This window comes from Mytilus californianus, unplaced genomic scaffold (assembly GCF_021869535.1).
Source record: "Mytilus californianus isolate M0D057914Y unplaced genomic scaffold, xbMytCali1.0.p SCAF_11, whole genome shotgun sequence".
NCBI classification, from domain to species: Eukaryota; Metazoa; Mollusca; class Bivalvia; order Mytilida; family Mytilidae; genus Mytilus; species Mytilus californianus.
Window position 1 is genome coordinate 51,139,221 of NW_026262593.1, and position 69,938 is coordinate 51,209,158.

A 69,938-nucleotide genomic window follows, 5' to 3' on the forward strand; every position below is an offset into this window, starting at 1 on the left:
CCACGGTACCCTTTTATGGTACCGTTGTGATATGAACATAAAAGTTAACATACGTCACCAGTAATTGTAAATGTTATGTCATCATCTGATTCATAATTATCTATGGATGTAATGCCAGGAAGGTTTCGAGCCCCTTTTATATTCCGGCCTTTTTATCCGATAGCGTGACCTGCTAGTTTGGATGAGATACTGAAACTTTCAGTGTAATCCTACAAAAGAATGAATTTTAAAAATGCCATTCTTTTTTTAATCGCAGTAGTCTATACATTTGTAGTTGCCGTCTTTTCTGGGGATTCTAAAAGGTAAAAGTTCAATCTTTGCCAACATATCATAGTACCATCTTGGGTATATGCTCCTTGTATTCAATGATTCAAATTTAGACCGCAAAAATTCTAGAACTTTGTCTTCAGTAGACATGTTACTTAAATGCTAATAATACAGATTATGAATTGAAAAAGACAAGATTACCTGGGAGCATTTAACAAAATAAACATATCCAATAAAATCAATGGAAAGATGATGTGAGAAAAAATTTATATCTACAATTGTCTTCTTTTGACCAGATCAAAACAAGCTCGACCAGTTAAGTGCGAATTTTCCTCAAACAATTTTTAGATAGAATCATCAATCCCCCGCTTTTAATTAGATACAATCACTTGTTTGAAACATATCAATTTTTGTAATATCACAAAGAAATACAAGTTATTACTGTTATGCATATGACAAAATACTAAAATTTGAAAATCTTTTAAAATTAATGTATATTAAAATTTGAAATATAATAAAAATAGAAATAAAAAGATGTGGAATGAGTGCCAATGGAACAACTCTCCATCCAAGTCACAATGTATAAAAAGTTAACAATTATAGGTCAAAATACGGCCTTCAACACGGAGCCTAAAGATCACTTATTGCTTGAAATTATGTTTGGCAAAAGGTTGAATAATCATCAACAGATTTTAGGAAATAAGCTTAATGCTGGAAAGTTTCAGGCAATAACTTAATGTCTAGGCGTTAGCTTATTGCCTAGGATTTACGCTTAATTCCTAATTTACTTATACAATAAAGTTAGAATAATGGAAGGTCTCGATTTACTCATTATATCAGTTATTCCCCGTACATGATTGTTTACACCCAAATGTTTCGCTGAAAGCAATTATCAAAACAACTATAATACTCACAGATAGTCAGAGCAACTGTAAACCGCAAAAATATTCTATAGGGCGAAAACGCGAAAACGCGAAAACGCAACGTCGAAAACGTGAAATCGGAAAGAAAAAATCCGCGTTTTCGCGTTTTTGACTTCGCGTTTTCGCGTTTTTGACTTCGCGTTTTCGCGTTTTCACCCTATAGAATATGAAGGGCGAAAACACGAAATGGCCTTTACTGGCCACCATATTATAAGCTATATTGTTATAACTATTGAAATCGTGTTTGCAAGAAAAAATATCAAGCAAAAGAATTAAATAAAGAATTGATTCAAGTTTAGACAAGCATTTATATCGAGGGAGAGTTTATAAGGCATAAATATTTATAACTTCCTATGAGACTACTTAATTGATTTCCTCTGTGCACTTCATTTTTTTCAAGATAATTGTTAAATATGATAACCGTAGAGCAATTCCTTAGTGTTGTGTATGCATAACTTAACAGATACATGTACTCGAAGTTACAGAAACTTAATAATTTATTAATCCAGCTGGCCACGTTATTACCGGAGACCTCAACATTGTCAATAACACTTCCTTGCGAAATTTGTTATCCAAAGGTCCGAACTATCGTGAGCCTAAATCCATTAATTGGAAATACAACTTCAAAATACTGATGGATTCAGTCGAGGATTATGCCAGGCAATGGGCTAAACGCGAGAAAGAAGACGTAGATACTCTTTCCGAATGGATTAAGGCTGTGAGGTCGTTGATACAAATCTGAATTAAGAAACTAAATAAGCATATCAATACCCGCGCTACGTCAATTTTTAAAGACCCAAATGTTGCAGAACACTTGTCCTACCTCCATGACAAATATGTTGTTGTCCCCGCAGATAAAGTCCCAAACAACATCGTTTGTGTGTGTAAATAGCATTACATAAACTGCTTGATAAATGAATCGGGTATTGACAATTCACTTGGAAACTCAACATAATTATACCCTCACGACATTACCAAAGAGGAAATCCTGGATAATCATAGGTCTGTTCTATGTTCCTTTGGAATTTCAACCAAAGATGAAGAACTGGATCTTCCATCACTGTATTGGATACCTAAACTACATAAGTGTCCTTACAAACAACGGTATATTATTGGGTCTTCCAAGTGCTCCACGAAACCTCTTTCTAAATTATTAACATCTATTCTATCAGCAATTAAAGCCGGGCTCCAAAGTTATTGTGAAACTGCCTATTCTAGAGGTGGCGTGAATCAGATACTAAAAAATTCCAAAGATCTTTTAGAGTACATACAATCTAAGACTCTCTCATCTTGCAATAGTATTAAAACATTTGACTTTTCTACACTTTACACAAGTATTCCCAATTCCAAACTAAAAGACAAATTGAAAGAGTTGGTATTACTTTGTTTCATTAAAAAGAATGGCGAACGTAGAAACAAGTATCTTGTCTTGGGGAGGAATACATCCTTTCTTGATTGACAACATATTTGTTACGTTTGGAGGACGTGTTGGAGGACCAATTGTGCCCCTCTTCTTGCCGACTTATTATGAGGCTGACTTCATACAGGAACTTCTTAGGAAGAAAGATAAGAAGTTAGCAATATCCTTTAACTTTACGTTCCGCTGTATAGATGATGTTCTCTCACTAAATAATACAAAATTTGGTGACTATGTTGAACGAATCTATCCCATCGAACTAGAGATAAAGGATACTACAGATACAGTTAAGTGTGCCTCATATCTTGACTTACATCTAGAAATTGACAATGAGGGTCGGTTGAAAACAAAACTTTACGACAAAAGAGATGATTTCAGCTTCCCAATTGTGAACTTTCCATTTCTATGAAGCAACATTCCAGCAGCGCCTGCATACGGAGTATATATCTCCCAATTGATACGATATTCCCGGGCTTGTGTTTCCTATCATGATTTCCTTGATAGAGGATTGCTGCTCACAAGGAAGCTATTAAACCAAGAGTTCCAAATGGTGAAGTTGAAATCATCCCTTCGTAAAATTTACGGACGCCATCACGAGTTGGTTGACCGTTATGGTATAACCGTTTCACAGATGATATCGGATATGTTCCTTATGTCGTAACTACAATACCCTCCCTTTTCACGAATGTGACTTAACAAAATAATACTATTTACCGGATTTGTAATAACATAAGCAACACGACGGGTGCCACATGTGGAGCAGGATCTGCTTACCCTTCCGGAGCACCTGAGATCACCCCCAGTTTTTGGTGGGGTTCGTGTTGCTTAGTCTTTGGTTTTCTATGTTGTGTCATCTGTACTATTATTTGTCGGTTTGTCTTTTTATTTTTGGCCATGGCGTTGTCAATTTGTTTTCGATCTATGAGTTTGACTGTCCCTCTGGTATCTTTCGTCCCTCTTTTAAGATAGTAAAATAGAATAAAAAATGTTATAAATATTTCTTTAAAACAGCTATTTTTTTCTTTAATCAAAGCTTCTAACTGGTTCAACAAACTGATGATTGTTTATCTAAAATTCAAATAGGTATTATCAATATTGAAGGTTTATGGTGTTTGTTTAACCGAACGGGTGATTTATTGCTATTATGATAAATAAACACTTGTATCAATATAAATATGTTTAATCTTCGTCCTCAATTTTCTGAAAACTTTATACGTCTTACTTTTACTTTCTATCACTATTTAGATTAGTTTGTAATCACTTTACCATTTGTTTTTCACAAAGGAAATTTTGGTGGATGTTTTTATGAATGTGTGTAGAAAACTCTTCCAATAAGATAAAATATGAAGCCATATAAAGTATCATATTTTCACTTTTCGGATAAATTGATATATTAAAAACATTTTTGATAATAGTTTTCACTAAATATGGCTAACCGTTTGATTGCAGAGTACCTCATTGGCGTTGAATGACTTACACTGCAAATCTTGTCTCAAAAGTGACAGGGAGCTCTCAAAAGTCTATTTTTAAACAGCGCCACGTGTCCAGATACCCGTCTCTAGTCAGGAAACTTTTTAATGAATGTCTATAGTTATATTTTGATTTTGTTTTGTCATTTTAGGAATTGATAGTTGTCTCTAAAATTTACTGAAAACTATTCTAATCGTTGGACGATTTAGAACTTGACATATTGAATATAATCTTATCCATCGTTGAAGACCGTTTGTTGACCTTTACTTTAGTTGTCCTTTCGATGATTGTATCGTTAGGTTGCTGTCTCATTTAAAAAATGTAGTTATACACCTTTTTTTCTTTCGTTATTTTTTTTTTCTGCAGTTTGCCTATAAATTTACTCAAAGAAAGTTTCCAAACAAGTAGTAAGGTCGTCAAGTTGGTTACTTATTCCATTCGTTACCTTTTCGTTACTTATTCCTTATTCGTTACCTTTTCATTACTTATTCCTTATTCGTTACTCATTCCTTTTTACTTATTCGTTTCTTATTTGGTTTTTTTTTCGCTTTTTATATTGCCCCCTCCTTTTTAATGCTTCTTTTCTTTTCTTTTCTTTTCTTAATTCTTGTGTATGATATTGGTTCGAGAAGGTGAAATTACCCTGCCGTTAGCGCGAATGTACCGGTTTCTGCACTTGACTGATTCCCTGTTATTATTTAATTGCTGCCTGTTCGTTCCTTTTTCGCCTTTAATATGTTCCTTCCTTTTAATGATTTCTTTTCTTTTCTTTTTTTTTTTTTTTTTGTCTCTGGTGATAGTTATTGGTTCGTAGAGGTAAAATTACCCTTTTAGCGCGTATGTACCCGTTTCCGCGATCGACTGATACCCTGTTACTTATTCGCTTTTTATACGGTCAATCTTTTTCTTTTATTTTCTTATCTCTAGTGCTAGCCATGTGTTTGGTGAGTTGAAATTACCCTCTTAGATCATATGTCTCCGTCTTCTCGATCAACTGATACCCTGTTACTTATTCGCTAAGGAATAAGTAACGAATAGGTAACGAATAATGAAAAAGGAATAAGTATCGAATAAGGAATAAATAAGGAATAAATTACCAACTTGACGACCCTAGAAATAGATTATAAACATATCAAATACATGACCATCTTGTATGGTGTAAATCCAAATCTGCATATATATCTACACTGCACTTGGGTGTTAATCCGGGTTTTTTTACATGACTTTGATAACTAGTAATGATCAAGTTTTTCTTCCAAACAAATAAGTTTATTATCATATATCAATTACATTACCATATCGTATGGTGTGAATCCATATCATCATATAACTATACTTTAATCAAATGTTTATTCGGGTTTCTTACATGTCATGTGATACAAGTAAATATCAAGTTTCGGTTTAGATTGATTTTCCGCCTTTATTTAAATGGTTTCAGTAATATAGTTTTTATTTGTACTCCTCAACTGTTGGTCTATTTGCGTGAATGTAGTTGAATGTTAAAAATCTAGCTATAATAAAAGGTTAAAAGGCGGACTTGATAACTAAAACTACGTTGGCAGCTGCACCGTGAAAAAATTAGGTCATATGTTGAGACAAAAATAATTACTGTTTTGTGACACATAGGATGCAACACAGGAAATGCTCATCCTTCCAAAAAATATATTTTATTGTTTGTAAGTGTTTCAGTATGTTCCGTTTTACAAGTTTTGTTCAGCTATAGCCTATTCGTTTTTTCCTACATTCGCAACACGATTAGTATAACAGATCAGTAAAAAAGGAATTCATTTGTTTTGTTACTAATCAAGTTTTGTTTAGAAATTGGGTTTTCTTTTGATAATGTTTTTTGTATTGTGCCCTTGCTGTATTCTGCCTTTTATAATAATTCTTTGTGTCATATAGCTATATGGGGGAAAAAATCTTAGTAAATAAACGCATCACCGAATTTGTACTTATACATGAGCAACACGATAAGTGCCACATGTAGAGCAGGATCTGCTTACCCTTCCAGAGCACTTTAAAAAATCAACCCCGTTTTTTTGATGGGGTTCATGTTATGTCTTTAGTTTTCTATGTTATGTTTTATAGACTGTTGTTTGTCTTTTCGCCGTTTTTTTGTTATATCCTTTGGTATCTTCCGTTCTTGGTTAATAAATCATTTTGATCTATATTTTTTTTTTACTCAGCTTAGTAGAATGAATTTAGCGAGCTCACAGAAATGTCCACTAATTCTTTTATTATAAACAGTGCGCAGATATATTCTGTCTGCAATATCATGTAACGTGATCGTACTGTTAGTGACGTCAATTTTCGATGACGTCAAAGTTATAACCTTCTAGCTACTTCAACGTACAGTACCTGATCGTTTGAGATAATCAATAATGGTGAGTTTTGCATATTAGAATATTTGAAATGTCTTGCAAAACAGGATATGCCCTTTGTAAAAATATTTTGTACACACACAAACAGCTTTTTTTGCGACGACTACGGTCCCTTGCGTGCTTCTTGTATACACAATTTTGAACGGTAACTTACGTCACAGTACCCAAATTGAACCGATTACCCAAATTGCACCTATTCAGCAAAAATAGCAGCGGAAATCTTACAAGTTTTCTGTGAGACTAAACAACTTGTATTTTTATGATTTGACATTATACACGTCTTTCAACATAGGTATATATATATTCAAATATACACAAAACGTTCACAGTATATACCAACAGATGAAGTATTAACTGGAAAAGGTAAAATCTACGGAAACGTCGCCTTGCGACGTCCACAAAAAGTCATCATTTAAAAAATGAGCAAAGAAATATATGTCACAAGCATCCCGGCATTTCTTAAAAAAATGAATAGTAAGCATGGACTAATGTCAAATTGTTCTAAAGATTTGAAGAAATAAAACAAAACATCTGTTATTCGGTTTTTAAGGATGTGAATTTAAACATGGATGCAATGTGCGTACTCCTCATTACATAATCATGTATCGTTTGGAGGTCTGTTCAAACCATTTTTCTATGATTCAATATGGATTCAAAATTAAATTGGTGTAACTATAAAGTAAATAAGGATACATCTACAAAATAAACACAGAATGGAAACTTTTATCTGGACCTGACGAAGGTTATCCAGGATAGTGCTTCGGACGCACGAAATTTAACAAGTTATTTTCATGGTTAGAAAGGCCGTCTTCAATCCAATACTAGCAACTAATGAACACTCGTATACGAAACTCGAGGTACGAAATAACATTGTAGTTGTAATTGTGTTTTATACTTGCGGATCTCAGTTTATGAATTTCTCATAACTTCAGATGCTATTGCGAGGTTTTTGTTAATGGGGAAAGTACGACTCCTTGAGTATCGCAATAACAAGAACTCGCAATCTGATTTCTGATACATACAGTATTTATTTGTAAGTACCAGTAGTTTTTTCTAAAATCGCAAAAAACTCTCATGTTTGTTCATTCTTCAAAAATCACAATAATAAATACACGCAATAATTTCTGAATTTACAATATTGTATCTTTAAATTTAATGTATTGCAGTAGATTTGCGTAATATTTAACGTGAGGGTACCCAAATTGCACCTATTTTGATCGTGTTTTCACCTACGTTTTTTATGATCCGGATAGAACGCTCAATATCAAAGTTTTTAAGCAAGGGGTGTATAAATATTTAAATATCATGTATATAAAAATAAGGAGGTGTAGTATGCTTGCCAATGAGACAACTATCCAAATGTGGTTGATGTAAGCAATTATACATTGTAGGCAACTGCACGGCCTTCAACAACGAGAAAAACCCATACCGTATAGTCGGCTATAAAAGACCCCGACATGAAAAATATGAAACAAGTCAATTGAGAAAACTAACGGCCTAACTTATAATAAAACAATTTGCGAAAAACAAATATGACAGACATGAACCAACGACAACCACTGAACTACAGGCTCCTGACTTGGGACAGGAACATAAAGAATGTGGCTGGTTTAAACATGCTTGTGAGCGCTCAATCCTCCCCTAACCTGGGACAGTGGTGTAACAGCATAACATATAAGAACAAACTTTAAAAATCAGTCGAAAAATGCTAAACTCATCAGATCGATACAAAGCAGAAAAACATCAAACAAAGACACAGACCGGACGTGGCAGGGTACTTATACATCCTTAACAACAAAAGACACAAAGTACAGATCTGAGAGTACTCGCAGTTACTGACAGCTAGTTCAAAGCCAATAACAACTAATGAATAAAGCATGTATCTAAGACTAAAATATCAATCAGTACACATCCAACACCCAATGAATTTAATGTAAAGACGTCATAAACAATCAGAGAAAAACATGACCTTGTGTTTTTACTTTATTTTATCTTTTATATTTCTTACAACACGAAAATAAAATACATTAAGTATTACATTTTTCAGAAGGCACGGTGTAGGCCTATTACAAGGTTTTACAGGTTATTAATTAGTTTGAAGCAATATAATTGTTTATCTATATTGATGATATTAATGTCTCTAATTTGTTTAATAAATATTTTATAGGTTGAAAAATTAACCGAAGAGCAAATTAAAGGTAAGTTATTTAAAAACAACTTGTTAGTAAACGGATCATGGTGAATTAGTAGGTGACAACAAATCCATAAAATACTTGAAAATTACTATTTTATAATTACATAGCAAAGTAAATACACATTAATTGCACTCCGAAGTACTTACTAATGTGTTTCCCTCGGTTTTGGTTTGTGACCCGGATTTTTTTTTCGCTTCATCGATTTATGACTATTGAACAGCGGTATACTTCTGTTGCCTTTATTTACTGACAATTATGTTCTAAATAAATCCCCTCTTTAACTTCACAAGCTCTTGTATACCAAAATCGCCTCTTGCATGGATTAAAATATAGCTTTCATTTTCAGACTCGTTTCGTTTTTTTCTCCAATTTGGTATTAGTTTCATTGTTTATTTTGTAGATTATTTAAAAATGATTCCACTTTTTCGAGTGTTATCCATTATTTTCAGTCGGTTAGGAACTCTCATAGTTTCCCTTACTTTCATATTTTCAGAATGTGGGGAAGCTTTCCGTTTGTTTGATAAAGATGGTGACGGTACTATTACAACACATGAGATAGGGATTGTTATGAGATCATTAGGAAAACACCCAACAGATGAAGAACTGAAGAAAATTGTAGATGAGATTGATATAGATGGTAAAACCTAAAGACGATCATGTCATTCACTACTTCCTATTTTTTTACATCATTTTAGCTTATTTTACTTCATCCTGCAATTAGCCTAACTATTGTACAAATAACAAGTACAAACATAAATATTTGCTTTATTTTCAGTTCATTTTGGGGTCGTCTTCGCGGTACGTGTTTAAACTATGTCGATTTCTTTGAAAAACCAGAGACAATAATTTGGATTTAAACAACGAAAGCTCAAGTGCCCGGTGTAAAACAATATATGTACATTGTCGGAAATATAAAATGTATTTGTACTCGCTACGAAACAGGTGAAAAGCTTGTCCTGTTTCTAAAGCTCGTACAAATAAATTTTATATTTTCCGACAATGTTCATGTAAAATTGAGAATAGAAACGAGGAATGCGTAAACCCGAACAAAGGGTAGAAATCACCCCAAGGCCACCAATGGGTCTTCAACACAGCGAGACAATTCCGCACCCGAAGGCGGGCATTAGCTGGCCCCTACACAATAATGTATATTAGTTCAGCGAAAATGGACGTCACACTAAACTCCGAAACATGTAAATGAACCAAAATTAAAAAAAAAGCATACAAGACTAACAAAGGCCACAGGTTCTTGACATGGCACAGGCGCAAAAATGCGGCGGGGTTTAACATGTTTTGTGAGATCTCAAGCCTGCCCTTTACCTCTAGCCAATGTGGAATAAACAAACACACAGCAATAAGCACATTGCATATGTATTTAGAGTATACTGATTTGCTTATTCCTAACATTATATTTCAATGGACACAGATCATAGATTTCTCAACTGGACCAAGGTTTAATGTAGATGGTATTTGCAGGAACTCGTACACGTCCTAAAATGAATGACAAGCTTAAGTGCTGCACAAAAAGACAAAAAGGTTAAGTAGAAAAGAGGTCCATGTCCATACCCTTTTGTAAAACCTTGTAATAGGCCTACTCCGTGTTTTTAATATTTTCTGAAAAATGCAGAACTGTAAAATGTACTACTAAATGTATTCTTATGACTTTAGTGTTGTAAGAAATACAAAAGTAAAAATAAAATGAAAAACCACCAAGACGTAGTAAAACAAAGTCAATTATAGTAAACAAATAAGCGATAGAAAATTGTGTCAATTAGCATCGTTAAAATAAATAGAATATGTTATGGGTGTGATCCTTGACAAAACACTGTTGTTAAAAGCAGATAGATTTATAGCATTTACATATTTGATATAAACATATTCTGAGTGTTTTTTTCTTCTTTTGTACCAAAATGAAAGGGTGATATATAATTTACCATGTGAACATACCAGTTACTTGAAAGAATAATATAAATTATATATTTACGCACGATTTCAATCTCGTTAAAATCAGACCGTTATATTTGTTTGTCGCCCGTATACGGACACGGAGCAAAGATATGTTTTGTTTTTTGCATGGTGAAATCGATAAAAATAACTTTAACATGGCTGAGAATTAATTTCCTCCCCCCCCCCCCTTTTTCAAACAAAAAAATATGTCAGTATACAACATATTTTTATTCTAATCTAAATTATGTCAAATTAATTTACTTGTTTTTTGTGTGTGTGTATGACTAATATGTTTTCGATAAGTCTGTTCAATATACCTGGATATCGGTGTAACTATCTCTTCTTTTTGTGTTGGTAGGTTTTATTCTCAATTTTATTTTCTTATTGACATATACGCGGCATTATGTTCTTTATTCGTAGTTGGTTTAATTTCATCCCGCAATCAGCCAACTATTGTACAAATAACGGATACACAAATACATGTTTGCCTTAGTTCCACTTTTTTTTTTAAATTTTCTTGTTACTCCGCTCCATTGTTGAGCAAACGATAATGTGAATATTTCTTTGAGTAACAGTTCATTTTGGGTCTTCTTCGCGATACGTTTAAAATTTGTCGATTTCTTTGAAAAATCAGATACAACTATTTGGTTTAAACAACTGAACCGTGATTAAAGTGCCGCGTGTAAATTACAGTATAAAACAACATATCATGTACATTGTCGGAATATATAAAAATTAATTGTACTCGCTACGAAACAGGAAAAAGCTCGGCGAGCTTCGCTTTTCGTCCCGTTTCTAAAGCTCGTACAAATTGATTTTATATTTTCCGACAATGTACATGTTTTCTGCTCTTTGGTCGGGTTGTTGTCTCTTTTACACATTCCCCATTTCCATTCTCAATTTTATAAATATGTTAGACTCAGAGAGACGTCCGGTCTCTAATCGACGCAGTTTCCTCAAATCGACGTCCTATGAAAAGTCACGTTCTAAAATCAGTGTCCAATGTGACGTCATGTATTTCCAAAACGACGATGTCATATATATCATTTAATTATTTGTTTTGAGTTTGATTTTTTTTTTTTTATATATTCTAATCGCTTTGTCTTTGTGTAAAGCTGCTTAAAGAAACTAATTGTTTTCATATATCTTTATATATTTTACAAATCATATAGACTTAGTTGACGTATATAAGAAGGGTAAACAAAGAAGGTAACATCCTGTCTAAAATAATCAACTTAATAAACATCCTAGAACAAGCATTTGTAAATGACAATAAGACAAACACCGACATCATATTACATGTACATGCATATCAATATATTGGTGAAAAAAGTTAATCCACTCGATCAACGTTGTTTTTTTTCCATATTCATATAAATAAATGACATGTGGATATAAGACAATGAAGTATGTCCAGTGCACGATGTTTTGTCGATATTGTCAACATTGCAATGTCTTCTTTATCGTGTCCTTATTGTGTTTACATTGTACCCATCTATACCCTGTCTATACCTTTGTGTTTATGTCGTTAACATCGTATATATCGTGATGTTGACAATATTGTGTCAATATCGTGTTTATGTTGTATATATATAAAGTCCCTACATTTCTGTTTACATCGTTCACATCGTATACATCGCAATGTTAACAACATCGTGTTTATATTGTATACAAAGTTTATACCTTTGTGTTAACATCGTTCACATTGAATACATCGTGATGTTGACCAAATCGTGTCACCATCGTGTTTATGTTGTATAAAAAGTCTATACCTTTCTGTTTACATCGTTCACATCGTATACATCGCAATGTTCACAACATCGTATCAATATAATGTTTATATTGTATACAAAGTCTATCACATCGTATACATCGCAATGTTCACAATATCGTGTCAACATCGTGTTTATATTGTATACCATGTCTATATATTTGTGTTTACATCGTTCACATCGTAGAATTGTAGACTGTGCAATGTTGACAATTTTGTGTTTACATCGTTCACATCGTCAACATCGTGTTTATGTTGTATACCAAGTCTATACTTTTGTGTTTACATCGTTTACATCGTATACATCGTGATGTTGATAGTATTGTGTTTACATCGTTAACATCGTCAAAATTGTGTTTATATTGTATACAATGTCTACACCTTTGTGTTAACATCGGTCACATCGTTTACATCGTAATGTTGACAATATTGTGTTTACATCGTTCACATCGTTTGCATCGTGATGTTGACAATATTGTGTTTACATCGTTCACATTGTCAACATTGTGTTTATATTGTATATCAAGTATATACTTTTGTGTTTTCCAGTACCAGGTATTTGTTCAAATATTCACCATGGAGTATATATATTCAGTACATGTTTATTGTTTATTGTTTCTTAATATTTTGTGTAATTCTTTTAAATGCAAGTTTTCCATCTTCTCAAATTATTTTTTTTCTTTATTAAGAATATTTTTCAATGAAGGTTTAGATTTCATGTATACCGTTTGTATGTTTTATGTACTTTTTATTACAACTAAAAAATACTGAAAAACTCAACTTGATATTTTCCGCATACGTGAAGGATTTTATAATTTGCTGTGAAAATAATTCTATCATATATGCAACAATTTGTAATAACACTTTAAGACATTAAATTAAGTATTGGATGTGTAAATAGCATGGTTTTAAATTAAAAACATATTATTGACGGATACACGTCATTATGTTTCCTCTGTGAGCCTCTTGCATTCTTTAAATGTTCTGTATAGCTTAAGACTACGTCACATAGTAACGTTTGCTATGATGACGTTGTTGAGGTTGCAATTGGGATAAAAAGTGTAGTATATAACCCCGGCAGTTTCCTGAATATATAAAAACTGACATCTCTGTGTTGTTATCCAATCACAAAACTCGACACATTTATAATCCATAAAATATATTTTAAAAAATTGTAATATATCGATGTAAACAATGTAAACATTATATAACATTTCAAACAATATAAATAATGTTGACACCATATCGTGCACACTACAATGCAAACGATGTAAACACGATATTGATAATACATTGTATACATCGCAATGTTAACGATGTTAACAGTATATAAGAGTTGTTACAGTGTAAACGATGTTGACACGATATCTTGTTAACATTTTTAATATCGCAATGTAAACGATGTAAACACTACATCGTTACTACATCGTATACATCGCGATGTATACGATGTTAACGATGTAAACAGTATATAACAATTGTTACAATGTGAACGATGTTGACACAATATCGTGTTAACATTGTTGATATCGCGATGTACATGATGTAAACACGATATATTTACAACATTGTATACATCGCGATGTTAACAATGTCAACGATGTAAACAGTACATATAAGAGTTCATACAATGAAAAGATGTTGACACGATATCGTGTTAACATTGTAAATATCGCGATGTCGACAATATTGTTTTAACATTGTGCACTGGACATGGATGGAGAGGAACCAAAATATAAAGATAACCGAAGGACATCTAGAGGCAATATACAGTCTCAAACATTAGACAGAATAAATAAGTATAGTCAATTCGCCTCTTTAAAATCTACAGGACTATGGGTAATCTCATTGTTCGTACACCAAAATGAAAATAACGTTACATCATTGGTTGAATTTCCATTGTTTAGTACGTTTTGAACCAATCACAATGTTTTGGTGTACGATTTTGAAAATATTTCTGTATTAGATTCTGAAACGGCGAATTGTTGAAAAGTATTATCATTTCGACTCTGCTAGATCTTTTTTAACAACTTTTTGAGTTTTTGGGTTCAACCAACCATTTGTATTCGGGAAATGCCTTTATCAAATCAGGAATATAACAGTTGTTTTCTTTAAATAAAGTTGTGACATCATTGAAGAAGTCCGTTAAAAGAAGCCAAATATTGGACGTCGATTAGAGGGTCATATAATTGGCCGTTGACTTGGAATCTTATTTCATTATGACGTCAGATCTAGATTTTGGACGTCGATTTGATGAACGGACGTCGATTAGATCCTATACAGACGTTGATCTGAGTCTTACATATATATGTATTTCTTCTGTTTTATTTATGTGTCAAGCTATTCACAGAATTTTAAAAATGCAAATGGCGAACAGTTAATTAAAATATGTCTCGTTATCGTTATAATATATTAAAAAAATATAATTTCCAACATATTTTTAAGGGGATGGGAGAGTGACTTTTGATGAATTTTTGACAATCATGACGAAACAGTTTTGCTCTAAAGAAACCGCTAGGGATATTCGAGAGGCCTTTAGAGTTTTTGATAAAGACGGAAAAGGTTATCTCACAGTATCAGAGTTCCGACACATCATGGAAAATCTCGGAGAGAAAATGACATGGGAAGAGACGGAGGAGATGATAGAAATGGTCGACACGGATGGTGATGACAAAATATCTTGTGACGGTACATATATTTACTTGTGTAATATTAAAAAAGTTGAAGTCTGAACCACAGGCACTTTATAAAGCATGGATCTCTCATTTTGGTGTATAAGATTTCAATTTAAATTTTCCTTTATATTTCAACTTATTTTCCCTCATTTAATGTTCTTCCTTTTATCCATAAAGCTTACAATAACATTAATGTATGTTATAAGAACTTTCTATTCTTATAACGTTACAAAATGTATATATACAAGGTAAATTAGAATGGACAAGAGCAAGAAGAACACGTAAAGTGAGTTTTGTCAAACGCATCGAGGTAGGTCACTAACAGCATTTTTTGTATACAAAGTCTATACCTTTATGTGTACATCGTTCACATCGTATACATCGCAATGTTCACAATATCGTGTCAACATCGTGTTTATATTGTATACCATGTCTATATATTTGTGTTTACATCGTTCACATCGTAGAATTGTAGACTGTGAGATGTTGACAATTTTGTGTTTATAATTAGTTGAAGTATTCATCTCTTTTTCAGATTTCATAAAAAAAGTTACCACGACAGAGTAAAGATGCTGAAAAATTTCTTAATCATTATGATTGGTTGTGCAGTATTATTAGCATATTTTTGACGTAACAATATGTGGTCTTAATTTAAAAAAAATGTAAGAAGTTTGATTTTAATTTGCGAAATAAGTGAATGGAATGATCTAAATTGGTGATCTTAGATTGTATCTTATACTCACGTGAAAAAATACTTAAGGTTCGTTTTGGGATTTAATCGAGCGACATCGAGGCAAAGGCATGATTTTTTTTCTCGGGAGTATATTTGTACATTTAAGAGATCCAGATAGTTCAATAAAATGTAAAAAATATATATACTCTGTAATTACAAAATGAAATAAACGCAAATATTGAAGGACAAATACAACGATTCTTTACCAATTTTGAATTCCTTTTTGCTTGAAAATAAGTAGGCACTGAAAACAGATCGAGGGAGTTGGATAGACATTTTTGGTTACATGTATCAGTTAGGTCATTGAATAAAAACATTGTCGATACTATTTATGTACTTGAATTTTGGCAAGGCACAAGGTCATGCTTAGAATTCTCAGACAGTTAATGACTTCTTTACTCTAGATCCGTTGGTTGTGTACTGATTGATACATTAGTCAGGGATAACATGATTTAGTTGTTTCATGTCAATGCCTTTGAACTAGCTTTTAGTGATCGTTACTTTGAGTCTTTTGTCTTTAATATGTTGATTTATTTGTATGGTGATTCGTGCCAATCTGATTAGTCAAACCATATTCAAATACGTTTTATATTTTGTTCTTATGTTGTGCTGTTTAATCAAAGATTAGGGGAGAGTTGAGCGCTCACACACATGTTAAACGCCGCCATATCATTTATGTGCCCGTCCCAATTGCAAACCAGAAGCCTGTAATTTAATAGTTGTCGTTGGTTGCTGTCTATCATATTTGTTTTCATTTATTTTGTCATACATTAGGCCATTAGTTTTCTCTGTAAAATTTTCATATTGTGTCATGTTGGGTGTTTTAAAGCTGTCTACATGATATGGGTTTTGATAATTAATTGACATATAGTAGCTTACATCGTCGTCATTTTGACATTAGTTGATAGTTGTCAAATTTATAATCAAATCACATCTTTTTATATTTATATTGTGTTTAATTGTATATACATAATGACTATACTAGCAAAGAAGTTGCTGCATCTGTGACTATTCATTTCAATGTAGTTGAAACAATATTGGATATAGCAAGATACAACAATACAAAAATACCAAGGTTACCAAACAAACAACAATGAAAATTAGACTTTGTCATTACTAACTCACAAAATATGTCGGGAAGTGCAGGAATTGATAATATATCTGACAATCATGTGGCACATACTCTTCAGGTAAAAAAGGAAGGAAACCTTTCGGGCTTTATCGACTTTCGTGATAATTTTTTAAAGCATTAAACCTTCAGAGTTTACGGTGAGCTGAGTTGAACATTGGGGTATAGTATCTCGATACCAGAGTACCAGAGAGAAATTCAGGGGCATATGTTGTATGGCAAAACGTATTTAATTGATACGAATGTGATCTTTTCTCTGTGCTTTGTACCTGTCAACGTATATTTGTTCCTCCTAACAAAAGTTCCTGTGGAAACATTGTTATATATTCTTGTTTTCTTTCATTAAATATTGGGTTAAATATATCGAGATGTACATTGCATAAGAAACCAATGGGAAATTGTCATCAAGCCGAATAGAAAATAAGGAAGTCGAAAGTCATCTTGTTTGTCATGAATTTTAGTATGAACATTAATTGCCATCAGAAATTCTAATATCAAAATGAAACAGAACACGTTTGCATTTTAAAGTTAAATCAATAAAAGTTTGTTTAAATCGACACACGTCATTTGGACATGCATAATTGAATTGTTTCATATTTTGCATGTCGGGGCCTTTTATATCCAACTATACGGTATTGTTTTTTTTTCTCATTGTTGAAGGCCGTACGGTTGTCTATAATTGCTTACATCCACTTCATTTGGACTTTGGTGGATAGTTGTCTCATAGGTAATCATACCACATCACCTTATTTTTATATATTTTGAAAATCTAGATTTTTTTTAGATAATAAATATCGAAATATCTGTAAGTTTGGTTGAAGATATATATAAACGATACTTATTTCCATGTGTGACACGTTTCCTGAAATTGAATAATTATTATCACTCTTACACACGTCTAAAAGGCTTGAAACTTTAAACTGGTAGTCTCAATGAACGTCAAAAACATAATATAAATGAAAATAAGACTGTGTAAAGTTGGTACGTCAAAAGTTCTTTTCTGGATTTATCTTCATCAAGAACACTGAAACCCAAAATTTGGAAAGCCAAGGTTATATAACTACTTAAATACATAAGGATATATACGATCAAAAAAGTACCTAAAAATTCGTAAGGGGTTCCGTGGAACCCTGTGTCTCGCCAGCTATTGCTGCTGTCAGTGTAAAAGTAAAAGTGTAATGTTGACTAAAAAAGTGAGTCCATTTATCAGTAAAATACAGAATTAAAGAAAAACAATTTTTTTCTTAAGATGCTATTTCATGGTCTTGAAGATTAGCTTTTGTTCAAGTCTCATAACAGCTGTATTATATGTTTCTGCTGTTCTTGAATCAGCATTAATAAAAAAGACAGCTACTATCAGTCCCAGAGAGTATCAGTAGTCAGTACTTCGGTACTGACATGCCTATTTATTACAAACTTTTATAAAATTGTCTGTTTATAAAATTTGATGTTATACAAACTAAGGTTTCAACTCCCTCAGGCAAAGTTGACCTTAGATGGATTGGGCTATTTTTAGGTACTTTTTGGTCATTAAGCTCTCCAACTGTTTCAGTTCTTATACATCCTTGGCTTTCAAATATTCGAGCGTTCCTGATGAAGGCTAATCAAGAAAAGCGCTTCGTACGCATGAAATTCATAACGTGTTGTTTTATTTTTTTCTAAGCATATCCGCATATGTAATTTAAAGTATCGGAAAGTAGGAAGTAGGTGTCTGACTGACCCGAAAAGCTTACTTAAGTTATATACTGTACATTATAACTCATTACTGTTGAGCTGCTTACACAACATGAATTCATTCTGTTCAGTAGTTTATGAGAAAAGTATGGGCAAACTATTACATTGTATAAGTTCATTTAAAAAAATGGCAAAAAGGAAGTACTTAGTAGATATGTATCAGAAAAATCCAAAAGCACACTCATTACAACTTGTTTACAAAAAGTTAAATTTTTCGGAACACTATGGATTTTCTACCTCAATAATATATTACCTTAGTTGTTTTTGGCGAATCATTCTGGAATTTTGGGTCTTCAGTGCTCTTCACCTTGTACTTTATTCGACCCTTTTATATTTTTTTATTCAAGCGTCACCGATGAGTCTGTTGTAGACGAAATGTGCGTCTGGCGTTCAAAATTTAAAGCCTGGTATCTATGATGAGGGTATCATGAATAGATATAGACTTTACTGCATATGGCGTTTTTTGATATGTGGAATGTTTCGACTTTGATTTATCCTGGTACACTGTACTTCACCCTTTCCAGCATACTATTTTGAAATTTAATTTTTTAAACACTTGGGGGAAAATGAATACTAAGTGGATGTTCACTAAAACCTCATAAAATATGAGAAAATGGCAAATGCGTCAAAGTAACTTTTTTTTTACTGTTCTTCAACTTCTTTCTGGTGATTGCTCAATGGGCTTAAATGAAGGATTCAACGACCTAAAGCAAGCTTAAGTTGAACAGTTTCTGGTATATATGGCATTCCAGGATATATAAAATTTCAGATATTTTTTTTTTTCTTCAAATATTTATTATAAACTTTAACATGTTTAACAAATAAAAATATCACCAATAACCAAGAAAATGAAAGACTCCGTATCATAAACCTGCCATCATAATATGAACAACTTTTAAATCTTCAACCACTACTATATTGTGATGTAAATTTGTTTTTCATTTTAACATTGATTTTCTTAATCAAAGCATTCATAACAAAATATTTTCATGAAACAATTCTATATATAAACTCAATTTGAAATCTATGTAAAAACTATTTAAAACATATCTTTTATTGCAAGATCAGCTTTAAAAAACAGTTTTAAATGCTTCATCGTCATATGCAACCAAAGTCTTTGTATCATCATGAACTGATAATAATTGGTTAGTTAGACTATTACATAAACAATTACTTCTGCCTTGGTTTCATCCATTTCAAACTGCTCTAATTCTTTACTCATACTAGACTCTTCATCAGAATCCCACATTTCCCACGAGTCTTTTGTCTGTTGAGACTCTAAGTACTGTTCGTGATCTCTTCTGTTAATTCCGTTTCATTAAATGCATTTTTCAAAACTATTTTCTCCTTTCTCATTTAAATCGCAGGAGTATCCACACTAATACAAGTTCCTGTCATCATCACCGTCTGTAGAAGAATCAACCTTCAACACTCCATTTCCACCTTTATCTTTTATGGCTGCTTCAATATATTTACCTAGACAATTGTCCTGCAGTCTTGCTTTTGTCAGTTTTGTTTGCCCTTGATCTGTTTCAATAAATTTATTTTTCACTTTTGCTTTTCTTTTTTTCTTTTTGGAGCAACTCTTTTTTACTTCACATTGTGTGTGCTGAGTGAATGAAGGATTAGATTGAACAGCAGCGCTATCAACAAAATGCATTGGCAAAAGGGAAAATGTAGGTTGCCTTGATCTTATATCAGATCCTGAGCATAATGGATTCTGCCCTTCATGACTTCTTTGCATATGCTTCCCTATGAACGTATTTTCTCTATCTTCCTTGCCTCTGGTTTTTTCTTCCCTGTCCAAGTCTATTTCCTTCTCTACTGTACTATATCCATCATTCTCTACTGTACTATACCCATCCTTCTCTTCAGTTCTATATCGTCTTTCTCTTCAGTTCTATATCCGCCCTTCTCTACGGTACTGTATCCATCATTCTCTACTGTACTATATCCATCATTCTCTAGTGTACTATACCCATCCTTCTCTTCAGTTCTATATCGTCCTTCTCTTCAGTTCTATATCCATCCTTTTTACGGTACTATATCCATCATTCTCTACTGTACTATACCCATTCTTCTCTTCAGTTCTATATCGTCCTTCTCTTCAGTTCTATATCCATCCTTTTCTACGGTACTGTATCCATCATTCTCTACTGTACTATACCCATCCTTCTTTCAGTTCTATATCGTCCTTCTCTTCATTTCTATATCCATCCTTCTCTACTGTACTGTATCCATCATTCTCTACTGTACTATACCCATCCTTCTCTTCCGTTCTATATCGTCCTTCTCTTCAGTTCTATATCCATCATTCTCTACTGTACTATATCCATCATTCTCTACTGTACTATACCCATCCTTCTCTTCAGTTCTATATCGTCCTTCTCTTCAGTTCTATATCCATCCTTTTTACGGTACTATATCCATCATTCTCTACTGTACTATACCCATCCTTCTCTTCAGTTTTATATCGTCCTTCTCTTCAGTTCTATATCCATCCTTTTCTACGGTACTGTATCCATCATTCTCTACTGTACTATACCCATCCTTCTTTCAGTTCTATATCGTCCTTCTCTTCATTTCTATATCCATTCTTCTCTACGGTACTGTGTCCATCATTCTCTACTGTACTATACCCATCCTTCTCTTCAGTTCTATATCGTCCTTCTCTTCAGTTCTATATCCGCCTTTCTCTACGGTACTGTATCCATCATTCTCTACTGTACTATATCCATCATTCTCTACTGTACTATACCCATCCTTCTCTTCAGTTCTATATCTTCCTTCTTTTCAGTTTTATATCAATCCTTCTCTACGGTACTGTATCCATCATTCTCTACTGTACTATACCCATCCTTCTCTTCAGTTCTATATCGTCCTTCTCTTCCGTTCTATATCCGCCCTTCTCTACGATACTATATCCATCATTTTCTACTGTACTATACCCATCCTTCTCTTCAGTTCTATATCCGCCCTTCTCTACGGTACTGTATCCATCATTCTCTTCAGTAATATACCCATCCTGCTCTACTGTACTATATCCATCATTCTCTTTAGCACTATATCCATCGTTTTCTGCTGTACTATATCCATCCTTCTCTTCTGTATTATTTCCATCCTTCTCTTCGATTCTATATCTATCCTAATCCAACAAAGAAAACTCAAAATTTTCCAAGTTTAGTAACAGCTTACTTGAACCTTTGATCTATTAATTCCAAAATCATTAAGCTTCTACCCCTTCCTAATATCGTCCTTCTCTTCAGTTCTATATCCATCCGTCTCTACGGTACTGTATCCATCATTCTATACTGTACTATACCCATCCTTCTCTTCAGTTCTATATCGTCCTTCTCTTCAGTTCTATATCCGCCCTTCTCTAAGGTACTGTATCCATCCTTCTCTACGGTACTGTATCCATTATTCTTTACTGTACTATACCCATCCTTTTCTTCAGTTCTATATCGTCCTTCTCTTCAGTTCTATATCCGCCCTTCTCTACGGTACTGTATCCATCATTCTCTACTGTACTATACCCATCCTTCTCTTCAGTTCTATATCGTCCTTCTCTTCAGTTCTATATCCGCCCTTCTCTACGGTACTGTATCCATCATTCTCTTCAGTAATATACCCATCCTGCTCTACTGTACTATATCCATCATTATCTACTGTACTATATCCATCATTCTCTACTGTACTATACCATCCTTCTCTTCAGTTCTATATTGTCCTTCTCTTCAGTTCTATATCCGCCCTTCTCTAAGGTACTGTATCCATCCTTCTCTACGGTACTGTATCCATTATTCTTTACTGTACTATACCCATCCTTTTCTTCAGTTCTATATCGTCCTTCTCTTCAGTTCTATATCGTCCTTCTCTTCAGTTCTATGTCGTCCTTCTCTTCAGTTCTATATCGTCCTTCTCTTCAGTTCTATATCTGCCCTTCTCTACGGTACTGTATCCATCATTTTTTACTGTACTACTGTGGATTCATTTATTTTCGTGAGTACCAATTTTCGTGGATTGCGGAAAACATGCCTTTTCGTGGATATGTGATTTCGTGGTTTTACCAAATTCTGCATACAACCTAATAGACAATTTGTAATTCGTTGAACATTGGAATTCGTGGTTCGCCTGTACCCAAGAAAACCACGAAAATTGGTATCCAACGAATAATAATGAATCCACAGTATACCCATCCTTCTCTTCAGTTCTATATCGTCCTTTTCTTCAGTTATATATCCATCCTTCTCTACGGTACTGTATCCATCATTCTCTTCAGTAATATACTCATCCTGCTCTACTGTACTATATCCATCCTTCTCTACTGTACTATATCCATCATTCTCTTCTGTACTATACCCATCCTTCTCTTCAGTTCTATATCGTCCTTCTCTCCAGTTCTATATCCATCCTTCTCTACGGTACAGTATCCATCATTCTCTTCAGTAATATGCCCATCCTGCTCTACTGTACTATATCCATCCTTCTCTACTGTACTATATCCATCATTCTCTTCTGTACTATACCCATCCTTCTCTTCAGTTCTATACCCATCATTCTCTTCAGTTCTATATCGTCCTTCTCTTCAGTTCTATATCTGCCCTTCTCTACGGTACTGTATCAATCATTTTCTACTGTACTATACCCATCCTTCTCTTCAGTTCTATATCGTCCTTTTCTTCAGTTATATATCCATCCTTCTCTACGGTACTGTATCCATCATTCTCTTCAGTAATTTACCCATCCTGCTCTACTGTATTATATCCATCCTTCTCTACTGTTCTATATCCATCATTCTCTTCTGTACTTTACCCATCCTTCTCTTCAGTTTTATATCGTCCTTCTCTTCAGTTCTATATCCATCCTTCTCTACGGTACTGTATCCATCATTCTCTTGAGTAATATACCCATCCTGCTCTACTGTACTATATCCATCATTCTCTTCAGCACTATATCCATCGTTTTCTGCTGTACTGTATCCATCCTTCTCTTCTGTATTATTTCCATCCTTCTCTTCGATTCTATATCTATCCTAATCCAACAAAGAAAACTCAAAATTTTCCAAGTTTAGTAACAGCTTCTTTGAACCTTTGATCTATTAATTCCAAAATTATTAAGCTTCTACCCCTTCCTAATATCTTCCGCTGATGAAGTGTATAATGAAACTAACATTATGTAATTCAAATATTTAATTATTCTTCTTACCTCAGTCTCATCCAGTTTGTATTTCAACAAACGTTTAGCATTTTCTATAGCTTCTGACGGACCAATTATTGTCAAAATTACATCCTAAAATTACAATTATAATATTTTGAAAAAAATTAATTATCAGGATTTTTAAGATTTTTAGTATTAGTAATACACAATTTCATTAAAACCGTTGTAGTTTCTGACTTTAATTACAATAATATTTCTTGTAAATTATCTTGATTAAGAATTCAGGATTAATTATGAGTAATGGAAAATGTTGTTATAACATATCTAGGCAGTTGGTGCTCTTCGATCGTTTGAATTGTTTCGCATTTTACTACATTGCATGGATTTTGCTCATTGTTGAAGATCGATCGTCTATCAAACATGTTTGCTTGAATCACCATCTTTTGGTCTCTGGTGGATATTTGTGTCATTGTATGATGCAACTTCTTTATTTCTATATTTTAGCCATCCTTCAATTATGAAATAATATGAGTGTTTGATGGAGTATGAATATGATGAAGTTTGCACAGATGTCAGTATTCAATCTCGGCTTAACCTCAGGAAATTATTTTTTAATTATTTTATGTTTTACATGAGCTTCAGTATGTAGATATAGGAAGATTGATCGATACATACGGTTTACAACGCATATTACTATAAAATAAGATTAATTCGGTTTATTCGTATCAGATCAACAGACTTTTAGTTCACTGATTTCCTGTTTGAATTGTGTTACACTGGTCATTTTGGGGCCCTTTATAGCTTGCTGTTCGGTGTTAGATAATGCTCCGTGTTGAAGGCCGTACTTTGATCTATAATTGTTAACTTTTTTATGCATTGTGACTTGGATGGAGAGTTGTCTAATTGGAACTCATACCACATCTTCTTATTTATAATTAGGACAGTTCAAGTATAAAAACGACTGACTGTTTTGGCTAGGATTCGGTTGATCACAGAAGCTTCTGTAAAACCATATGTACAAAATCTCTACATTGAGATAGTTGCAGTTGTTGTCGGCAAGGTTGTAAGAGCTCCAGAGAAACAGGGTCATAGTTGTGACGGAGCCTGAAGACTTGAAAGACCTATTCATCCCTATCCCTATACATAAGTGTATGCGACAACAAATGTATAGCGAACTTTATCTTGGACTGTGATCGTATCCGAAGAGAAATTCTCTAACTATTTTTCTTTAACTGTTGAATTTTCTTATAACTTAGACATTCGTCCAAAACTATTTGTTATCTATTTTTTCAATAATTTTAGTTTTAATTTGTCAGTGCATCGTAAGCCTATCTGCCTGGCTGTAATATTAATGTAGTATTGTACTAATATGTGTCTAATGTATATATGCAGGTTGCACTATAATAAACCATGCATTCATTCATTCATAAGTGCCCTCCCCCTTGAGATCAAGTCCTTTCAGTTTCAAATTTAAAAGTGCAAAAATTAAGTCTAATATAAGAATAAGAATATTTTATATAATATTTGATGTAATATATAAACAAACGGGAAGGAAAAGGGTGAATTAAAACAGTTTCGTTTGAAAGTCCGAAGAGCCTTTTCCCCAAAACTAAGTTGCTTTACGAATTCATTGTAGCAGGGTATTCTTATGATTAAAATTTTATCTACCAAAGTCAGTTATTTAATTACTTGTATGTTAATCTTGATAGTGACCTTGGAATTTTATAATAAAGAAACCAAATGCTGTGCACATTGGCAACGTTTCAGTCTAAATTTATCATTTGTCAGTAAAATAATGTAAATTGTGTGTGATAATTAGTACAAGCAAAGATTTCCATCCGGTCATCTCTTTGTAAACAATAAAACGGACATGATCAGCTAAAACGATGTGTAATTGAATTTTTTTAAAAGTAAAGGGCGTTGGTTACTTCTAAATCTGTGATATTTTATATCACTCTTCGAAAATTCCGACAAAATGAATTTCCATTAACCCTAATTATCTCAGGCACTTATGGACTATTTATGTTGTGGGGGATTATTATGAAGAAAAAAAAGTTTTATTCTGAAATTCATGAGAAAAAAATTGTTTCAGAAGGAAGGTGAAAAAGATACTTCGTTTCTGACAAAAGGAGTCGAAAATATTTGACAATTTGTTCCTGTATGCTATAATTGATAAAAAATGTTTGTTCTGAGAAAAAAGCTCCCCCTCCTCCGACACATGCAGGCAGAAAATACATTCATGCTTCGAAAAAAAAATCTAACGTTTTAGTATGATATAGAAACATGAACAATTATTTCCTTTCAAAAATCTTGATCATATATATTGAAAACCTAAATTCGGAACGGACAAACGGGCGGATGAACGGACGCACGAACAGAAAAACATAATGTTGGCGGGGCATGCACATTCATTGTATTGAATAACTATATATCTGATGCATAACAGTACTTTCTTATCAAATAGATATATTGTGAGAGCTTGATCAAATTCTGTTGAATGTTTTAGGAAGAGTTGTTGTAATCTTGACGAAAAGAATGTTGGCGACGAGAACACTACGAGGACGTTGACTAAAAACGGCGGATAATACTCTAAATGTATAGACTATACTAAAGCAGTAAACAGAAAAAATATTGAATGCAAATCCTATTAAAATTTACTTCGATTTATTCATTAACTTGTCATTGTCGATCAGTACTTTCTCTCAATATATGTTCTAGCATATATTGAATATAGGGTATTCAAAGATGATGGTCCAGCAAAAATATTGAAAGAACTGTTCAAATAGGATATGTCGTTTCAGAAAAGTTTTTTTGCAAAATCAAAGAGAAGACATGGATCAAACTAGATCAAAGTGACCTTTATGCTTACTATAGTACCCCCTTCTCCATGCATATGTTCCAACCTGATTATGATTGCCTGTCGATAATGTGAATGAATTTTTAATGAAAATTTAAACCAGCATTAGCCTTATATGTTAGCTTCGCTGAAAAAAGTGTGTCTGATGACCAGATTATCGAACCATCACGACATTGCTAGAAATACATGTATATTACACAAACAAAGTTTATCAACACATATGCGGCATTGAAAAATATGTGGAAAATGTCTTCATTTACTTTTCAAAACTATTTCAAAAGATTGTTTATGAAAACCTCTTTCAAAGGAAATCATTTTTGCATTTGTAAACTATGATCGATTTTGCTGAGGACAATTTTTGTTGAGACGGTTCAAAATTGGAGTTCACAAATTTATCCATTTTTTAGAAACGGTATTGCTTAAATGTGGGTGAAGATAACAACATTTAGTCTTTATTGGTTGAAGTTGACATTTTTTGAAAAACTTTTGAAGGTAAATTGAATTTTGGTTGGAGAAAAAAAAATGAAAAGAATCGGGAGGGGCATTTTTGAGCCCCTCCCTTTCGTCTGACATTTTTTTTCTTTTCTAGCTTATTCGATTCAGACACCATTAAAAACATTAGGGTTGAAATTTGGACAGATTTGGTCAATTTTTAAGAAACTTTAACCTCCACTTTTTTAAATGGAGGTGTTGCAAACAATTTTTTGAGTAGTATAGATCTTAAAAAGAGGGTATACAATTACAGCGAGCTTTCCAAATTCCGGTAATTGAATAAACGAATCTTGTAAGGATGGAGCTGTTCGGAGGCTTATAAGTGGAAGTCATTAGGCATGGCGACTTAAGGAAAATAATCAATATATTTTTAAACGTCGGCAGACCGGCAATAATAAAACAGAAAATGTGTCCACAGTTAACTGATATCCAACTCGCACTATCATTTTCACTGTACAATGAACCATGGAATCGGGATCAAAACTCTAATTTGACATTAAATTTCTCCTTAGTTTTGTGATCACCGATTCTGAGACCTGTAAATTCAAGTCTTTGGGTAAAAACTCATTTTCGAAAACCCAAGTGGTTGCTAAGCATACTGTCATATTGTTATAACTTACACTAGACTGTTGGTGTGATAAGCATTATGTCACGTCGGGACCTTTTATAACTTACTATATGGTAGGAGTGGGCAGGGGTTGGGTCATTGTTGAAGGTCGTACGTCGATATATTTGCTGATACGACGTTTGTTTTTTTTTGTCTCGGTGGATAGTTTTTACATATCTCATTGGTAATTACATATATCTCCTTTCTTAGTTTGATATTAATGCTATATTGAGTTTCTTATGATACCTTTTCACTTTGAAATTGAAATTTTAATTTACATTGAACGCAATAGAAATGGTATGTTCTCGAGTGGTTAAAGCACATTATCCATCAACTTATGTTTGGCAGTATGCATGACTTAGGCCTAACGAGAGGTTCTTCTCCATTATTGGAGACGCTGACAGTATTGGATCCACATTTTCTACTAGTGGCATTGGCTCTATAAGTTGGTCAATTTGTTCATGGGACAAATTTATTTCGCCATCAACTTGGATTTGTTTTTGTGAGAGAGTTACTCTAACAACCTGATCATTATCTATAACAGATGAACAAAGCTGAGAAGTTTCTGATCTGCTTACCCTTCCGTAGCACCTGAGATCATCCCCAGTTTTTGTTGGGGTTCGTGTTTCTCAGTCTTTAGTTTTCTATGTTGTGTTTTGTGTACTGTTTTTTGTCTGTTTGTCTGTTTCTTTTTTAGCCATGGCTTTGTCAGTTTATTTTTTTACTTTTGAGATTGAACGTTCCTTTGGTATCTTTCGCCCCTCTTTTATATCCGTAGATCCGGGGTTTTTTTTGTTTTGTTTAATATTTGTGTATTGTTTATATCATGATCTGAAGAGTTGGCGCTTTTTAATTGACGTTGTACAGTGTACACAACTGACTTAGGTAAGAGGATCGGATTTGTTCCAGCAAACACATATGTACTCCGTTACATTCTGTACGTCCCTGTCCAAAGTCAGAATCTTTTCTTTCAGTGGTTGTCGTTTGTCACTGTGTATATCACAAACCCTACCCTTTTCGGTGAGAACCAGGAGCTTCAAAATTGTAATGACATAACGGAATGGAAAATAAAATATGGTGAAAAAGTCCAAGCTTTGCCATGATATCATCATCTTTGATGTTTCTGTACACATTTTATAGTTTTTATTTCAAAAATGCTTAACATGCAGACAGTCTAACTAGACATGTGGTATAAATACAGCACCTCTCTCGAAGGGATTTACACTACATTTTGTTCATAAAAAATTCCTGTCTCCTTGGAAGAAATTTCTTCCAACAAGTTAGAAAATGTATTTCATTTCCAATAAAGTATACAAATATAGTTAATAAACTCAACCTATTCACTTCATTTTCTATCCTCTCTCAAGTTGGAAGAAATTTCTTCCAAATAATATTAAATCATTCAAAATTTCTTCCAACAAATATAGAAACATGTAATATATTTACAAATTATTTTCCATTTGTTCAACACAGATAGTTCACTTATTTAATATTCCTTCTTGGAAGAAATTTCTTCCAGTTACGTTTACAACAGTAAGAAATTTCTTTAAAGATTTTGAAAGAGGTAGTTTTTCTTTCCACTGCAGAAATTTCAATTGAATTTAGCAAAAGTAAAATTGCCAATACATTATTATAATCTGTTATACAACTTAATTAATTCATATATTTTTTCATATAATGGAAAAAAATAATATACTTACATTTGGTATTTATATTATAACACAAATAAGTCACTTCATTTCAACGACTCAATCTTGGAAGAAATTTCTTCCAAGAACTTTTACAGCAGAAAGAAAAAGTTCATTTCATTCTGTATAAAGGCTCTACCACTGCTTGGAAGGAATTTCTTCCAAGTGCATTTACACCCGTAAGAAAAACAATCATTTTATTTTGTTCTACTAAATTTTTGTCAGTGATACTGATTGGAAGAAATTTCTTCTAAGTGCATTTACAGCCATGTGGAAAAAATAACTTTATTTTGTAAAAACAAATGTCATTTCGTTTCCTATAAAGGCTCCATCATTTCTTGGAATAAATTTTTATTTAGTTGAAGTTTTTTCCCACAGATAATTGTATTCCTCTACATTTATAAAAAAAAGGAAGTCATTTTAAATTGTTGATACATATCCCTTTTAAAGAAATTTAGAAAAAATGCAGTACATTTCAAACAAGTATTACATGATACTAGGTTTCTGAGAACTCATGTTAGACTTGAACGCTGAAGTAAATTCACTTAATTATTAATGGCTAGCACATACATCTTACATAAAACAATAATGCAAAACACCAAATAATTGTAACTGACCTAATATTTCAGAAGGGAGAGGCAATAAAGAGGGGTAAATATAAAGTATTAGTTATTTGCACTTTTTTAATGTGCGGTAAGCTGAAAAGCCCGATGTAGACGGGGTGAACATGCGTCCCCGATTCCTATCCCCCTACTCCCAGACTAAAATTTGGTCAAAGAAATTTTTCAAGCATATCTATTTTTAACTTCCTCTCTACTCCATGTTCCCAAATATTTCCTACAAGATTTTTTGCTAATTCCGACACCAACAGTGCATGACTTTTTGTAAAAGGACAGGACATAGATTTGTGACGTCTAGGACACAGTACAATATGGAAAACAGATTTGAGGCTGGCCATAGATTTGAGGCTTACATATTTGTTGGACTTTTTTTTAACATAGAGGGTTGAAAACAAAATAGGTACTAATTGTTACCTTATGCACTACAACCACTAACCAGAATGCTTAACATCACAATACTATTAGCTGGTTTTGCACATTGTACAACACAGCCATTCATTTCTCCGATAATAACAGTCGTAATGGGACTATGTAAAGTCACTTCAAGATGAAATATGATCAATTAATTGAACACAAATACTAAGTCTACAACAGATAAATGCATTGCAATACAATATCCACAAAAAAAATAAGGTCAAAAATCAAAAGTTGTTCTAAGAAATTTCTTAGTTTGTCTCTTCCTACAGTTCTCTAGTAATAGTACACATAAGAATGTACTATGTTTCTGTTTCTTTGTTGAGTTTTCTTTTTATCTGAAAAAAAAGTAAAGCACCACATAATTATTTTCTCTGTCTAAAACATAAAGATGTATCAAAAGCATGAACTTAACTAAAATAATACACCAATATTCATAAAAACAAACTAAAAATTTTAAATATATAATATGTCCTCTTTTCTAGCTAAGGGATGTGATCAAGTCCCCTCCTCTCCACCCTTGGCAGTTTAAGATAGAATTTTGGATCAGTGAGGGAATGCTTTTATTGGTCCCAGTTGTAACTTACAGCATTCAATTAAAAAGGGCCTTTAAGGTGATCATGTGTAAATGTAGAAAAAGTTAATAAACAATTGCCATGTGGTGATTGTGCATCAAGTCTGAACCCCAAAACATTACAGGACAACATTGAGTGACCATTTAAAAGTTCTTAATCAACTAATTGAAATGTTTGAATATCAACGTATCTTTCTAGTTCGTGCTTCCAGGAATTTGTAAACAATGCATGTATGTATAATAGACAAAATCATTTTTACACCTCCACACTGTAGAGAATGCAAGTGCTGCCGTTGGTCAAGAATGTTACAAAAGAACAATTATTCCTATAATGCAATTCCAATAAGGTACCAGTGGTGTTCCATATTTTATTCACCGAAGACTACACAAACTAGGAAAAAATGGGTAGCAGTTCCTGTTACTAGAAATGTCAAAAACATATACAGGGTCATGCAGCAAACATGGATAGTGTCTTTTTGTTGTTGGGATATACAAGTACCCGGCCACGTCCACTCTGTGTTTTTGTTATATGTATTTCTATTTATCCACCTGATGAGTTGAGCCTTTTTCAACTGAATTTTATAGTTCGTTCCTATGTTGTACTGTTACGCCACTTTCCCAGGTTAGGGGGAGGGTTTGGATCCCGCTAACATGTTTAACCTCGCCACATTCTGTATGTATGTACCTGTCCCAAGTCAGGAGCCTGTAATTCAGTGGTTGTCGTTTGTTGATGCGTTACATATTTTTTTCGTTAATTTTTTTGTACATGAATTTATTAGGCCGTTGGTTTTCTCGTTTGAATTGTTTTACATTTGTCATTTCGGGGCCTTTTATAGCTGACTATGGTGTATTGGGTTTGCTCATTGTTGAAGGCCGTACGGTGACCTATAGTTGTTAATTTCTGTGTCATTTGGTCTCTTGTGGAGAGTTGTCTCATTGGCAACCATACCACATCTTCTTTTTTTTTATATTAAAATGCAGTTGAAAACATCGTCTTCTTTTTCGCTTAATGAAAAAAGCAAATTTTAAAGACCTTGAGGTGCAGATTTTGAACATATTTTCTATAATTTGAAAATGTGAATTTGATTTTCTGGATTTTTTACACCAAATTGGATAAGCTTTCAATTAGGAGTAATTGCGATCCTATATCGTCCAATCAGAACCCATACAAGATCCTATTCTCAATTTCTGAGTACCATCTTAAAAATTGCTGGTAAAATTTAAACAAATAATTGCGATCTTGTTACCAGAAAGATGTAGTTGAAATGGGCATGACATCGTAACCATTGGCAAGCGAAGATGATAAACTGTAAGAAACAATTAGACAAAAAGTTCAAAACTGTGCATGAATCGAATCATTAATAACACAGTCATGTAAAATGTTAAATCTGAATAAAAACAAGTATAACTTTGTTAATAACAACAACTGTGGATTTCGTGGGATATCAATTTACATGAATTTTGTTTGTAGAAATGTATTGGGTAATACAGCATTTAAGGTGTTCAATGAAGTGTGAATTTCCGTTACGGACCAGTTTCCAGTAGTTGAAATGGGCATGACATCGTAACCATTGGCAAGCGAAGATGATAAACTGTAAGAAACAATTAGACAAAAAGTTCAAAACTGTGCATGAATCGAATCATTAATAACACAGTCATGTAAAATGTTAAATCTGAATAAAAACAAGTATAACTTTGTTAATAACAACAACTGTGGATTTCGTGGGATATCAATTTACATGAATTTAGTTTGTAGAAATGTATTGGGTAATACAGCATTTAAGGTGTTCAATGAAGTGTGAATTTCCGTTACGGACCAGTTTCCAGTAGTTGAAATGGGCATGACATCGTAACCATTGGCAAGCGAAGATGATAAACTGTAAGAAACAATTAGACAAAAAATTCAAAACTGTGCATGAATCGAATCATTAATAACACAGTCATGTAAAATGTTAAATCTGAATAAAAACAAGTATAACTTTGTTAATAACAACAACTGTGGATTTCGTGGGATATCAATTTACATGAATTTAGTTTGTAGAAATGTATTGGGTAATACAGCATTTAAGGTGTTCAATGAAGTGTGAATTTCCGTTACGGACCAGTTTCTTTGAAGTATCATTCCAAAGTTTTTCAATGTTGAGTAAATATTGCTAAAACAGACAGTATAGAGGACATCTATTGAGGAATCAAACTCAACCAGATGGCTGCGGTTCAGTCTCTCGGAACACTTAGTAAAAGTTGGTCGTAAGATACAACAAGATGCTCCAAGGAGCCTGTTTTGCTCACCTGATATTTTTATTTACAATTGATGCATGAAATAATGCAACCGTTATTACTTTTGCTTAAGTTTCAGAGATACAAGACAAGACCTGCATTTTCCCCCTAAGGTATATTCTTAGCCATGCCTGCCATGTTGGTTGGCAGGCAGGGTCATCGGACACATTTTTTAAACTAAATATCCTAATGCTGATTGTGGCCAAGTTTGGTTAAATTTGTCTCAGTTGTTTCAAGAGAAGACTTTTGTAAAAGATTACAAAAAAATTACGAAAAATTTGACTTTAAAGGGCAATAACTCCTTTTGGGATCAATTGATCATTTGACTTATTTGTAGATCTTAATTTGCTGAACATTATTACTTTTTACAGTTTATCTCTATCTATAATAATATTCAAGATAATAACCAAAAACTGCAAAATTTCTTTAAAATTACCAATTCAGGGGCTGCAACCCAACAACAGGTTGTCCGATTTGTCTGACAATTTCAGGGCAGATAGATCGATGAACATTTTTACCAATTGTCAAATTTGTTCTAAATGTTCTAGTTTCAGAGATAAAGGCCAAAAAGTACATTTTACCCCATGTTCTATTTTTAACCATGTCGGCCATGTTGGTTATCAGGCGGGGTCATCGGACACATTTTTAAACTAGATACCCTAATATTGATTGTGACTAAGTTTGGTTAAATTTGTTTCAGTAGTTTGAAAGAAGAAGATTTTTGTAAGATTACAAAAATTTGTTAAAAATTTACTTTAATGGACAATAACTCCTTAAGGAGCCAATTGACCATTTTGGTCATGATAACTTATTTGTAGATCTTACTTTGCTGAACATTATTGCTGTTTACAGTTTATCTCTATCTATAATAATATTCAAGATAATAACCAAAAACTGCAAAATTCTTTAAAATTACCAATTCAGGGGCAGCAACTCAACAACGGGTTGTCCGATTTGTCTGACAATTTCAGGGCAGATAGATCTAGACCTGATGAAAACCAATTGTTTCATGTGAGATTTGCTTTAAATGCTTTGGATTCAGAGATATAAGCCAAAATCTACATTTTACCCCTATGTTCTATTTTTAGCCATGACGGCCATCTTGGTGGGTTGTCCGGGTCATCACACATTTTTTTTAACTAAATAAACCAATAATGATTGTGGCCAAGTTTGGTTAAATTTGGCCCAGTAGTTTCATCAGAGAAGATTTTTGTAAAAGTTAACGGACGACGGACGACAGACGCCGGACAACGGACGCCTAGTGACGAGAAAAGTTGACTTGGCCCATTGGGCCAGGTGAGCTAAAAATAAGATCATTATATAAAATAAAAGAAAGAATATTCCTACCAGAATCTTTTGAATTAACATTTGTCTTTTTTTGAGCTGCTCTGGTTTTTCCATTTCTTTTTGATTTAGAAAATTTTTTCCTATGCTGAAGTGCTGGTTTCTTTCCACCATCTTTGTTAACTTTAACAGTACTGTTTTGCTTGGTTTTATTCTGTGAGGAGTTTTTTGTGTATTTTCTCTTTCCAGATGAGCAGGATGGGCCATTTTTGGAGGCTGGTTTCCGTTTTCCTTGTGAATTTGCATTTGTCTTTGTGTCTTTTTCTTTTCTTCTGGCATTTCCTCCTAACACAAAAAAGAAGAAACATTTTTGTTTTATGTATTAGAGCGACAAAATATTCTATTTAATTTATTTTCAAACACCATCTAGTATGGAGTATACTTATTTGATTGATCATTTATATTTTATGTAATATATCTCTTTAAAATTACTGTTATATATAATTATAATTATATATGTATATGCTCGGAAGCGGGCCCTTGATTTGGATTCAATAAATATTCTATTTATTATGATATACAATAAAGCATCACACAATCATTGCCTTTTTCAAAATCCTGACCCCCAAATGCATATGTTCACACAGGTGAATGAAACAAAGGTCTGGATGGGGTTTACAGATGAAGAATGGGCCAAATCTGGGACATAATATATAGTATTAGTATAATAGTCCCAGGCCAAATAATACAGAATATAGAAAAAGGAGAAAAAAAACTGAACTGAACAACTGAGAAAAATTACCGATCCAGATCCTCATTTAAATTCACTGCATTTTGTGTCTCAGATAGATAAAGTCCGTTTTGGATTTTGAACCTTAAATAGAACCCTTTAGGACTATTCGAACATACCTTTCTATGTTAACCCCATCACCCATATTCTGACCCATCTGTCGTTTACAGACGATGTGTATCAGTGTTCTGACGTTATTATGTGACTACGTGTATAAAATGAAATCGGAAACGGAGAGACAGACTATGTCGGCAGAAGTCGCTTTCTCAGCGAACTTCAAGAACAATAATTCTGGACTATATTATCTACATGAATATTGACGTAAATACATACAGGAATAACATTAACAGCGCCTTCTTATAGCTAACTGTTTCAACTGTGACAATGCCCATGCACTATATGTTGATGTATAATAGAAATTAGTTTTTACTGAAATTTCATTTAAAACCAGCAATAATCAGTTTCAATCCGTTTAATTAATCATTTGAAGTTTTCATAGAATTACACCAGAAAATTCAGATGTTTATAACTGTCTGGGAATATTTATCTGAATATTTAGAGGTAAGGAGAAGTTCGTAGAAAAAAAGGGTTTGAACCGACCTCCCAACGATCCAAGATTCAGTAATGAGGGCCGTAAATTCACACTAGTAAAAATCGAATAACTAATGTTTTGTTTAATTTATTCACATTTTTAGAATAATTTGTCAATAGTCCATACTTTCTACATATATAGAAATAGAAGCATAAAAGTTGACTATTTGTGGACGTCGCATGCGACATCATGTTTCCTAAATTTTACTATATTATCTCGGGATACCTCTGTTGATTTGTATAAAATGTGACCGTTTTGTGCATATTTATAGACATAGTTATAGCTATGTTTAAAGACATGCAGGATGGCAAATTATAAATCAAAATATAAATTAGTAAGTCTCTAAGTAAGAAAACTCCCCTTTTTATTCAAATGTACATGTACATGTACATACTGCAGTATGAGAATAACGGGACTGACAAACAGGCAGTTTGTGTATGTATATACAGAGACATATATACACATGTATATATGCCTCTGGTATATATCAGTCAAATGAATATATTACAGAACTAATTAAAGTATATGTTTATAAAGGTTTCTTATTTGAACGCATGCAAGATGTCGTATGCTCCAAGACTAGTCTAACTGGAATTTTCTTAATTTCTTAATTCGCCGAACACTGCATGGGAACAATATCGTCATTTGGCAAATATACTAGTAAACAAAAGTTTGAAGCCCAATATATCATGAAATATAATTAAAAGTAAAAACTGTTAAATTATCCAATGAAAAACATACATTTGCAAAGCAAATGCATATGATTAAAAGAATCTGACCAAATTGGAAAGTGAAACAGTACCGTGTTATTGCACACAATTAGGGTCAAATTTATTTTGCGGAAAATGATGACAACCTTCGGCACTTAATTTTGCAGATGAGAATTAAGTATTCAAATATTTGCAAAGGCATTCAAAATTTTAAGCAGACATTGTTTAAGTTTAAATTGTTAAGTACTAATATCTATCTTTGAATTTTGGGTTGAAAGGAAGATTTTTTGAAATAACAAAAATTGCAAAAACAAATTGCGTATTTACTTCAAATCAATGGTTTTGATGAGAAAATAACACTCTGTTAATATTTGACCAATTGGGCACTTATTACAGTGTATCCAATTTCACTATATGTAGAAAATACATTAACTTGTATCGTTTCTTTTGTTTACTAGTATAGTTTCTAAAACCCTATATCATTTCTTACAGTGGGTATTACTACTACTACATATATATTAGGTATACTGTTCCCGGCTTTAGCAGACAAAGTTGAAACACGGAAATCTGACTTTCAAGTTCGAAGTGAAAATTATCTGCATACATAGTATATATAGGAAATAATCAAATTGCAAATAAAATACTTATAATAGTTCAAATGAAGTGGATGTATGCAAGCAACCTTCATTAATGAAAAAAACCATACCGTATATTCGACTATACATGTATAAAAAGCTCAGACATGAATAATCTGATGCTTTTCAGACGAGAATTAAAACTAACGACCATATCAAATTCAAATGTGTTAAAAGTTTTGTACACAAACAAGATAAACATTACTTTAAATATGTGTATCAAATTGTTTTTGAAATTTTTACTCACCGAGTCAGTATATGGTGCAACCACAAGTGCTATCATGGACACACCCAGGAAAAACAGTTTCTTTTTTCAATATATTCTTCTCAATGAAAAAAAAACATACGATTTTTAACACGAATTTTAAATTTCAAATACTGCTGTTCAAAAACTACATATGATGTGTTAATAATTTAATTGCTTACAAATTGGACTGTTCCATACCACCCGTCTATTAAATGAAACACAGTCAGGACGCATGTTGTGCACCCAGTGTGATGTGTTTTGCGCACTGTGTGATGCGTTTGATGATAAGATTTAGGGTCAATTAAATATTAGTTCTGTTGATATGTAACAAAAAGGGCATGAATGTTTCCATCGTTAATAAACTAATCATTAAGTATATATGTACCGCTTCCTCATATCCTTGCCCTAATTTAGAGATCCAAAAGTACTATTATGTCAGTAATCTGACAGAGCTAACTATACATTTTCATACTAAATTTATCAAATCACTATCATCGAAGTAAAACTGTCCATAAGGCATAAACAAACTTAATAATTTCATTTATACACATTACGTTGTAGTTTTTCGTTGAATAAACGAATTAAAATCTGACTATATGACAATAGAAGACATATGAAATCTCTTTAATTGATATAAAGAAACTTGCAGATATAAGTCAAACATGCTCGTATAAGTCTCATGCACGGTGAACGTATTAACATTAACAACGAATTCTGGATCTCTTGTCTATATATATTCAAAAATAATTCATTTACTCACAAGTAATTAATGGATTGGCCAAAAGTAAATCATATTTATGAGTTTGTTACGATCATCTATTTCATATAAAATTAATATCACATGTCTATAAATTATAGATAAGGCCACACCAATTTAATTTCTTGTTCTACGAATTTTTCGGCTCCAAAAATTGGAGCGAGCGAGCGATTTGCAATAAGTAAAGGCGAGCGATTGATTTTTTTATAAAAGAATACTTTTGCTATCAAAAATTCGGAATAGTAATAAAAGCTTGTCAGCGGCTTTACCACACATATTTATGTATCCGGTATCTGTTTATTTTAACCATGTGCAATATGAGTATGTCAGCAATCCACAGTAATTGTTGTAATCTTGCACGTGTTGTCATATATAATGTAGTTCAGTTATATGATATTTGACTTGAATAGTGAACATGAATAAAATGTAGTCTCTTTACAAAGTCTGCATGGATTATTTAGGTTCCGTATGGAACCACAGTTTTCCTCAAGTTACAACCTGGCAAAAGGTGCCACGCAATCAAACAGTCTATAAAAATCATTTATATGAGCATGCAGTATTATGACATATACAATACTGTTTTTGTCATGGCGGACCTTTTATATTACTACACGGTATGGGTTTTGCTCATTCGAGAAATTATGTCGTACGGTGATCGAAATGAGGAGACGTCCATTTGGTTTTCTTATTTATTAAAAAATGAAGTGGATGTATGCAAGCCACCTTCATTAATGAAAAAAAACATACCGTATATTCGACTATACATGTATAAAAAGCTCAGACATGAATAATCTGATGCTTTTCAGACGAGAATTAAAACTAACGACCATATCAAATTCAAATGTGTTAAAAGTTTTGTACACAAACAAGATAAACATTACTTTAAATATGTGTATCAAATTGTTTTTGAAATTTTTACTCACCGAGTCAGTATATGGTGCAACCACAAGTGCTATCATGGACACACCCAGGAAAAACAGTTTCATTTTTTCAAATATATTCTTCTCAATGAAAAAAAAACATACGATTTTTAACACGAATTTTAAATTTCAAATACTGCTGTTCAAAAACTATATGAACAATATGAGTATGTCAGCAATCCACAGTAATTGTTGTAATCTTGCACGTGTTGTCATGTATAATGTAGTTCAGTTATATGATATTTGACTTGAATAGTGAACATGAATAAAATGTAGTCTCTTTACAAAGTCTGCATGGATTATTTAGGTTCCGTATGGAACCACAGTTTTCCTCAAGTTACAACCTGGCAAAAGGTGCCACGCGATCAAACAGTCTATAAAAATCATTTATATGAGCATGCAGTATTATGACATATACAATACTGTTTTTGTCATGGCGGACCTTTTATATTACTACACGGTATGGGTTTTGCTCATTCGAGAAATTATGTCGTACGGTGATCGAAATGAGGAGACGTCCATTTGGTTTTCTTATTTATTAAAAAATGAAGTGGATGTATGCAAGCCACCTTCATTAATGAAAAAAAACATACCGTATATTCGACTATACATGTATAAAAAGCTCAGACATGAATAATCTGATGCTTTTCAGACGAGAATTAAAACTAACGACCATATCAAATTCAAATGTGTTAAAAGTTTTGTACACAAACAAGATAAACATTACTTTAAATATGTGTATCAAATTGTTTTTGAAATTTTTACTCACCGAGTCAGTATATGGTGCAACCACAAGTGCTATCATGGACACACCCAGGAAAAACAGTTTCATTTTTTCAAATATATTCTTCTCAATGAAAAAAAAACATACGATTTTTAACACGAATTTTAAATTTCAAATACTGCTGTTCAAAAACTATATGAACAATATGAGTATGTCAGCAATCCACAGTAATTGTTGTAATCTTGCACGTGTTGTCATGTATAATGTAGTTCAGTTATATGATATTTGACTTGAATAGTGAACATGAATAAAATGTAGTCTCTTTACAAAGTCTGCATGGATTATTTAGGTTCAGTATGGAACCACAGTTTTCCTCAAGTTACAACCTGGAAAAAGGTGCCACGCAATCAAACAGTCTATAAAAATCATTTATATGAGCATGCAGTATTATGACATATACAATACTGTTTTTGTCATGGCGGACCTTTTATATTACTACACGGTATGGGTTTTGCTCATTCGAGAAATTATGTCGTACGGTGATCGAAATGAGGAGACGTCCATTAGGTTTTCTTATTTATTAAAAAATCATGTTTATACAACATGATCATGATTTCAACAATTTGCGTTGACACTTTAGTTTCTTGATATTTCTCTGGTTCATCACACTGGCTACAGGGTGTCAATATGGCTTGAGGCTATTTTGTCTAGCATTAAGACAAAACGTAATCTAAAGTATTTGTAACATTTTGTAACAGGGATTTCTTTATCAATGAAGGAAAAATACTTATTTGGCGCATCGTGGTGTCTGAGTGAACGGATATAAACTACAAAACAAAGTTAAAAAACCAAATTTCTGACTGAATTAAAGGTAAAACAAGATCTTGATTTATCTTTCAAGTTTATAATTCCTTTATCCTCAATTGTTAATTTTTTCTTAAGTACTACAGTTATGTTATTAAAATTTCAGAGAGTTATACTGTTCACGAGCAAGCTAGGATCAGTCAAATTGGACTAGTCCAAAACAGCATACAACGTAAAAAAAAAAAATTTTGTTTTAATCTGGAGGCATTATAATGATTGACTATTTTAAATGAACAGAAAGTTACATTACATCGTGACAGTTCATTTCAAGGTCCTCTTCGTAGACCGCGTTTAAAACTTTGTCGATTTCGTTGAAAATTATTGTGTACAGTGTTGTTTTTTATCATAAAGATCCGACGACCTCGAAAGAATGCATTTTGGCTATTATCTAGACTTTCTCTCATTATATGTTGATATCTATTATTTTTAGCAAAAAAACTAGGGTACTAATTATGTAAAGGAAATACATCGTTGCTTCCAAGTCCAAGCACTTTTTTTGCAATATTAATGTATGATTTGTTTTATTTACTGCTATTTAAAGATTTCGTCGGAATGAATTCTGTTTCAAAATAAATTCTTAACACCGAATTTTGTTGAAATCTACTGAAAGCAAATAAAACGTACAACCCTAATAAATATCAACAGCAGTTTGTATTAAACAACAAATAAATTAACCTAACCCGAAACCCCGCAATTCTATTTTATCTTTTTGCTTTTCTGATCTCCGTACTGTTTCAATTAGAACATAGGTGTATAAAAAACTTTGTACACCCATGATTAGAACATGTACATCAAAGTCGCATATTGACATGTCGTAATTTATAAAATCTAATTAAGAGTCAAGCTGAGTGATATCTCCGAGGCTTGGCCACTAGATTTGGTGTTTTGAATAATTGATTTATAAGGCTTTAGTCAGTTGCGTTATCTGATGAGTCACAAGAACTTAGAAAATTTACAATATGGTTTTGTGGAAAATTGAAGGAATGTATGTTTAGAAAATATCAAACACTGAACTTCAATTTCTAAGAACCAGGCATGAGGGTGTTAGGAAGTTTCTGTCTGTCGTATGTGCATCATCCTTGGTCTCATTTTATAGGACTGAGACATGGACTAACGTCAGGAATTTCGTTTCTACAAATTTCATTAAAACCTTTACTAAATTCTTCCATAGATATAAAGATTTGGTTTTGAAGTGTAGAAAACGTATTTCAAATGTGATAACACATCCTCATTTTTACGGAGATGTAGAGGTCATCACATGCATATAATATTATCAACCTTTTTAAGTCTTTGAATACGTTTATAACATTTTTCCACATTTAGACGATAGAGACAACCATATAAAATATTCTTGTAAAAATTCACAGCCTTTAACTCAGCGATCCTTTGCGATTCTGCACACTATACGCGCCTCACATTATTTTCCACAAACACCCAACTTCAGGAACATAATTTATAATTTTTAATTCCGGATGTTTCCCGATTTCGAAGTTCTAATGATTTAAACATATTAAACAAAACTAAAAATAATCTTGCCCTCCTTCCAAATGCAGTTTGTTTTCTTATGTTATTCTGTTAAATATGGACCGATTTTTTTTGTAATGTGTTTATTGTCAAAAACTAAATGTATAAATAATCATAGTAAGTAAGTCCATAGTACATCAGCAAAATCGAGACAAGTACATATAGAAGATATTCTGAATCATTTGACAAACTTATAAGTAAATAATAATAATGGTATACAAAGAAAAACTAAATTGGGCAGCATGGATTTGGTAGATATTTTTATTACGTATTAATTCCTTTATATATATTTTACCACGGGAACTTTATCAAATTAGTGTGTCCATTAGCTTCAAAGTGAATATATGGACGAACACCATTAAACATTAAACATGTTAAAGAGACAGTACCTAACCGAAATCCAAATCTTGAACTTGAAAGACATCAATAAAGGTAACGAACAAATACTGAGGGAGTCCTATAAACTCTATGGGTGCGTAACCAGGGTAAACGTCTTCTGTCATGCATACATCTCTATCCAGCTATAATTTTCAACTGACAGGTAGTTGTTTTAAATCGAAAAAATATTTTTTGGACAAATAATAGAGAAGTTGGTACTTACTTGAAACTGTTAAAAAATGTAGCAAAAGTCACCCATTAATCATTTGAATCCAACTACCATTTTGTTTATAAAACGTACATGTACCTGCATGTTGGGATTAAAGGAAACTGCCTTTTTTGAATTTATTGCAAAACTTCTAGCTGTAAGTTGGACGTTTGTTCGTTACGTTTCGTTTCATTAAGGTATACTTTTTGTCTCTTGATATACAGTTTTATTTGACATACGTAAGATAAGTCTAATTAAATCGAACTACTATACCATTTTTTCCGGAATAACTTCTATTGAAGCCATATATGTTAATACCATATACAGCCTCCGATGCAGTACCATGCCATAACAAACGTTCATTTTGGCACCCTGATGGGTTGATTGAGTCCATTAACTTCTTTCTGGCAACGTATTGCATGTACAAAATTTTGTTCTGTATTCTTACAATATTTCAAATTAACAAGAAAACTATTATGATATTGGTGGGATTCGTAGTGCTTTGTCTTTAGTTTTCTATGTTGTGATTGAAAGCCTTTAGACTTTAAATGAGTGTTTGTAACGATGATTTGTACGGCCACGTTTATCTAGCAGGAAGATATTCGGCATTGACTGCTTTTTGGAATATGTGAGCCTAATGGTGCACTCCTCTTAGAGTATTTTCTAAGCGTTCATTATTTGTAGTTGTGATCTCCTCATGGAAACTGACAGCCTTATACCGATATTTTGATTTTATAATAGATTCAGAAGGTTACAATATTTTAACATTTTATAAATAAAGGCAACAGTAGTATACCGCTGTTCGAAATTCATAAATCGATTGAGAGAAAAACAAATCAGGGTGTCAAACTAAAACTGAGGGAAACGCATCAAATATAGAAGGAGAACTACGACACAACAGAAACACAACATTAAAATGTAACACACACAGAAACGAACTATAATATAACAATGGCCATTTTCCTGACTTGGTAAGGACATTTTAAGAAAAAAATGGTGGGTTGAACCTGGTTTTGTGGCATGCCAAACCTCTCGCTTTTATGGCAATGTTAAATATAACATTAAAATGACAACATTACATGACAGGACTACAATACAAATAAATGGGAGAACATATAGGACAGAGAAACACACGAATAATAGCTAACAAAGGTACCAGGTCTAAAACTTAACACGCCAAACGCGCGCCTCGTCCACACTAGACCAACCACCGACGCTCAGATGAAAAAAATTCGAAAACCAAAACAAGTACAAAGTTGAAGAGCACTACGGCTAGGGTTTTCTTCCTGGGATAATAACATCCTTATTATTTAGAATGATTCATACGTTTCCAAACAGTAAATTTTATAAAATGACTATATAATAGATATACATGATAACACCGAAGTGGTGACTAACTACAGAATAAAAACGGATACATTACATAAAACTACCTAAACCAGCACATAAAAATACACAGCCGAGTTAGCCAAAGCCATCAACATACAAAGTGACGATACATTTGAATTTCTAAAAATAAATCCTAAAAATAAGATAGAATTAGGATAGAATTCAAGATAAGATTTGTAATACTGATATAACATTTATTGATAACAATGAAAATTACAATACTAATTAATATCAAATTGTGGTAGTTATTAGATAATTATTTATATTTGCTAGCTATGTCGGTGTTTCTTCTGAATCAAACTGTTAACCAAATATATCGTATAAATTTCGTTGACCCAAACTAAAATCTAATAAATGAACTGGGTGATTAATTATCTTTACCACGAATACAACAGAAAAAAATAAAATTTACGACTACAAACGTTAAGACATTTGACAAAATCCGATGAGAACAACAAATATAACATCAAAACTAAATACATGAATTTGGGATAGAAAAGTACCGTGACACGTCTTATAGAAATGCGAAGTCACACTCAGCAACACAATCAAATCGGGAATAAGTCACGTTCGGTAATTAAAAGATCAGACGACGTAATGACACACCACAATCTAACACGTGGTAAAAATGTCCTTAGTTAATTTGGACAAAGACACATCGTATGGATCAACCAATTTGTGATGGTGTCCGTTAAATTTACGGAGTGTCATTTTTAATCTGTCCTCCTCATAACTTTGTTGGAGCAGTTTATGCGTTAGGAGCACACTCCTGTATATGAAGTCCGTATAGTGTGAACATGCACGAGAATAACGTATCAATTGAGATATGTAAACATATAAACGTTACTACTTTGAAACCAGATGGTTGCACACTTTTATACAAGGTTGTTTGACGGTACATGGTACTGCCATTGTGAGTTCTCAAACTGACGGCATCATTCTGCGAAATCATATTAATTTAATACATTTCAAACATAAGAGTAACATTTTTAGGGAATTTAAAAGCAGAGTTATATATGTATGTATAGGTGCAGATTATAATGATATCGTCACTAAGTATCTCTTAAAGTAAGGGTTAAATACGGACAGTTTCTCCAATACATGCTAGTGCATACTTTTACCACGTACAACAAAACAAGGAAAAAAGCCGGATCATTGAAAATATATTTCTTTACTCAAAAGAGAAACTACTAGTACCTTTTTCTCAAGAACTAAGCTTCCTAATATATGGCTTCAAGCATAATATGAGCATGATAAATACATATATTCTATATAAGAATTTTCTTTCACATCCATGGCGCATTTAACTTCTGTGTATACAACCATTTTATTATTTTTCCCATATGGAAATGTTTTAATTTTGGTGGTATTTTATTCAACACTAAAAAGTTAATTTTCCAGAAAGTTTGTGTCAGGTTTAAGCTAAAGTAGACATGTTTGACCTTATCCAACAGGATAACGCTAGATGTCACTTGGCATGGATTTGTATGGACTATTTCAAACAAAATCATTTTCGAGTTCTCCCTTGTCCAGCATTATCACCAGATATCTCTCCTAAAGAACATTTATGGGAGCATCTTGAGACGTGTTCGCGAAGGCAAAATCCACCGGAAATGCTACAAAGTGTGTATTTGGCTCTCATACAGGAGTTGAATAATATCCCCCAATCCAACATTATCACTTTGGTTGGATCTATGCTTCGTAGGTGTGAAGCGGTGGTAGCTGCGAGAGACGGTCATGCTCACTTTTACATTCCGAAAACTGAAATTTCGGATAATGGTTTTGATCCGTCCGTATTCGGTTCAGGAACTGTCTGGAACGTTGCTTTTTGTTACTTTGTCACGTAGAACGATAAAAATAATATATTTCATCTCTTTGTAATTTTTTCTACCAAACTGTAAAATATCATATTTGATTTAAGGGGGCACGGTAGTATTTCCTGGCCCATAAGGGATAATGATAGCCTTTTTAGAATTTTCACCACTTTCTAACACTGCCAAAAATTCTACATAAACAGTTAACTGAAGTACTTTCCTTATACTATTCAGAAATGAATTTGAATATGTATCATGACCGTTTACTTTTTTGATATCTTTAAAAACCTACGGCCGCTAGTGCTTTTATCATGCAGTGAATACAAAATAAAAAAAAAATTCCCAAAAATTCATTTTCACCTGTATGTAAAATTATTTCATACTTTTCTACACCTGATTCATCCCTCAGTTTTGGAAAGTATGTTCAATTGATACTGTATTTTTTGTCCAATCGCACTGTTCAGATACATTGACTTAAGTAGGGTACACAAAAGAGCAACCTAAGTTCTGGAATGCAAATACTACCGTGCTACCTAAAGTGTTGTATCGTTTCGTTTGTTGACTAGTATATTATGTCTGTTTGTTTTGTTTGCACATTGTTGTCATAATAATGGAAGTTGATGAAACTGTTATACAAGTGAGAGATATAGCTAGCTATAACATCAGGTGTAATCAACCATCTCTACATAAGAAAATGTCTGTACCAAGTCAGGAATATGACAGTTGTTATACATTCGTTTGATGTGTTTGAGTTTTAGATTTTTGCCATTTGTGATGGGGTTTTCCGTTTGACTTTTGCTTGGAGTTTAGTATTTTTGTTATTTTACTTTTTTAGAGAAATACAATCTAATACGCTTTCATCTTGCAATAGTATTTAAATATATGACTTATCTGCACGTTACACAAGTATTGTCTATTCCAATCTGACAATTTAAAGAGTTGATCCTGCTTTATTTTATAAAAAAGAATGGCCAACATAGATACACGTATCTTGCTTTTGAGAGGGATACATTTACTTGGTAAAAATCATTCTGTTTCAAACAACACATTTTCTGAAATTTGCATTATCATTATTGTTTTCAACGAACAATCGGCATTATCATGGGAACAAACTCTACTTGCCGACCTGCTCCTTCTTTTCATGTAAGACTGACTTCATGCAAGAACTTCTTAGTAAGATACAAAAACAAGTTATCATTATCCATTAACTTTACTTTCCGGTATATAGATAAGGTTCTCTCATTTAATAATTCAAAATTTGGTGACTTCGTTTAACACACCTATCCCGTCGAAATTGAGATAAACGATACAATAGATACTGTTAAGTCTGCCTTATACCTCGACTTAGATCTACAAACTCGTTTATAGGGTCGGTTGAAAACAATTTTTTCTGACAAAAGAAAAAAATTCAGCTTCCTAATTTTGAACTGTTGCGTTTCTGCATGTATATAAACAATTACCTGATTTCAATGTGCTTATTTTAATATTACTGTTCTCTTATATAGCTTTACTACTATACTATTTGCTTTGCTCGTTCTCTGTTTGCTATCTTTTTTGTGTACTTTCTCTATATTAGTTTGTTTGTATTATTGTGTTTAATGTTGTTGTATATATTTGCTTGTACATGTATTCGTATAAAAACTCTCTTGAGTCTTTATTTTGTTATTTATAACTATACTGAATCTAATAAAGCTTTCGTATCAATGGGTACACATCTATCGTCGTATAGAAAACATATATTCCATAACGTTCAACAAACTCATAATAACGTTCGTAACATTTTAGAAGTCATCACTTCTACACTTGGAATCTTAGAAAATAATGATTGGAAATGCAACATCTTGAATATCGTATCAGTTGAATCTCAACATATTAAAGCAGAATATTAAGTTCTTTGATAAATGCAGTTATATTGACTTTATTTTAACAACAATATCTTAAATAACACCACACATGCCGGAATAATAATAATAATAATAACAAAACAATATTGTTTATCTGTCTTTCCAATGCTATATGAAATAAGTGAAATTCTTCGTAAACAAAATAAAATACAAACATAATCAGATTAGATTCTGTTTATGCTGTGTCTGCATACAAGGATTCACCTTTAAACTTATTATTTCAAAGTAAATTACATTTTGCCATTGTTTTCTTGTCTTTCGACAAAATCCTTTAAAATACTCACTTTTCTTATGTTTCCCGTTATATATTCGTTTCTATTCGATACATCCAACACACAACATTTTCCTTTATTACCTTACGACAAAGGCACAAAAGGTACTTTCCAATCAGGACGGTATTCAAAATTTAATCATGGATTGCTAACATTCACATTTTGAATCACTGTTCAAGCTTTATAGCAGTATTTAGTTACAGTGAAATGAAAACAGTATCTATATTAGAACGTCAAATGTGTGTTGACGTTTATGAAGGTTAATGACAGCAACAATATCAAAAAATCAAGTATTTGTATCTATAAACACAACTAGTTAAATATAAAAATTACTACAATAACATTACTATCATAAAGAATATTGGGAGGTATTCATAAGAAGGGAGAATGTAAAAACGACGTAGAATAGCTGACCAAGACACAAAACACAATAAAAAAGGTACAATTAATATTAAATAAAATAAAATGATGTGTTATTATATTGTCACATTAAAATAACATATTTAACAAAACACTACGAGAGTGATCAATATCCAGTATAAGTAGACAAAACTAAATGCATGTACACTTAAAACGCAGTACTTTGAAATACTATAGAAATACCCATTTAGACATTTAGATACGCATGCTCGTAGTTGTTTCTACCTTCGTTATCATTTCTGTGTTCGTAGTCAAGGTAAGCGGTCAATAATGTAAATATTTTTAACATTTATTGTTTGCAGATTTAAATTTTTTTTTATTAAGAATCACGATTACTCCACCAAAACCATATAAACAAACAAAAGCACACTCACCTAAATTACAAATAAAAAACTAATAATGGATCGATAACTTTGTCAATTGTGCATTAAATCAAATGTTAGCAATTATTATATTACTGAACTTGATTGAAAAATAAGAACAGTTCTATTCATTTATTTTTGATAATAATTTCATTAACTACTTACATCTTCTTTTTATCGAGTTATTTCAAATTAGTCAGCAATAGAAGTCACAGACAATTTATATCACATTCGACAAACCAACAATGATAATGATTTATGAATTATCATATTTAACGAATAATAATTTGTATGAAATGATTGAAAATAATGCTTTCGTTCTGTGATGAAACGAATATGTCCTTGACCTGACCTGATTAACACTCCATTATTACAAATATTGATTTTCTAAATTTAAATCCTTTCAATGTAAATATCGTGATTTATTTATCTACATTGTATTATATCGCTTAAAACATCCATATATGTTAGGTATAATTTCTGTTATCCTGGGTATGTCTGAGGACCTTTCTCTAATGAAAAGATTCGAGGTTTGATTTTTATTGATATATTGATATCAATATGACTGTATTTGAGTTAGAATTATGGCCATTGTTGTCGTATTGGAAGGTTGAATTCTTGATTTGCATGTTTGACATATCAAATTTAAGTTGTTCAATCAAGAGTGATAATATATGCTTACAAGATCGTAATGATGAATCAAGTAAAGCTACAAAAAATTAAAACCAAAGTTTAGCGGTTATTTAAACAATTTGGATTTTGACAGGCATATGAAACAATATGAAAGAATAGTGCATGTACACTTTAAAAAAGCTAAAAGAAAAGTAAGTTTTGTTGAATTTACGACAAAGTAGTGCTGTTTCAGCATATGTGACATGAAACCTATACAAATATTGTTAGAGCAAACCAAATAATGGTACCCATCCATGAACTAACGTTAAAACATATATTCGTGATACTTCTATGTACATGATGTAGTTTTAAAATACAAAAAAAAAATCTTATAAATGACATCCATTGATTTTATGAATGCAGATAAAGGATTTCTTTGAATGAATTACATATATACTTAACAAAGGAGAAATCATTTGATTCTCGTAAATGGAATTTGTTCACAACGTCAATTTTTGTTTAACCCGAAACAGAAGACATTATTATTGTTATATAGAATTGATTGAATGTTGTTATTTATTTATATGAAATGAAATCGAAAACAAATCCGGGTTACATACCAAAACCGAGGGAAACAAATCTACTATAAGTAAAAAACACCGTAACAATAGAAACACTGACCTTCAACAAAAAGAAATAAACGCCAGAATACATAGAAACATATTATTTGATAACAGCTGACAAATTCCTGACTTTGTACAGGACATTGATGACTAGAAATCAAAAGCATTGTTGCCTTGAGCTATAAAAGTATCTTAGCTTCTTCTACATCTATTTGATAATCTCATTATCCGCTATGCATATTTACATTCAGGCACAAACCATAAGAATAGTAAACATGATACAATTGATAGATTTTAAGATTTAATTACTATGGTTTCGGCTAGAAATCATCATAAAACTAGTAAAACAAATGTCGATGTTTGAAGTTTGATTACAAAAATTGTCATTTATTTCATTGAATATGTCAAAAAAAATGGCATCATATTGCTTTATCAAAGATAAAGTAGTATTTCATATTTTAAGTACAGTAGTTTATTCTTTAATTATATTTATAATTTTCAGAAAACATGTCAGTAAGAATTGCCGTACATGTCCTTGATCTCTGTAATGACCAGCAATCAAAATGTCTGTGGAAACACGTTTGGGTGAATTTTGGAGAAACTATTGAAAAGGATTTGCATAATAAAAATATCAGTATTTCAAGCGACTATGAAACTTCTGATCCTGTGGCCATTAGTTTCGATATTGATGTAAGAAAGACTCTGGATGTGCATACGATTATTAAAAAAGCATTTGTTGAATTGATAGAAAAACAAAATTTAGAAATCAGATCAATACACGAAGTTTCAATTACACAAGAGGAGACAGACGCTATATCTAGACAATTTACACAGCATAAACTGTGAATTTATATCAACAAGTATTGCAAACATTCAGTGTGGGTTGTAGGACAATAAGCTGGTTTTAGAAGAAGTTATTAAAGGTTTGAAAGACAAACTTCATCGTTGTAGTATAACAACGAGTACTTATGCAAAACTTGACGGATTAAATATTTCTAGAGAAAGGGAAGAAACACGGGTTTTCGTCCAACTATCAGAAGAGGACCAAGCAATTGTGTGGATTTATGACTTATTGAATTTAGATTGTTTCAAGAAAGACAATGTTGCCATTAGTCATCATCATTTCGGATTAAAGATATGTGTTCCTGATTCTAGTACAAAACTGTTAATTGAGAATGATTTAAAGAGTACAATTACAACTGGTAGCCTTGCTGTGTCCTGCAAGAGGTATTTATTCAGTGATTGTCTATATCAGTTGATTCAAAGGGAAACTGTGCATGCATTTCTTATATTTAGATTACGGAAACATAAATGTGTATGGTTTAAAAACAGCCAAAATACTCTGACATTATATGCGGAAAACCAATCAAAACTTAAAGTAGCAGACGGAGTGATCAAAGGTGCGTTCAAAGAAGACATCATCGCTGTGCCGTCTCGTTTTATTAGTAGCGAGAACGCTAAACAGAAAATAGCCAATTTAGAAGAGAAGGGAAATGGAAAACTGTTAATCAAACTGAGCACAGACTTTTCAACAGTGAATGTATCACGAACGGATGATTACTGGTTCAATCCAACTCAAATTGAATATATGTATACATCGAAGAGACTTTTAGTTCCAAAACAAAAACTGGAAACCATGAAAAAGCTACTGAGTAACCACAAATCCTCCATTGAGAATCAATATTCAGTAAACGTATATGAACAAGACGAGCCATTATGTAAATGGACTGTTAAAGGAGAAGATTCAGCGGTGGAAGCTGCTTATCAAGAACTCTTGAATCTACTACAAATGCCTGGTCAAGACAAGACGTACATTATTGAGGATAAAGTAACAGATTTGCAATTCAGGGTGACGAACATCGCGAATAGCTGCAGGTGTTGTGTTTCTCTTTCATCAGCCAAAGTAACGTCATCCGAATTACGCACAATACCAGTTGACCTAAGAAAACATATAAGATGTCGTAGTATAACAGTAGATGATGGTCTCACTGTCAGACTTTACAATTGCAGTCTGCAAAAAAACTATTGGCTAGGACAGAATACGTTGTTTCTGAATGTTGAACATAATGCTGGTTAGTAAATATAAAATAACATAACTTTTTTTAGCTCACTTGGCCGCATGGGCCAAGTGAGGTTTTTTCATCACTTGACGTCCGTCGTCGTCCGTTAACTTTTACAAAAATCTTCTCCTCTGAAAATACAGGGCAAAATAATCATTGAGGTATCATAATTTAAAAAAAATTATGTTCGATGATCCCACCAACTAAGCAAAATGACAGACATGGCTAAAAATACAACATAGGGGTAAAATGAAGTTTATTGCTTGTATCTAAAACTCATGCATTAAGAGCAAATCGAACAAATGGTAAAAATATTAATCAGGTGAAGTTCCATCTGCTCTGATATTTTCAGACGAATCAAACATTTCGTTGTTTAGTTGCTGCCCCTGAATTGGCAATTTAAATGTAATTTTGCAGTTTTGGGAAATTATCTTGAATATAATTATACATGTTATAGATAAACTGTAGGCAGCATTAATGCTCAGCAACGTAAAATCTACAAATAAGTTAACATGACCAAAATTTTCAATTGACCCCTTAAGGATTTATTGTCCTTTATAGTCAATGTTTTACAATTTTTCGTAAATTTGGCATATCTTTTACAAATATTTTCTCCTCTGAAACTATTATGCCAAATAGAATCAAACTATGCCGCAATCATCATTAGCATGATTAGGGTATATAGATTTAAAAATGTGTCCAAATATCCCGTATGCCAAGAAAAATAATCTACATGGTAGAAAATACAACATATGGGATAAAATGCAAGTTTTGTCTTTTATTCTGATAACTGCTATACAGAGAAGAAATCTGAAAGCGGTCAACTTGTTTAAAATATTGAATGCTATCAATTATTCATATAAATCAAAACTGTCAGACTTTTCCCTGTAGGAGTTATGGCCCTAAATAACAAATGTTACCACTATTTTTCGTTTTTTGTCTTTAATCTCGAAAACTATAATAGATAGAGAGAAACTTTAAATTTGCAAAAAGGGTCAGAAAAACCATTATTGGGTGATATCATCACTTGACTCCCTATTACAGTTAATGAAATATCAGATACAAAACAAAACAGAAATTTTTGTCATTAATTCCACTCTCGTCAACCTGTTGGGGAGTATATTCAGTTGAATATTCATAGAGACCAAAATGAGCGACACAGGCTTTATTAGGAGAGCCTCTAGTCTCCAATCAAAAGGCGTCGTCGCTATCAGCGGTCTGAACAAAACTAAGAACTTAATGTATAGGTGATATGGAGTTTAAAGTCTATTAAAATAATATGAAATTAGAGTGTCCCTTGAAATGTTTATCATAATCAAAGATTTGTATTGATCATTATTTTGGCTATGATATGAAAATCACAAGTTTCATAAATCTATCAAAACACTATTAAGATGTTAAAAAATATTGATCAGTAATGTATAGTTATTTATATTTTTGAATCATATCTTACTTATTTGCGCGAAGTCTTTCAACTTTCTTGATATTCAATGCTGCAAAACGGAAACAACTTGAGATCTTGTCATAACTATATGGCTGTGAACCAAGGCTTATACATTGTATATTTTTCTACAATATATCCTATACACCGATGTTAATTAGGCATATTATTGTTTCTTGTACAGCTGTGATTCATAACTTTTTTACTTCTTTGTGTTCTTTTGTATTGTTTGGTCAAAGAGGTCAATTTCAATATGACATCGCATTTGACTTTTTTAAAGGAAATTTTCTAGATCAGATTATATCGCCGTATTCCTTTATCTTTATAGAATACTGAATTTTGAAAAGATTGAGAAATTACACCATTTGTTTTTTTTTTTAATTATGGCTCTACCTGCTTTATTTGCAGTTATAATTCCGAATATTAATGGCTCTACCTGCTTTATTTGTATTTATAATTCCGAATATTATAGTTGGTAAACGACCAAATAATTTGCAGTATTAATGAGCTTGATATATAGTATCTATAAATTTAGATTCTGAATAAGAATAATCAAATCAAAAATATCTACCTTGAAAACAACAGACAAACTGGAAGATCCATGTTGGCTCTGTCATATACATTGGACAATATATTATAACCGATTAGATGTAAATATGTTGCGGTTCTATTGTTTGCAGTTATCACGAAAGCAATACTAGCTAAAAGCAAAATGATACTGATCAGTCCCCGAGGGTATCATCAGCTCAGTAGTCAGTACTTCGGTACTGACATGATTTAACAAATTTTTCTAAGATTGTCCGTTTATAAATTTGGAAATTATTAAGAAACTAAGGTTTTAACTCCCTCAGGCAAAGTTGACTTTAGATGAATTTGGCTATCAATGTTAAGTATTTTTGTCAAATAGCTGTTCAACGGTTTCGTTACTTATACATCCTCGGATTTCAAATATTTGGCTTTGAGCGTTCCTGATGAAGGTAAATCCAGAAAAGCGCTTCGGACGATTTGAAATTATTAAACGTGTTGTTTTCAATTTTTTAGAACAAATCAACATATTAATATTAATATTATTAATCTGATACTTATGAATTGAACTATCATAAGCAAACCATGATCTATCATACCTGGAAATTGTTATTAATTTGGACAACCCTTTATATTTGAAAGGTTTAATCCATCATTTTATAAATAAGGTAATTTCTGTACTAAGTCAGGAATATAACAGTTGTTGGTTTTTTTTTTAATTTATTTTAGCTTTTGAGTTTACCTTTTGAAGAGTAATTGCATCTGAAATGCATTCTACATGTTTTATAATTATTTGTTTTGGTTTGAATATTTTATTTCAACCATTTAATGTGGCAAAATTAAGGGTTTCTAGCAAATGACATTGTTTCTCAAGTTTCTGCTATGATTCATAGGTTAGCGATTTGGGTTGCTGGAAGACTCTTGTTCTCTAAACTAACTTTGATTATTTCAAATTAACAAAATACCATAAATATTTTATATATTTACTATTAATATAATTTATATTATATTTACAGTTTGCCTAATGTATCTTTATCTACTCTTTTACTTGTCAAGGTGGTGATACATCCACTATCAAATGTATGGTAAATGCATTTCAACATGACCATGCTACTATATACCTACCTATCTGGAAGATAGCAAAAGAAAATGATAACCTGCATAAACTGATAATAGAAATGAAAGACTATTTCAAATCAACAAACCTTCAAGGACTGACTGTTATGTCGTTCGATTTGTCTGAAGTTGAAAAAGTTAGATGGCCTGTCGTTCAATTTCTAGGAGCTATTTTGTTATCTTTAGATTGTAGCAGACCAACATATTTTCAGTTCTTTGCACCATCAGACGACATATTTGAACCAAGTTCCGACATAATCACCGAATGGTGTCAGCTGAAAAAAGGTATACTGTTATTATTAAGATATATAGCAAATAATACATGTATTCTAACATTCTAATGTGTTTTTGAAAATTTGTTTATTTATTTTTATTTCACTGTCTTTTATTCACAAAAAAAACTATTCTAAATGAAATATTATTTAAAGGAAGAGTCTTGTATCTGCTCTTTGTTCGGGTTCTTGTCTACTTGACACATTCTCCATTAACAATGTCAGTGAAAATATACCGAGTTGGTTAAAATGTAACATGCTATGCACAGCAATATTATCTTTTACTGGAACAAAGTGTACTTACAAAATTATAGAACAGTAAATTGAAAAGGGGCAAGTCGATTAACACTGGCAAACTCTAACTCTCTATTATATCAAACACTGAAACTACCAGAAACTATCTTTCATATCTCTGACATAATACAGGCATATTACGACTAAATAAATGCGTTGAACCTGGTCTTGTGGCTAACGAAACTCCAAACACTTCCTCATCTATTTCATCTTATTTCAGAATCTTCGAAGCAAAAATTGCAGATTAATGTAGTGAAAGGCGAATTGGCTTTAATGAAGGTAAGTTTGTTTTGTTTTATAAACAAATGAACGAAGGTTGAAATAATCTATCACTGTGATATGCTCATCAAGATAAGGGACCTAAAATAGACCTTATTCACGGAAAACTAGATTTAAGGAGCATTTAGATGCATCAAGATTTGTTTAGTTTGGGTCAAGTTGTTTAAAGTGGCGACATCTACAAATTCACTTTGTTATAATGACTTAAACCCGACTTTGACTTCACATTTGATAAAGAGAAAACACGATTTGTACCACCAAAACATGTGTTAGTTAGCCATCTGCAATACATAAGATAGTTCCTTGTTGTTGTGGGTATTATGTTGCGCAATCTTTAGTTGTTCTCTTTCGTATTTTTTGTCTTGGTGTCGTCTGTTCTACGTCATATGATTTTGAAATAGAAACTTATTACATGTACTTTCGTGAATGATGAGCTCGAGCTCTCTGTTAATATAAATAGGTTTTTTTCGTTTAACATAGGTTATTTTGCTTACAATAACAACGAGTTATGGCTGGATGGCATTCATCGAAGTTTTTCTTTTTGAACTGTAAACATGATGAACACATGGTTTTATTAAAATAATATTGCTTGAAGTGTTGTATTTTCATTTCAAATTCCCATGAAATATCACTGCATGTTGAAGTGACACGCGGATTTGTTTGTCAGTTATTTACATTGCAGCGCAATGTTGTACTGTTGTTCGCCTCTCTTTCGAATAGTACACGAACAAAACATGATCATGAGTGTTTTTGATTCTGATAAACTTCTAGCATATTCGTGATTTTACTTTCAGTTATCATCGAAGTATCAAATGCGATGTACAAAATTTTTTATGCATTCTTTTAAGAAAGCCATACATGTACCTTTTATCAGCTTCCTCTCATTAGGGGTCGCATTACGTCGGAATTACAATGTATATACACGGTCTATACATGTATAAAGATTCTGTCTTGCAGTATAAGTTTGTTAAATTTTTATGATAACAACATTCTAAAAACATATTGTTTTCATTTTATTATTTTTCCAATTAAATATACTAAAGTACCGAAAAGAGAATTGTAGGGGTTGAATGAATTATTTTACAATATTCAAAATTGGTTGTGTAAACTGCCAAACAAATCTGACAAACAAACAATTGCTAAACAATATCACACAAACCATTAGTGCACTATAATCTTGTAACGGTAATAAAGATTAAAACAAGATAGAAGTTAAAAACATAAAGGAAATAAAAAAACCGGCTGAATTAATTTCTGTTTTTAAAACTGTTTGTACTTCCACGATAATTATCAAGAAATGAAAATGGATACAAACATTTTTATAAAAAAAGTTAATGAAAACAAATAATTTTGATCCCCTGTTGTCGAACTACTTTGCATGTAAGTAATGAGTCATTTTAGTTCATTATTTAAAGATTAAAAATATGTCTTCATTATATTCTACAAACAGTGTGACGTGCTTGTGAATGCTACTAATCGTGAATTTGATTTATCACGAGGAATGGTTTCTAAGGCATTACTCAAAACTGCTGGCGTTGAACTACAGCATGATTGCGACAGGACCATAAAAGGTAGACAGATACAGTTCCCTGCGGTAGTTGTAACAAAAGGATACAATTTATCAGCCAAAAACATCTTTCATGGGGTTCTTCCAAGATATAAATCAGAGAGCAGTATTCAGGTACTACACACATGTCTTTAAACATTAGTTTTTTGTAATCTGTATATTTTAGTTTAATAGTTAAGTCACCTTTTTGTTATTTGTAGTGAGTGAACATAGCATTCGCCAATAAGGGTTTGCATGGGATCACCATTAATAGTAGTTTACATAGAATATATGTGTAGCTTTACATTAAATTATTTCTTCAAAGATACAACTTTTGGGATTTATCTTTCTCAAGAACGCGAACACTTTACAGTTCTATTCAAAAAAACATCAATCAAGATCTTTACATTTTTGTTTTAAAATCATAACCTTTCTTTTACTTAACACTACTAATCTCCATAATGAATTGAAATATCGACAATATTGTCTCATTAAACAGTTCTGATCTACAAAAATTGGAAACGTAGATATTTATTTCTTGGGCATTGAATAACAATACTTTCTGAAAAACAACTTCAAAAATGATATTATCAAAATGCTGGATTTTTTTATAGACATCTTATTTGTTAAGTTTGGTGGATTTATATTTCAATCAAAAAATGGTACTCAAGCGAGTAAATTATGTACCACTACTGGACGATTTGTTTCTACTCATATTAAACAGAATTGATTCAGATCCTTCTCAGAGACAAACTACAAATGTATCTTAAAAAGTTCTTCAATTTTACTTCCAGACAGTGATTATAATAACATGTTGACAGCTATTCCCCAAAGTTTGACATTTTTATTTTGTTTTTGTTCACACATTGTTGTCAATAAAATGAAATTTTAATGCGACTTTTATACAAGTGAAATGTTCCCTATTTTCTTTTTACATCAGGGAATGCCTGTGCCAAGTCAGAATGATGACAATTGTTTCCATTTGTTAATGTTGAATTTCAGCTTTTAATTTTGCCATTTGATAATTCAAAACAATAAGGTTCTTTTTGCTTTCAATTGTCAGGTATTTTTCTTATTTTACTTTATGAGAATTCCTGTAACTAACTAAACCACACCTACATGATAGCTCACATCTCATATAATACTTTAACTTGATCGTAGAGAAACTATCAAAAGCAGAACATGTAAAAGTTCTGCTTCATAAAGGTTGGATTGTTCCTCGAAGTAGACTAAGATGGACGATTTCGAACTAAAATCTATGACAAACGTGGCGGTTTAAACTGTTCAATTGTCATCTTCCCATCACCTCTGCTCAAACGTTTATATTTACATATTTCAGTAAGTCCGTTGAGCTTGTACATGAAAACAACTATGACGACATTCCTAACAAGGGCGTAATCCTTAAACAAAAATGCTCTAGCAGAGTTCTGACGAAGAACGACAAAAATCGACATGTACTACATACGTTTTACGGTCACAATCACGGATTGGTTGACTGATAAATATGTCGGTATCTCGACTCACACGTATCATGTGTGAGTGGTCGTAAATCTAGAGTCACTAGTCACTAAACAGAAGGTTTCCTTATGCCGATTGGGGACTTTTGACTCGGAAGGTGGTGAATACATATCACATGTATCAGGAGACTCTTACATTTATTACAAATCTGATCTTGCTTCTTTATAGGCCCTAGTGTCCTCAATATTTGTTTTAAACCTTTATTTAGCCATTCTTAGTCGATTTATGAGATGTGAATAGCGATTCCTTTGTCTGGGACGATTTCATTTATCTATCGAATGCTTACATAGAAAAACAAATAAGAAGATGTGATATTCCAATGACACAACTCTCCATCAGAGAACAAATGACAAACACATGAGTTAAAGATAATCGTTTTCCGTCTATTCAGCATTTGCTATATTATACCAGCTCCTAGTGTTTCTCGACATAAAACACATTTATGAATAATAAACAACTCTCATAGTTGATCGTTTAATTTTAAACTTCAGCAGTTTGAATATTTCATCAAGAATTGCCTGAACACAGCAGTAGACTTAAACATGAAAAGCATTGCATTTCCTGCTCTTGGAACAGGAAACCTCAGTTATCCACCAAACATTGTCGCCTCTTCGATGTTTCTGGTAGTGGACAAATTTGCATCTGATTACAACGTAGGAGCTCTTACTGAAATAAACTTTGTCATATTTCCAGCTGATACAAGCGTATTACAGGTATGTAGCTTTTTAGACTATAATTTTGATAATGGCTTGTTTTAGAAATGGTATTTTTCACTAGTCTAAGATTAGTTTTTTTTCTATTTTAAAACAAGCAGTGTCAAAGTTGCGATATGAAGTAGAGTCATAAGTTTTGCTTTGGTGAAACACTCTCCAAATTATACATGTACTTATGTTCGAGATTTATAATACAAATTTTGATTTAGATCTGGAAAGTGCATACAATCTTCTTTGAGACGAAATATTGTGTACGAGATTAATAATATTAAAATATGGATGGTATGACGTGTCAATTCTACGTTCATACATGGCAGACATAACTGCATCTCTGATGTCCTTTATTTCAAGTGTCACGGTATTTATGCGTTCAAAGTAGTTGTCAAAATGAACTATTTAGTGAACGGACTATCAATATAGGATGAATAGTATTTCAAATCTGATCTGGCTACTTTATGTGTTCGTAGTTTCCTCAATATTTGTCTAAAACCTTGTCATAATTATTCGAGATAATAACTGTTAATTTGCATTTGTTTAAATTTGATTTGTAACCAAGTATTTCCTTTGTATCTATCAATAAGTTACAAATGCATGATAATGATGTCTATATTTTAATAATGTTGACTTGCTTTAATTGTTACAACGACTGGGATTAGCTAGCATTTCAAATTTTGTTGATCCCTTGAAGTACCTTATACATAAAATGTTTCAATTTGGCAAAGTATACACGCCACTAAACATTGATTTCCAGTTTATCGGAGACAAATCGTACTTGGACAGAATTGTCAAGTTCGTGTCCTTTGTTTACAAATTCAATGTATTTAGTTTGTCAAGGGAGATGGCATTATGCAGATTCAAACTTTGCTTCATAAGATAGATCAATCAGACCATTCGAGCAGGTTAAATACTTCTGGAAGGTGGTTTTCATTCCACCAACTGGAAATAACTCAGATATACATAAAGGAGTATCATATGGCCTAGACATATTGTGGAATAGAAAAAATATGCCTGATACAACAAGTGATCATATTTTCATAAAAACATGTACTAACAGGAGCAACACGACGGTTGCCATGTGCGGGGCAGGATTTGCTTACCCTACCGGAGCACCTGATATCACCCCAGGTTTGAATGGGGTTCGTGTTGCTCAGTTTCTAGTTTTCTATGCAATTGTTTGTCTATTGGTCTTTTTCCATTTTAGCTATGCTGCTGTCAGTTTATTTTCGTAATTATGAATTTGAATGTCCCTCTGGTATCGTTCGCCTCTCTTTTAATACAAAATATCTTTTTGAAATATGCAATGCTTTATTTTACATCTAACGTCATTTCATATGATCTCGAAGGATTATATCAGGGGAAAATTACTGTTTTGAGAACAGTTTTTCCTTGTGAGCATATACCACAAATTTCGTCAGAGACTATTTTCTGAAAGCAAGTGATGAGCATACTTGCAACAAGCAGTCTCTTTTTTGCGTAATGTCAACATTTTAATACATGTAGAATGTTTATTCTTGCTACGTATCATATGCAATGAGACGAACATATTTGTACCTGATAATTTTGTATATGTCAGTATTTTTATCATTTTCATTTCCTATTTTGTGTGATAGGTATTTGAAGCAGTAGAAAAAAACAGAAAGAAAACAGGTGAGATATTATGATATATAGCTAATCACCTGCAGATTGTTTACGCTGTTTTGCTCAAAATTCAATAAAAAATTTAAAGAAATAAAGAATTCAAGAAAAGTTTCGACGATATTTTATTAGTAAGTAAATAAGACACTACTGTCTATACTTAACAAATCATTTCGAAATGAAACTGTCATTTTGATATGACCAGCTAAAAGACTAAAAAAATACATTATCAAGGTCTCTTTCGTCTTTTTTGTCGATTATCAGGTGTATCCACTGTGCTACATTCAGTATCGCTAAGGCAATTGTGTGAGCATTTATATAGCAATTGTCCAGATAGAGAGAATCGACTGTATCCCGTCAATATTAAAGTTCTTCAAGCATCTTCGTGATCGTTATTATGATGTATAAACTTGAATTAATGTTTGAGTCGTTGCTATTTAATCACATTTCCCAAATGGCAGCAGTACTAATTATAGAATGTAAGATTTTTAATTGACGAATAATTGGTACAATATAGCATCATATTTTTTCAACAGCTCGCTCAGCATGGGAACAAGTGACAATTCCCCTAATCGCACGAATGATGTTCATTTAAAACAAAGTTTTGACGGAAGTGTTTCGATGGTTTTTTCTTAATGACCTCGAATATCGTACTAGGAACTACAAACACTCTGTAACTAATAACGTAGAGAACAAATTGATGTTTTGTTATTTTCTCAGAGAGATAATCATGTATAGTATACTTTTAGATTCAGCGTGTAAAATGTTTGTTGATTCTGTTATGGCTTGTCCTGATTTTACAACATGCACTGTGCAAGTAATTGGACCAAATGATGAGCTGATACAAGACACCTTTAAACAGATTGAAGACGCATTGAATACGAATGGAAAAACGAACGAGGTATTGATAGGATGTATACTGCCGGATGCTTATTTATTATAGTATAGAGTAATTTCTTTAAAAAAAATTCCAAAGATTTATTCCTTCATTCTTGTTCATGCATCACATTAACCATTAAAATTATTGAAAAATGAAAGTGATTTCCAGTTTCATTTACAATTGAAAACAAAAATAAGGAATATTTTTATACAGAATAATTGAAAATTCATCGAAATAGTTGCATTTAATTCAATGAGTTTGATACATGTACCCCAATGAAAAGATGCAAGTCATTCAATAGTATAAAGAAATAACTAAGAAACACGATTTTTTTTAACATCATTTTTGTTGATATCACTTTGCTACTTTTTAATGTTCAACTAAAGTGCCTAAAAATATTGACTTTTTACATACTCAGAATATATCCTTATAGATAAGAAAGATACTATTCGGTGTTTTTTTCTCTCATTTGTTTCGTTTCGTGGTTTAACATTGTTTGTCCGATTGATGAATTATCATTTGAAAACACAATTGCAAAAAAGTGGTAAAATAATTCTACTAGTGGTATTAACGGAGGGAATATGCTTTGTTTCAGGGTATCCGAACTGACAGACTAGCCCAGCTAGAAGCAAGTCACAAACATGACAGCAAATATCCGAAAGGTATAATATATATCATATAGATTTAAAAAAAACCCAAACAATTGGTAGATTTCAGGTGATTCAATAAATCGAATAAGAAGATACTTGCTATGCTTGGTCTACAGCAAGCTGTGTTACAGACATACATTGCCTATTTTCCTACACTTGCTATGTTTCTAATGTAATTTTTTGTAACTCCTTGGTAGGACGAACTCTACTCCTGTCTAAATGTGATTAAAAGAACATGCCAAGAAGATATGAATCGAATACGTTGTTATTTGTAGCACTTTTTTTACTTTAGATTATGACTTTGTTTTTTTAAGGTTATATACAATATCTGCAGCGTATTATGAACGCAAAGGAAGATATGAGTGCTAATTCGTTAAATAAAAGACAAGGCACGGCATATTCATCGAACACTTTTTCGACGCCTGCCACATTATGCATTAATGAAAAAATGGTAAACATTCCTCCAGTGAAAACAAAACGGTCACCAATCATTTACAGACCAACACAAGACTCGATAGTCATGATTACAAAAGAAGAAGTTAAAGTATTTGTGTATAAGGCGGATATATGTTATCTAAGTAATGTAGACTGCATAGTAAATCCATACAGTAGCAGAATGAATGAAACCGATGGTTTAACGAACATTGTTGCAAGAGCCGGAGAACAAATGAAAACACAATGTTCAATGTACTTCGAAAGGCATGGAATATGTGGACGATGTTTATACATTACGACTGCTGGAAATTTGACCCACTACAAGAAAATACTTCACGTAAAGGTTCCTGCCCAGAATGAAAATTCGACAATTGCTGCACTTACAAAAAATATTTCGGAAACAATAAGGATTTGTTTGACACAAGCCAACATGGATAATATTAACTCAATAGCTCTCCCACCCTTTATCACACTAGGTAAGTTAAAGGAATAAAGGGCACCTTCTTGTCATAACCAATTAAAACCTATATTGTAATTTGTAAGAGCATTATACATGACATTTTTAGTTGAAACTATGCGTATTTAAATGTAATAGAATTTAGGAGATGTACGTGTGATATAATTGTCAATCAGATCAAAATGACATAGATGTTAACAACTACACATGACCATAAGGCCTTCCATAATGATAAGTTTAACTAATTCAGCAAAGTACCTTATTTATGTTAGCATATTATGTTAAATTTAGAACACAATCTATTAATCCAACAGCTATAGATTTGTTTACAAAAGGCTTAACAAAAACGATTAGTTTATGGAATAAAAATGTGTTAAAAAAAATTCCAATAACCTGTTCTTATTGCTACCACAAACTATGTGCACAAAATGAAACTTTGAATAAAATAAACATGTATTATATTATGATCCGATACATCAACATGAACATTCCTAATTGTTGATGATAAAAGTATTGTACAGAACTTTTTAATATCATTTCATTTCTAATATGATCTATGCTTTTTCATATCATTATATAATAACAAAAAAATATGTTGACTTGATTTTATACATTTGATTTTCTAGTATTCATATTGGCTTAGTTTCTTATCATCATAAGTTATTTTAATTTTAGTTTGATAGCTTTGGGAAAACTCAGAGATTTTTCAAGTTGCACTTATTTTGTTTTTAAATTGTAGGATTCCATACAGCTTGTAATACAGATATAGTAAAAACATACCCAGATAGCGTTATGAAATATAGCAAAGAAGCTGGCACGAAATCAAGTATTAAAGAAATACATTTTGTTCATACTGATCAGACAGAAATGGAGGCGATACATGCGGCTTTTTTGCAATCTATTCCCGATAGTTATGCTGATGAATACATTAAACAGAAGGATAGAGCAAATGAACTTTTGGGATATGCAGAAATGAATGAGTTTCATACTTTTAAAACTAGCACTAAACCTTTGCAATTCTCAGCGAGCAAAAACATTAGTGACAGGACTGAGAAAGTTAAAATGTATCAATCAGTACGTGGTTTATTTTCAGGTTGGTAAAACCTATAAAACTTTGCTGTTACGGTTTTACATAACATAGTTGTAAAAAGGTTGCCTAAATTGGTTTTAATGATACAGCATTTCTGATACCCTACACGTAGTTCTTTAAAGTGACATGTCTCAGATAATATGGTAAACACGTTAAAAGTAGGAGGGGATTATTGGTCTCTTTTAATTATTAAAAAGTAAAATTAAATTCTTCTAGAAATAATGTTAATTGCATTTGACGATGATCATGATTGTTTAATGGTTTTGAAAGTAAGCGAATTTAGGTTATATAAAATTAGCATATGTACATTTGTGATGATTGACACACATGTAATGCATTTTTACTCTAGATAAGTTAGTGCATATACGTTTCTGTTGATGTCCCTATGTTGTCATGTTAGACTTATGTTATGCAAAATACAGAATAAAGGGTTGATAAAGGGTTATTATCGTTTATTATCTTTATCGTTTTTCGCCTAAGCATCCCTTGTGATTCTACATTTTTGTATACCAGATTCGTTAAGGTTTAAGTACTTATATCTAAATATAGTTAGTGTATACAAAAAGCGACTTATGCCCAAGAAGACAGTTTTAAATAATCCACGACCTTGAAAATAATTATGTTCCTGAAAAATAAAATCTCTTTCGTGTTTTTGTCCATTTTGAACTCGGCTTTAATTTCTACCTACCGTTTCTTCCTATTCAAATATCCTCTCTAACTGTAGTGAAGGCTTCAAATGAAAGTACAACTCAAATTGTGTCTCTGAACGTTGTCATCATAGAAAATAATGATATAAAAGTAACTACGTACTCTTTAAATCTCAACAACAAAAATTACATTTAATTCATCCATGAAATAATGAATTTAGTAACATAATTTTTCCATTTAATATTGAGCAAGTTCAGAGACAGTAGCTTTCATGACTGAATGGTTTTTGGCATTATTCTTTCAAAAGGTAACAAAAGTATTTAACATGCAAACATTTAAAATAAAAAAGGATATTCTAACTTTCATTTCGAATGTGATTTAATGTTGCTTTTTTTTTCTCACCACTCACACAAGTTGATTATAGACTTTCCGTTTTGATTTTTCCTCAGGGTTCAGAATTTTTGTGATTTTACTTTTTACACACACAACTGAGCCAGTTGCTAGTGTATAATTACGAAAATATTTGTTATTTTGTGAAGCCTATGCTGATCAAAGATGCAAATAATTCAAATATTAACAAGTACATTGATGAACTCATACACATCAATAATTTTATACTGCAACTAGTTGTGTGTATTTCCTAAATATAGTAACAAAGCTATATTTTGTATAATGTCAATTTCATCATGGAACACTTTCTCCACAATCAGGGATTCATTAAGGGATTAAAATAAGTTTGACATTTGTGTAACGATTTAAAAAGCTATACAGGTATTAATTCAAGTTTCAGTATAAAAACAATATAAGGTCAATGTCATAAAAATATAAACTTTTTTGTACTCGGCGCAAAACTGGGGAAGGGTTCAGTAGAACCTCGCCCTTCCCCAGTTTCTCAGCCTCATACAAAAAAGTTTATATTTTCCTGACATTGACCTAATATTGTATTTATATTGCAAGAGAAAAGAGACTTAATAGCAATTAAGCTTATTCACCTCGTGTGTGCTTCTAGAATATTTTTAAGGAATAACACAAATGGTTTGTTTTTTTAATTTTTTCTATAGATAGTTCCGAGAATGTTCCATCAAAATGGACAGGTATGGAGGCTCATGAAATGATTACAACAATTATCTTACATCCACATGATCAGGAATATAAAGATGTTGTAGACGAATTCAAACAAACATCTGCAAAACATTATGACATTATCAAGGTATGAAGATTTATAATATTTACTATTTAATATCTAAACATATTGATTTTTTCGTAAGTGCTTTAACCCGCGTCATTCATGAAACTGAATACTAAGTATATATGTTCGGCTAGTTTTTCTGCAAATATTTTCTTTGTGCGTTAAACACTCATAAGGAAACAATTGAAAAAGAATTGAATACAACACGTTATATAAATTTTCTTCGTCCGAAGCGCTTTTCATGATTAATCTTCATCGGGAACGCTCATATTCATATATTTGAAAGCCAAGGATGTTTAAGAACCGAAACAATTGAAGAGCTACATGTATATGACCAAACAAAAATAGCCAAGCTGCCTATATCATTGTTGTACAGTTCGAATACTTTTACATTTGCAATTTTTTCGTTCATTTCCTTCCAGATTTAACATAAAGTAAAAGCATGATTTTGATATAGGAAAATAGTTTATATAATAAATCATAAGCACAAACATTCTTGATTTTATCTTTATCATTCTGAGTGACTATATCTATTGATTTTAACAAACACTTATTGGTGTCATGGTAATAACTTGAAAGGTTGAAAGAATTCAGAACAGGACTTTGCACCAGCAATACATAGCCAGAAAGAAATTAATGGACTCTATTAACCCCTCCTGCTTCAACAATGAACGTAAATTATGGCATGGCACCACACTGGAAGCAGTCGATGGTATAAATACATATGGTTTCAACAGAGGTTATTGTGGAAAAAATGGTTAAGTAATTTATACTTGTGTTTCGACAACCCAAGTTATGATGTTATCAGAAAAATGTATAATTCATTTTATTCAAAACACATGTAAAAGGGGAGATAACGGGTATTTAACAATTTAAAATCAGCCTAAAGCACGAAAGGCCGGAACACAACTTGCATATAATATAGCCTGCATAAATACAAACGAACCTCGGGTAATTCAAACTCATAATTACGACCTTTTATAAAGGAATATCTATCAAATATTGTTAAGCAGCTTTAATAAAAGAATCGTATGCAATATTTGCCCAAACGATTTAATAAAAAATAAAAAGGGAAAATCAAAAAACAAATTTTGCATTTAAATTTTAAACGGTTCTTGAATAGAGGATGATTCATCAACAATTGGAATATATATAAGATTACAGCAGTGCCTGCATATGATATATATATATATATATATATCCCCAGTGATACGATATGAAAGGGCTTGCTATTGATACCGTTATAATAATCTGGAAAACATTTGATGAGATATTTAAGTTCACGATATATGTATAATTGATATATTGCGTGTTGTTGATAAAGCACCTTTTACTGCTCGTCATGAGGAAATGTATAAAAAAAAGAAAAGAATCTTTCCATATTATGTAGAATCATTGAATTAGTTCTGATATATTAATCATACGTATAAATATATTCATAAAATCGTGTGCTATTTCTTTTCAGCTGCTTCCTATGGCAATGGGGTATACTTTGCAGTAAATTCATCATATTCAACAAAGTCACAATACTCAACGCCTGACCATGATAACAGTAAAAGGGTGTATTTATGCAAAGTTCTCGTCGGCGAGTATGCCAAAGGACAACGGGACATGAGAGTTCCTCCACCAAAATATGGGGCGTCAGGATCACACATTTTATATGATAGCGTTGTGGACAATCCCTCATCACCAAGAATATTTGTCATATTTCACGATGCGCAAGCTTATCCTGATTATCTCCTTGTGTTTCGATAATAAACATTCATGCAATCAATGTTAAAAAATTGAGACACTTCAAATTTGGAACAGTATCCCACTGTGTATACAATTATGTTGTGATAACATTATAAATCTATATGATAGAAGTAATATATAATTAAGAAGTTATTGTTAATGTTTCGGTAGAGTTTTATCTATGACGTCCTTAAAAGTACAGTTCGCAGAATTTTAACGTTGATTTGGAACAGTTGTATGAGATGCAGTATATAAAGAATAACCATACATTGTTTCAAAATGGAAACTTTTTTTACTCAGCTCAAAACAGGTTCACGGAAAAGCCTCGCTTTCTAGCTGTTTCTAAGTCTTGTACAAATAAAACATATGTTTTGCGACATTGTAAGGGTATTCTATATTTAAAATTCCTTAGTCTTAGTTCAGGACCATTTTAACTGCTACTTATTACAGCTTGAAAGCAACTTGTTACAGCGTGATCGAGAATTAATTTAATCGTCCGAGAAAATAATCAGAATGTTTTACGCACAAAAACATTGCAGTATTATTAGATTTATAAATCAAAGATAAAATCATTTAAGAATTTGAAGATGTCTATTAAACTGTTTTAGTTTTTTCAATATTTTTGTCATAAGACAATGTTTTGCGATTTGCAAGAATTTTTCAAGATTAAACTTTAAACAATATGCACATCTGACTATTCTACTTGGATACATCAATTTACTTTCTATAAACGTAACCAGAAAGGATTGACTTTCTCGTGCATTTCATGATTTACATCATCTGACATGAATACTTGGTTTAACAGTAGAACATATTTTGAAACACTTTCTTCTATTCAAGTTTCACGCAACAATATACTTTGATAAACTGTCAGCAATTTATTTAAGCAGATGTGGGGTATACCTGTAGGAGACGGCAACCCAACGACATATAAAGAAAACGAACTTTGGAGGTCAATAAACGGTCTTCGACAATAGATAGGTGTTCTACAAGATCATATTCTAAAGCACCCACCCAAGTCATGAAGTTTCAATTGAACTGACTAATAAGATATGTCAATACAACCATAGATATAATAGCCATTATATCTATGATA

At 32.3% G+C, this 69,938-nt stretch overlaps 3 protein-coding genes across 4 annotated transcripts; 2 read left to right on the forward strand and 1 right to left on the reverse strand.

Moving 5' to 3' along the window:
* Nucleotides 1-8,630: 8,630 nt before the first annotated feature.
* LOC127720275 (calmodulin-like) lies at nucleotides 8,631-16,034 on the forward strand. The gene is made up of 4 exons (XM_052226783.1): nucleotides 8,631-8,656; nucleotides 9,147-9,290; nucleotides 14,817-15,059; nucleotides 15,582-16,034. Exons 2-4 carry the CDS (start codon nucleotides 9,221-9,223, stop codon nucleotides 15,611-15,613), a joined length of 345 nt encoding a protein of 114 aa, XP_052082743.1. The 5' UTR covers nucleotides 8,631-8,656; nucleotides 9,147-9,220; the 3' UTR covers nucleotides 15,614-16,034.
* A 5,447-nt stretch (nucleotides 16,035-21,481) lies between these two features.
* On the reverse strand, nucleotides 21,482-30,565 carry LOC127719235 (uncharacterized). The gene is made up of 4 exons (XM_052225251.1): nucleotides 30,503-30,565; nucleotides 23,424-23,677; nucleotides 22,976-23,213; nucleotides 21,482-21,787 (listed from the first exon to the last, which is right to left on the reverse strand). The coding sequence occupies exons 1-4, from the start codon at nucleotides 30,563-30,565 to the stop codon at nucleotides 21,482-21,484; spliced, it is 861 nt and encodes a 286-aa protein (XP_052081211.1).
* An 18,402-nt stretch (nucleotides 30,566-48,967) lies between these two features.
* On the forward strand, nucleotides 48,968-69,006 carry LOC127720272 (uncharacterized). Of its 2 annotated transcripts, XM_052226772.1 has the most exons (14): nucleotides 48,968-49,019; nucleotides 50,863-52,432; nucleotides 55,443-55,787; nucleotides 56,289-56,347; nucleotides 57,798-58,028; nucleotides 59,903-60,124; nucleotides 61,735-61,771; nucleotides 62,509-62,660; nucleotides 63,235-63,301; nucleotides 63,604-64,200; nucleotides 64,921-65,274; nucleotides 66,981-67,129; nucleotides 67,688-67,865; nucleotides 68,574-69,006. In XM_052226772.1, the coding sequence occupies exons 2-14, from the start codon at nucleotides 51,949-51,951 to the stop codon at nucleotides 68,861-68,863; spliced, it is 3,165 nt and encodes a 1,054-aa protein (XP_052082732.1). In that variant the 5' UTR covers nucleotides 48,968-49,019; nucleotides 50,863-51,948; the 3' UTR covers nucleotides 68,864-69,006. The 2 variants fall into 2 exon arrangements, with proteins under 2 accessions (XP_052082732.1, XP_052082733.1); XM_052226773.1 differs by lacking the exons at nucleotides 48,968-49,019; nucleotides 67,688-67,865 and having other exon boundaries at nucleotides 51,260-52,432; nucleotides 68,574-68,755.
* The last annotated feature ends 932 nt before the right edge of the window (nucleotides 69,007-69,938 follow it).

What these genes read in the sequence shown, in the direction of transcription:
- LOC127719235 (XM_052225251.1), bottom strand. Translation starts at nt 30,565, where the DNA reads ATGAATGGCTGTGTTGTACAATGTGCAAAACCAGCTAATAGTATTGTG. An exon ending in AGAATGATGGATATAGAACA is followed by an intron (nt 23,214 to 23,423) that starts GTAGAGAAGGAT and finishes AGGACGATATAG; the next exon opens with AACTGAAGAGAATGATGGGT. An exon ending in AGAAGAGAATGATGGATATA is followed by an intron (nt 21,788 to 22,975) that starts GTACAGTAGAGA and finishes TTGTTGGATTAG; the next exon opens with GATAGATATAGAATCGAAGA.
- LOC127720272 (XM_052226772.1), top strand. Translation starts at nt 51,949, where the DNA reads ATGTATACATCGAAGAGACTTTTAGTTCCAAAACAAAAACTGGAAACC. An exon ending in CGAATGGAAAAACGAACGAG is followed by an intron (nt 62,661 to 63,234) that starts GTATTGATAGGA and finishes GCTTTGTTTCAG; the next exon opens with GGTATCCGAACTGACAGACT. An exon ending in AGTACGTGGTTTATTTTCAG is followed by an intron (nt 65,275 to 66,980) that starts GTTGGTAAAACC and finishes TTTTTTCTATAG; the next exon opens with ATAGTTCCGAGAATGTTCCA.
- LOC127720275 (XM_052226783.1), top strand. Translation starts at nt 9,221, where the DNA reads ATGAGATCATTAGGAAAACACCCAACAGATGAAGAACTGAAGAAAATT. An exon ending in AGATGAGATTGATATAGATG is followed by an intron (nt 9,291 to 14,816) that starts GTAAAACCTAAA and finishes CATATTTTTAAG; the next exon opens with GGGATGGGAGAGTGACTTTT. An exon ending in TGACAAAATATCTTGTGACG is followed by an intron (nt 15,060 to 15,581) that starts GTACATATATTT and finishes TCTCTTTTTCAG; the next exon opens with ATTTCATAAAAAAAGTTACC.